The sequence below is a fragment of the Durio zibethinus genome, chromosome 24, assembly GCF_047325235.1.
Source record: "Durio zibethinus cultivar Kanyao isolate XHJ-2024 chromosome 24, ASM4732523v1, whole genome shotgun sequence".
NCBI lineage: Eukaryota > Viridiplantae > Streptophyta > Magnoliopsida > Malvales > Malvaceae > Durio > Durio zibethinus.
In genome coordinates this window covers 19,077,684-19,130,531 of record NC_143185.1, presented here as the reverse complement: position 1 = coordinate 19,130,531, position 52,848 = coordinate 19,077,684, and the positions used below count along the sequence as shown (strand labels likewise).

At 32.3% G+C, this 52,848-nt stretch overlaps 2 protein-coding genes and 5 pseudogenes across 18 annotated transcripts; 3 read left to right on the top strand and 4 right to left on the bottom strand.

Annotated features, from left to right (window-relative positions):
* Positions 1–5,983: 5,983 nt before the first annotated feature.
* LOC111317080 (putative receptor-like protein kinase At5g24010 pseudogene) lies at positions 5,984–9,609 on the bottom strand (annotated as a pseudogene). 3 transcript variants are annotated; one of them, XR_016333136.1, is made up of 2 exons: positions 6,724–9,609; positions 5,984–6,395 (listed from the first exon to the last, which is right to left on the bottom strand). The product of XR_016333136.1 is annotated as a putative receptor-like protein kinase At5g24010 pseudogene, transcript variant X1 (transcript). The 3 variants fall into 3 exon arrangements; XR_016333138.1 differs by having other exon boundaries at positions 6,048–6,459; positions 6,724–9,378; XR_016333137.1 differs by having other exon boundaries at positions 6,341–6,476; positions 6,724–9,378.
* A 222-nt stretch (positions 9,610–9,831) lies between these two features.
* On the bottom strand, positions 9,832–13,626 carry LOC111317078 (putative receptor-like protein kinase At2g23200 pseudogene; annotated as a pseudogene). Of its 5 annotated transcripts, XR_016333134.1 has the most exons (4): positions 12,829–12,959; positions 12,684–12,734; positions 10,535–12,493; positions 10,049–10,255 (listed from the first exon to the last, which is right to left on the bottom strand). The product of XR_016333134.1 is annotated as a putative receptor-like protein kinase At2g23200 pseudogene, transcript variant X4 (transcript). The 5 variants fall into 5 exon arrangements; XR_016333133.1 differs by having other exon boundaries at positions 12,684–13,177; XR_016333135.1 differs by lacking the exons at positions 12,684–12,734; positions 12,829–12,959 and adding an exon at positions 12,771–12,792.
* Positions 13,627–16,383: 2,757 nt separating this feature from the next.
* Positions 16,384–17,830, top strand: LOC149512015 (uncharacterized; annotated as a pseudogene). Its single transcript, XR_016333409.1, has 4 exons — positions 16,384–17,049; positions 17,156–17,254; positions 17,381–17,541; positions 17,645–17,830. The product of XR_016333409.1 is annotated as an uncharacterized LOC149512015 (transcript).
* A 1,086-nt stretch (positions 17,831–18,916) lies between these two features.
* Positions 18,917–20,424, bottom strand: LOC111316444 (cytochrome P450 81Q32 pseudogene; annotated as a pseudogene). Its single transcript, XR_016333124.1, has 3 exons — positions 19,978–20,424; positions 19,776–19,892; positions 18,917–19,639 (listed from the first exon to the last, which is right to left on the bottom strand). The product of XR_016333124.1 is annotated as a cytochrome P450 81Q32 pseudogene (transcript).
* A 1,786-nt stretch (positions 20,425–22,210) lies between these two features.
* Positions 22,211–24,042, bottom strand: LOC111316443 (cytochrome P450 81Q32-like; annotated as a pseudogene).
* Positions 24,043–25,683: 1,641 nt separating this feature from the next.
* On the top strand, positions 25,684–35,083 carry LOC111317076 (WD40 repeat-containing protein HOS15-like). 7 transcript variants are annotated; one of them, XR_016333045.1, is made up of 15 exons: positions 25,763–25,958; positions 27,002–27,147; positions 27,243–27,684; positions 27,874–27,980; positions 28,101–28,147; positions 30,512–30,662; positions 31,576–31,639; positions 31,981–32,139; positions 32,229–32,350; positions 33,186–33,260; positions 33,531–33,584; positions 33,683–33,756; positions 33,844–33,945; positions 34,381–34,455; positions 34,595–34,649. XR_016333045.1 is itself a non-coding variant. In XM_022919407.2 (14 exons), exons 1-14 carry the CDS (start codon positions 25,898–25,900, stop codon positions 34,812–34,814), a joined length of 1,797 nt encoding a protein of 598 aa, XP_022775142.2. In that variant the 5' UTR covers positions 25,684–25,897; the 3' UTR covers positions 34,815–35,083. The 7 variants fall into 7 exon arrangements, 4 of the variants coding, with proteins under 4 accessions (XP_022775142.2, XP_022775143.2, XP_089609468.1 ...); XM_022919407.2 differs by lacking the exon at positions 33,844–33,945 and having other exon boundaries at positions 25,684–25,958; positions 34,595–35,083; XR_016333046.1 differs by lacking the exon at positions 33,844–33,945 and having other exon boundaries at positions 25,715–25,958; positions 27,877–27,980; positions 33,659–33,756; positions 34,595–35,083.
* A 2,644-nt stretch (positions 35,084–37,727) lies between these two features.
* LOC111317077 (zinc finger protein 7-like) lies at positions 37,728–38,612 on the top strand. The gene has a single exon (XM_089753343.1). The coding sequence runs from the start codon at positions 37,884–37,886 to the stop codon at positions 38,466–38,468; it is 585 nt and encodes a 194-aa protein (XP_089609469.1). The 5' UTR covers positions 37,728–37,883; the 3' UTR covers positions 38,469–38,612.
* The last annotated feature ends 14,236 nt before the right edge of the window (positions 38,613–52,848 follow it).

Below are 52,848 nucleotides of genomic sequence, written 5' to 3'. Positions count from 1 at the left end.
TGTTCTAGTATGTGATAATTATAAAAGCTTAAATAATTAATTATGATCACTTGTATATAGGTTTTATACATTTTACAAGGTTAGAATGGTTTATCGGTTGTGTCGACCTTTGACATGATAAACCTTGGATAGGGAATTTTTAGGGTTTTAATAATGTTTTGCTAAGCTCCAACTCTTCACTTCTAATGAACAATATTTACCTATCGAGAGTCGTCAATAAAAGAATAGTAAAGAGAAAAACCTAGTATCTTCAAGAATTGGTATTGCTTTCACTTTTAATTATGTTTGTCCAAACAAGTATGTAATATGATTAAATTTATTATTCTAATATTTACGTATGTTTCTTGAACTTTAAAATTATGCGTACATGTGGTATCAAAGCCTTCTTATGTGAAGTATTTTTCTTCATCCCAAGTCTTCTAATTCTCCTAAATTATTACATAACTAGTGCATTCTTATCTATAGTTGCTAATTACCAATATGACTAGACTTAGGATCCAAATTTATGATTTTAAATTATAATTTTGCATCAAATAAATTTTTTTGACAAAATTTTGTGATTATCACAATCCAACTATCTAATCTTATTTTTCTAAAATTGATTTGAGGCTTTTATTTTTCTCTGTGAGAGGATTAAAACTATGTATTGAACGTTTATTAATTCATCTTATAGAGAAAGAAATAGGGGTTTTAAACATTTGGGTTCAAGATTTGAACAAATTCAAAATTTAATTAAAACCTTGATATTTTATGTGTTTTAATCAAAATTGGTTATTGAATATTGTTACCCATATGTTTTAAACTTGAAACATGTGTTTTAGTTACATGTAATTTAGGTTTTAATTGATCAATTGAGAAGAAACTATAAATGGGTTATGTGTGTGTTTCTATCCTAAAATTTTGGCTTAAAATGATATTGATTTATGTTGTTTTGATGCAATTTGAAGCATGAATTTTTTAGATATATGTGTTAATTAAATTTTAGAGCATTTAATTGTATTAAAATTCAAGGAAAGCATGAAAAACCTTAGAAAGAAAATTAAGTAACAAAAATAGGTCAAGAATAGCTATGAACATGAAATTTTGTTCTCAAATTCATTGTGATTTACGTTTTTTTTTATGCATATTGTGTCATAGGTTTTGTAAATCAATATATTAATTGTATGTTTAAGGTTTAATTGTAAAAGAAATCATCAAAATTGGTTTAAATTTTGAAATAAACCTAAATCAGGTCAAATTTGACCAATCAAGTTGGTTCAACTCAGCTAGAGCTGGGAGATGAATAGTGCTAATCATGACAATGCTAATTCGATGAATAATACTAGTTAGTGAATAGTATCAGAATAAAAAAATCGACATGTTTGGACTTATTTCGTGTCCATTTTCAACACCGCTTATTCTGTTAGTTTCAAAATTTAATGCCACATTTATTTATTATTTTTATGAAAGTTTTAAAAGATAAAATATTTATTATATAATATTTATGCATGATTAAATTATTATTATATTTTATACATATGAATTCTATTATTTTATAATAAAATATTTTGGTACGCTTGAAGTCTATTGAAGGTACGTACTCTCCCTATATAAAATTAAATTTTAAATACACTTAACTTGAAGTTATGTACGTAATTGAATAAATTAAGTAAAATTTATTTTACTAAATTTTGGATTTTTGTTTGAATGCAACGTTGATTCTTAAGACAAATTGGATTTAAACTCCATAAGATTTTGGAGCTGCTATTATTTTATTGTTTTTTTTCCATAATTAGATAATACTAAATAATATTTATTTAAAATAATTGGAGTTTAAAATTGTTTCTTTGATTTTTTTTCTTGATTTATGAAATCTTTATTTTTGGTTCATGATACATAAGAATTAAGTATCGAATGAAAATATTCAATTATTTATAAAATCCATGACACTTGGTTTGAATGTAACAAATTACTTTTTGATCTAATGAGACATATCTAGTTTAATTGTGTACTCTTAGCCTAAATGTAAATATATGTGTTAAGTAAATTTTAGAGCATTTAATTGCATTAAAACTCAAGGAAAATATGAAAAATCTAAAAAAAAATCAAGTAATAAAAATGGGTCAAGAATGGCTATAAACAAGAAAATTTTGTTCTTAAATTCATGGTGATTTATGTGTTTTTTATGCATATTGTGGCATAGGTTTTGTAAATCCATATGTTAATTATATGTTTAAAGGTTTAATTACAAAAAGAAAAAAAATTGGTTTAAAAATTTAAATAAACCTAAACCGGGTCAAATTTGATCTAGTCAAGTAGGGTCAACTTGGTTGAAACTAGGAGATTAACAGTGATGAGTCATAACAATGCTGACTCGGTAAATAGTACTGAGTCAATATATAATGCCAGAATAAAAAAATTGACTCGTTTGAACTCATTTTGCATCTGTTTTTAATGTTGTTTGTTCTTTTAATTTCAAAATTTTATGCTGTATATATTTATTATTTTTATAAAATTTTAAATGGCATAAAATATTTATTATACAATATATAGCATGATTAAATAATTATTATTTTTGTGCACATGAATTCTGTTATTTTATTTTATAATATAATATTTTGGCATGCTTGGAGTTTATTGAAGGTATGTATTCTCCCTGTATGATATTTAAATTTTATGTACTCTCAACTTGAAGTTATGTGCATAATTGAATAAATTAATTAAATTTTATTTTACTAATTTTTGGACTTTTGTTTGAATGTAACATGGATTGTTAAAACAATTTGGATTTAAACTTCACTAGGTTTTGGTACCATTAATATTTTATTGGTATTTTTTCATAATTATATAATATTAAATAATATTTATTTGAAATAAGTTGAGTTTAAAATTGTTGCCTTGATTTATTTTTTAATGTATCATTGTTGATTTATAAAATTTTTATTTTTGGTACATGATGCAAAAAGAATTAAGTATTGAATGAAAATATTAAATCATCCATAAAATTCAAGACACTTGGTTTGAATGCAATAAATTACTTTTTGATTCAGTGAGACACATTTGGTTTAAGTATATCTTAAGAAAAGATCATACCTATAATGATCCATCGAGATACATATTAATTATTATATTTATGTATGATTAAATAATTATGCACATGAATTTTGTTATTTTATTTTATAATAAAATATTTTGGCATATTTGAAGTTTATTGAAGGTACTAATCTCCATATATGATATTTAAATTTTGCGTACTCTTAACCTAAAGTTACGTGCATAATTGAATAAATTAAGTAAATTTTATTTTACTAATTTTTGGACTTTTGTTTGAATGCAACATGGATTAGTAAGGCAATTTGAATTTAAACTTCATGAGGTTTTGGCTTCACTATTATTTTATTGGTATTTTTTTATAATTAGATAATATTAAATAATATTTATTTGAAATAAGTGGAGTATAAAATTGTTGTCCTAATTTATTTTTTCCTTGGTCTATATTGACATAATGTATTATTGTTGATTTGTGAAATCTTTATTTTTGGTACATGATACAAAAAGAATTAAGTATTGAATGAAAATATTAAATTATCCATAAAATTCAAAGCACATGGTTTGAATGTAATAAATTACTTTTTGATCTAGTGAGATACATCTGATTTAAGTATCTTACAAGAAAATATCATACGTATAATGATCCATCAAGATATGTATTAATTATTAGTGTTTTACGCAAAAAAATCAATTTTTAATGATCTAAGGAGATACATTATGATTAAGTATCGTGTAAGAAATGATTAAAATGTATGTACTTAGTTAAGTATGTAAAACTATAGTAATGAACAATTTAAGTTTCTCGATGTGAAAATATACAATTAATTAACGTGAGTGTTTGGTTGTCAAAATAACTTATTTATTAAAACTTATAAGATTTTCTTATGTGCAAGAATAAAAGTATTTTCAAATTATCTTATATAATCACTTTCCCAAAATAGGTTATTGTATTTAGTAATTTTGAATGGCTATGAAATATCATAATTGAAGGTATATCGATCTAAAATACCTATCTGTCTAAAAGAGATATGATTTTTGAAAATTAAAATATTTTTATATTCGCTTTATATGAAAAATACCTAATAATATATCATATTCTCTACCTAAAGAAAAATTTATGATAATACACTTAAAATTTTCAGTTTAATTATAAATAACATATCGTTGACTAATATTACTTGTACGGATTGTTCCTCGCGACAAAAGTGCACCCTAACAAAGTGATTAAAACTCTTACATTAGAACTCCAAGTTATATTGAAAAATTCAATTACCTACTATAGACTTCGTGGCAATATTCTGATGCTCCACCTAGTTGGTATTTAGGTGTATCAGTGAAAAATTAACTGTTCTTAGCAGCTTTTGGATTAAAAAAGAATCTATCATCTGGTCCCCAGTTCCTCCATGTATCATTTTCTGGTGTGAGGGTAAACCCTCCAGCATTAAACCTGTAGAGGGCAAACCATCGAAATTATTTTTACTTCCTGCTGGGGTACCTGAACAAGCACAGCTGGGATGAAACTTTCAGGGGCAAAAAGACTTATTTACAAAAGCTAGATGTGATCCTTCAGTCGATTCTAAATCTTCCCACGTAGATTGTGACCAAAAATTCCTTGATGACAGGTAAACTACTATTATTCTTGACATTAAATTTTGATAATTGCCAAAATTGATTATAGCATTGGCTAGATTTAAATCAGATGAAGAAACAAAGAAATAGCAACGTGCAAAGTAGGTGCCATTAAAGAATTTTTAATAGTGGAGTAACATTTTATTTTCTTTTTCTTCATTGACTCGTGTCCGTCTCCATGTGATGCAGAGCTCATTAAAAAATTTACGAGTTTTTCTTTTTCCCTTTGCTTTTTGGTGTGGAAACTGGAAAGTATTGCAATTTCCGTGTTACAGATTAAAAAAAGATTTGAGAGCCTGTAGATGAATTATTGGGGGTCTATAAAGTAAGATAGTCTTTTTCTGGGTCACTTTAATAAAGAAGCAACATATAAACCCAATCCCTCCGTCCCTCATGTGGAAAAGAACCAACGTGATTTCGTTCATGGACAATCGGATCCTTCCCAGCAATTCACTCGCTGTTGATGGTGAGAAAAAGATATGCTTTTTTGAAAAGAGTTGATTGGAGAAGAAGTCAAGCAATGAAATTAATAACTTCAAATGAAAATCATGACACAACTTTAGAAAGGAATGAGATAATTTAATTTCAATAATTTCTTGGAAGTTATGTCCAATTTTTGTAGAGAGTTTATCAGTAACTAGCAAAATTGGTTTTTTAAATATAATTTAGAGCGTTTACAATTGATGATATTAAAAGAAAAAAAGGAAGGAAAATTCATCTGCAAATGACATTTTCTTTATGTGGAAAGGTTCAATAGGTTTGATCATTTAGTGTAGGGATTAGAAATGATTCATTGGTTTATGACCAAGCTGTCTCATATTGGCCCAAAGCTGTCTCATATCATGAAAACCAGCAATAACAAACTGTGCCCATGATTATCTAAAATCAGTGGTGAAGAGAAATAAAATTCATCTGCAAGTCCTATGGCAGCTCAAGTGCTTAACCCTTCCACTAATCAGAAGCCAAGATTCTATAATTCAGTTAACAATTAATTAACTGTGTGCAATATCAAGTCAACTTGATGTTAGTGAAAAAATAAAAATCATTTTATTCAAGAAATCACATTCGAATTTTGGAAAGCCAGTTTCGTATAATCTGTGTCACAGATATGTTAGTTGGACATGGCTTGAAGGTGATCTTTAACTGCCAGCATATAGTTTCTGGCATGTTAAATCTCATTAATATTTCTGAATTTGACATGTTACAGACTTACAGTTATATGATGATTGATTTTGAAGATCTCGTGAATTTGTCAAATTTTTTGGGAGAGAACTTAGGATGCAAAAGTCATGATATTCTGCAAGTTCCTCTGAGTGATTGGAAGTAAACAAGAATTATTAGTGATTCATTGCTCAAATCATGTGCCTTCAGCTATTTAGCAACTCTGGGACTCTGTAATTACTGAGGTCGTAGTTTACCATTGGCTAGAGGGTCTTCTAAAACTCATGCATGGAGCAACAAGTTAGAAGACTAATTATTCTAACTGGAAAAAAACATAAATAGATATACATTTACTTCAGAATATCTTGGATTATTATTTTACAAGCACTTCAGACATAATCCACCACACCACCCATCATTTAGCAGAAGTTGAACCCGGGGCTGTAATTTGTTTTGAGTCAGCCCTCGATTCAGTTTTATTGATTTGCTGGAGTTCATATAACATCCTGATGTCTTGGCCCGTCAGGTTGATAGCAGATATTAAATGTTGACATGATATGAGTGATCTTCCTTCCCTGGTAAAGCCCTTGTATTAGTTAGCCATACTATTACAGCAAAGTTGACAGAAATGAAATCTTCCTGCCAAAGAACAGATCCTAGTAACAAAAGAATAGAAATAACAACATTTATTCTTCAACAAATTTGATAAATCTGACCTGCTTAAGTTTACCAATTTTTAAGAACATTAATCCACAGCTGATTAATACACTTCTCTTCACAATTAAGGGTATTGAGGGAAGGGGGAAGAAATTTAAGTTTCTCCATTTTTCACCCGTTGCTAATAAAAACAATAAATCATTAACAGATATCAGAAACTGCTGAAATTATGATCATATTTGGTACCTTGAATTAATGGAGATTATCTAGGGCCAGCAAACTTCAACTGGGAGAATATTTCACTAGCAGATGTATCTGAACCATTGTTGCCTACTATGGACTGTTCATTTTCTTCAACTGGAAAGCTACTGGTTGGTAAATGGAGAAGCACGGGCAGCCCAAACTGCAATGAAATATTTGTGGTGCTTTCACCGGCGTCTTCTCTGTTTATTCCAGTATGTAGGCTCAATGCATATTCTAAGTCCCATAGCACATTATGCATCGTTGGCCTATTACTACCCTTTGCCTCCAAACACTTCCCAACTATTTCACCAAATTTTCTAAACGAATTAGGGTTTATTTTATCCACTAGGGAAGGATCAATAATTTTTTCAAGCTGCCCTTTCTTTAGCCAAAACAAACCCCAATCTGCTAGGTTCACCTCCTCCTTCTGAGGTGAGTTGATAACAGCAGGTCTAGCACAGAGAACTTCTAAAAGTACCACTCCAAAAGAGTACACATCAGATTTTTCTGTCAACTCTACAGACATAAAATATTCTGGATCCAAATAACCAACACTACCTTTTACAATTGTATTATCCAGGGTTAGATCAGAATGACTTGATTTTGAAATACCGAAATCAGATACTTTAGCTGTGTAATTTTCATCTAGCAAGATGTTGGTTGACTTAACATCACGGTGAATAATTTTCACAGCTGAACCTGTGTGCAGGTGATGGAGGGCTGTTGCTGAGCCAATGCAGATCTCAAGTCTTTTCTCCCATGACAATCCATTTGGTTTAGAACAGCCATTTGTGTCATATAGATTATCTCTAAGATTTCCCTTTTCCATGAATTCATAAACCAATATCATTTCAGACCTTTCATCACAGTATCCGATCAAGGAAACAAGGTTACGATGGCGAGTTCGGGAAAGTACCATTATCTCTGTCTGGAATTCCGCAAGACCCTGCTTGTATCCTGGTTCCCTTCGTTTAACAGCGACTTTCTTACCATGAAGAGTTCCAACATATACTTTCCCAAATCCACCCTCACCAATGAAAAGTTTTGAGTCAAAATCTTGTGTTGCTTGCAGTATTTCAGCAAAGGGTATCCTTAATTCAAGGTCCAAACCAAGACCAACAGTTCTAGCAGTTGACATGTCATTTTCACTCCATCCAGGAAAAGCCAAAGAAGATGGCAAACGTGGAATTTCAACCGCATCTTCTTTCTTGCGAACTAGACGAATCATCACGACCGCCATTATAATGAATGCAAAAGCCAGACCAAGTGAACCGGCAATAATGAACAAAATTTTCTTCTTGGGCTCGGGTCGCAGTGGCACAAAAGACGAATATGAATTTTCCATTAGCTGCATAATCTCAAGGCCATTCAAAAAGGCAATTTGATATCTTTCATCTTTAGGAGGGGCAACACTAATGTCAATATTTCCAGATTTACCGGAATCAACAACAAAATCAGCATAAAATGGAGCTGACAGCTGATTAATTGTCTCGTATGGACTGATCAACTGACAAAAATTTCCATTGATACAGAAATTGAGCCCAGGATAATTAAGTGAGGGGGTAATAAAATCACAGAAATGCGCCCGAACAAAGTGCTTAGAATGCTCATCGACTTTAAAACGCCAAGTAATATTCGAAAACTTCTTGCTGCTATTAGTTGAATTCAATTCTTTGGCAGTCCCATAGACAGACTCTGGGGCAATATACTTAGTTGAACCATTAGCTCCACGTTGTACAAATTTTAATTCATCATAGGTGGTTTGTCTGTTTTCAGTAAATACTGGGAAGAGCAAAAATTGGTCATCTGATATCCAAAACCTCATAAGTGTATCCGTCTCTTCCGTGATGTTGGGACCTCCAACATTGATTCTATAAGCTTTTTGCAAAACATTGGAAAGTAAACCACTATAATTGCCTTTAATCCCAGACAAATTTATGTGTGTGGCGTAATCAGGGACGAAGCCATTAGGGGCAAGAAAGACTTCAATGGCATTTACAAAAGCCAAACATGATATTTGAGAAGGTATGAAGTAGAGCAAGAATTTACCAGCTCCAATTGTAAGCAAGAATTCCTTAACCACTGTTGATTCATTGCTATTTTTCATGGTAAAATTCGACAATAGTAAAAGCAATGGAGCTGAGGCATTAAGTTGGGCTGAGACATTAAACACAGCATCCGCTAAGCTGACAGAAGATGAGAAAGCAAAGAAATGAAGACGTACCACGTACGTGCCATTTTGCCTCATTTCAAGCTTATAAGGGGAAGGGCGTCTGAATATTCTTGCTGTTTGATATAGCACTGGTGTATCACCTGAAGGTTTAGGGTCTTGGACAGGTTTGCTTCCTTTTCCATAGAAGGGATCTCCTGTGAAGCTCCTGATTCCAAAGGTGACACTAGACTTTGATCCACAGTTAATGAAGTGCTCATCAGGAAGAGTGTAAGTATCATCAACAGCTTCAGCTGGTGGGAGAAGAAAGAGTGAACAGAAAAGGAGTAGCAGGAGAAGTAAGAGCAGAACCGTGAAAGAGTGGAGCATTTCCGCAGAAACTGCCAGTTGTTGGTACTTCTACAGTGAGGGGAAGTATTAGATAATCCTGGTTAAGTGAATTAAAGTTAGTGATAAACACGCATTGCCACGGCAAAGAAATAATAGAGCTTTTTCTCATCTTTAAAAAAAAGACTTGTGGTTGACTTGAATTGCCTTTTGTTAGACACGTAAAATTATATAAATACCCTGAAAAAGCTTAGAACCAAGGATAAGAATAAGTTAGGCCCCAACCCTTTCATTTCTTAACTTTATTCCCAGGTGAAATAGACCCCATAAATAGACAATTGACCGCAGATACTTTAGTTGTTTGGAAATAAGGGATTTGCAAAAGCCAGTTTCTTAGAAGTTGCTTGCTTTTACAGTTGAAAGCACCATGTTGCTTCCTCTTTTCTTAAGAATCAATTCCTCTTTTCTTAAGAATCAATCGGTCATTGGCAAACTTTGTCTACATAATTTTTCTACAGTAGAATCAATTTGACGTTTGTAGTCTCCAAATTTAAGTGCGTTTGGGCTTTGCCAACAAAATCGTGCTTTTAGAGAAACACTATCGGGCTTGCATGCTGCAATTCCAAAGCCCATGGTGTTGTTCTCTTTGTCTCACGAAAATAAGTATGCAAACGCTTGTCTTTCATGGACCATGGTATTGACACTAACATTGATCATTCCTCTGCATTTCCTCCCTGGATTCTAAAATCTGTGTACGGGAAATTATTAGGGAATTAAAAGGTGAATGACAGCTATATGAATTTATGTACCAAACATTTTAATCTGCCATGGTTCATTGGAAGTTGTCTATGTTACAAAATACATGCCTAAATTACAAATTTTGTCCATTGAAGGAAATCAGATTGGTACAACAAATAAAGTTTAAAAAAAAAAAAAAAGAGAAAAAAAAAGATAGCTTCCTGCAGTTCTATTCCATGGTTAATGCCACTGGGATACTCCAGAACTCAGACCACATAAAGTGACTTGTTTCATGTATGGCTGCATTAATATAGATGTGTGATAAGCAGAAGAAAACATTTCAACCATCTTTGTGTAGGTGAATGAAGTTTTAATTCAAAGAATCTTTATTGATAATTCAAAACAAATTTTCTTGAGATTCAAAAAAAATAAAAGCTTTCATTTTTTTGTCCTGAGTTTATTCGAAACCACTTGAATTATAAAGGGGTCAGAGTTACTTAGTTTTCACAGTTTTTTAGACAACAAAAGTGCATTCAACACCAATATAGTGATGGAGTAGTAAGTAAAAAGACAGATTACCAGCCAGTTGAGACTATCTGCCATCATCAATCCTCAGCTGGGAGAAAACGCCACTAGCTGTTGTGTCAGAACCATCAGCTTTTTCCATAGGCGCATCATCTTTCTCAATTGGTAAGTTATTCGAAGGCAAACGCTGAAAAGGTCGTGATGAAAAGTTCAGAGAAGCATCTATGGCACTGTCCTCGTAAGGCTCTCTGCGGACTGCAGTTTGCTGTAGCTGCAATGTGTATTCCAAGTCCCAGCAGATATCAAGCATTGTAGGCCTGTTGGCTCCAGTTGGTTTCAGACATTTCTCAACTATTTCACTGAATTTTCTCAATGAATTAGGATTAATCTGGTCAGCCACTGAAGGATCAATAATCTTTTCAAGTTCCCCTTTCCTTAACCAAAACAGCCCCCACTCAGCTAAATTTTTCTCCTCCTGCCTGTGTGAGTAGATGATAGCCGGCCTAGCACAAAGCACTTCAAGGAGTACCACACCAAAAGAATAAACATCAGATTTTTCTGTTAACTGAAGGCATCTAAGATACTCGGGATCAAGATAACCGAAGCTCCCTTTTATGTCTGTGCTGAACTCATCTGGATCAAGATCACCTGATTTGGAAAGGCCAAAATCCGCCACTTTTGCCACATATTCTTCATCAAGCAAGATGTTTGTGGACTTAACATCACGGTGAATGATTCCTCCATCTGAACCGGTGTGGAGGTAATGAAGACCCTTTGCAGCACCAATACAAATCTCAAGTCTTTGCTTCCAAGTCAATAAAGATAATGGAGATGATCTCTCCGGATCCCCATGCAAGCTGTAAAGATGATCTCTGAGAGTCCCCTTCTCCATGAACTCATAAACCAGTATCATTTCAGACCCTTCATCACAATAGCCAATTAGGGAAACAAGATGGCGATGACGAATCTTGGATAGAACCATGACCTCGGTTTGGAATTCTGGAAAGCCCTGGCCATGTTTTGACTCGCTTCGTTTGACTGCCACTTTGAGACCATTTCGTAGAGTTCCCTTATACACTTTACCAAAGCCTCCTTCCCCAATCAACAACTTAGCCTCGAAGTTATTGGTTGCCTCTATTATTTCAGCAAAAGGCATCTTTAATTTAAGGTTTGGAACAGGAGGGGGATTGATAGATTTTCTGCTTAGTCCAATATAAGGGCTTGCTCCTCCAAAAGGAAGGGTACCATATGAAGCCCAGGGTTCAAAAGGATCTGTTTTTCTGCGTTTCTTAAACCACAAGAATACCACTATCAAACTACAGATGACAAGAAACCCAATGACTGAACCAATTATGATAAACAGTAGAGGCTTCCTTTTTGGCTCACTTATCCCTAGTTCCAAGCCTGGTTCTGTGATGAACTCCATGATCTCGACTCCATTCAGGTAAGCAAATTTAGAGATGGATCCATCCCAAGGGACAACACTAATACTAATAAAGTCAGAACCACCCGAGTCAACCACAAAATCATAGTAGAATGGAACTGCTGTGTTAACGGTATACTCGTAAGGATTGATATTTTGACTGAACTTACCGTATATAAAGAGACTGAAATTGACTACGTTCGGTGAGTCACTAATAATATCACAGAAATGGACCCGAACAAGGTGCTGCGCATTCTTACTGACATTGAAATGCCAAGTAATGTTCGTAGAATTTGATGCCTGTCCATTATTTAGAGTTACTTTTTTGCAAGTCCTATAGACACGATCTGGGACAAAGTTTTGAGAGGCTGCACTAAAGTTTTCATTATCTATACTGTCATCATAGTTTAGCCTACCATTCTGCAGATAGCTACAGTTTTCTGCCAAATTTCCAATTACCATATAGTCATCATCAGCTACCCATTCCGGTGCCACTGCTGTTGCGTCAGTAAAGGATTGACCCCCAACAATAACTCTCTGAACTGTTCTAAGTACCTGAGAGGGCAAACCTTGGTAAGGACCCATACTTCCTGCCGAAGTCACATGAGTTCGGTTATCATTAAGATTTGGAACAAGAAAAACTTCAATAGCGTTCACAAAAGCAAAAGATGTTTGATTTGCAGGGATGAAGTGAATTCTAAAGCTGGATGAATTGATAGGCACCAAGAAATCCTTAATCACAGGGAAAGAACTACTATTTCTGAGACTGAGATTGGATACCAGAGACTTATATGAAGCTGAAACATTGAATAAAGCATCCGCTAGATTACCCTGGTCCGACATGAAAGGAAAAAAATGAAGGCGTACCACATATAGACCATTGTTAGTGATATCGAAATCATACGAAAATGGGCTTGTAGAAAACCTTGCTGTTTGGTAGAGAGATGCGCCTGCTGACTGGCTGTCTGTGACAGGTTTGCTATTTCCAACAGAGAAGGAGTTGGGATTCTTGTCACCAACAAACGTCCTGCTGCGTACTGTCACAGGAGAATCTGACCCGCAGTTGATGAAGTATTTATCTGGAAAAATATAAGGTGCTGAGAGAATTGGAACAGTATAGAACTGGAGAAGAAACAAAGGCAAGAGTAAGTTAAAGCAGAGAAGCTTTTCCATTGAAACTGGCTCAAACTGTCTTCCTCTTTCTCTTATCCCTCTTTTTCCCTTGTATCTGAGCCCCAAGGACCAGTTTTAATGAATTCTGCTTTGGTTGACCTGATCTTTAAGTCGTTCGGATGCATTCTGCTTAAAAGAAAAATAATTCAGCTCCTCTGATGTTGCCAAGCAGAATAGTTTCCAAAGGAAATATCTATTTGTTCACATGTCATTTCTGATCACCGCATTTACTCCTATTTGCTTTCCCCTTTGTCCAAGAACCAACATGTCTGACTTTTCTTGCTCCAACAACAATTAGAGGTTGATAGATGAATTTCTTTATTAATGACGCGGTAGATTGTTTTCCGGTCTCTTTTAACTAATGATTTTTTTCTATTTTCTTTGTGTGTCTTCATCCGTAGTACTCCAAAATCGGCATTCGAAGATTAGTAGCATCCAGCTTAAGTCCAAGCAGGGTAACCCAAAATATGGGCTGACCGAGAGGTCCCAAAAAGCTGCAGCCCCCAACTTATAACCCTTCCAGGAAGTGGAAACTAGGTTGAAACCCATTGGAAATGAAATCTGTGTCTCATGAATTAAATTATTTACCATTTCTTTCATCTTTTCTTGTTTACGTGAATATAATCTAAGTTAAATATTTTGGTTGAGGAAGGGAGATAGGTAAAAGGATAAAAGATGAGTTGGACTGTTTTTGGATTCTATTCACAAACAGCACCAGATGGTTGGCTTTTCTCTGTGGTTCTTTTTCTTTGATTGATTCTGTTTGGCTTTACATTTGATCAAATAGGGATGGATATAAGATAGTAATTTTCTTGTCTATTCTGTACTCGAGTCTTTTTATAAATTTTATGGTTGGTAGAACAGTGAAATAGTAAGATATGAATGGGTTTGGTGGGAAGTTTTACATCGTGAAAATGACTTCCATATTAATAAATCTAAGCATTCTGCATTATTCTTCTATATTAAGCTGTTGCAATGATAGATTAAACTGAATGCCGGGGAAGATAAAATCATCGATAGAAATTGAAATATAATTTGGCAAAAAATTTTTTGGTAGATAAAAGTTTAGGGGTAAAGAAAGTTACGTTTATCTAATCTTCAATGTTAAAACAAACCGTCACTTATAAGAGAAATTTATAAAATTTTTGAGATTTTTCAAATTTACAAATTATCTATCAACAGAAGATCATAGAATTCGAATTTGAATATTTTGCATCAAGAACCTAAATTTTAGTTATTTGTACCAACCTCCATCAGCTAATTTGGCCAAATTTATGATAGAGTTCATGATTTTGCTTGAAACCCTTTTAGCATTCTAAGAAGCTAATTTTTCAAAATTATTGAAAATAGTTATTCAAATTTCATAAAAAGATTTATTTAAGATTGATTAAATATTATTTGATGGATAAAAAGATTTGTAAAAAAAAATTTTAAGAGAAAAGATATTTTTAATATGTAAGTTTGACTTACAAAAGAAAAATTCTAAAAAGAAAGAGATGAGAGTTTATAAATAGGTGAAATTTTAATAGGACTAGATATGAGAAAAGAAGATATAAGAGAGTTGTAAGGTTTTATGGAATAGACACCCTATAGAAGAGTTGAGAATATCCACATAGATATGATGCATGTGAGTGAATTAGAGGAGATTGAGAGGGTCCACGTAAGTATAGTGCATTGGTGTACAATGGTTTGTATTTATTTGGATTGAGAATACTCCATAAAATTAGAGGAGATTAAGAGGGTCTTACGAATATTGATTGTTGAGTAAGGTTGATATGATTTATATGTTTGTAATTATGTACAACTAATGGATCTTATTTCTCATTCGTAGACTATAAGTTAATTGGATCGACTCAAGTTAAATTGTTATCTCTTGTGTGATTTTTTAATTATTTGATTTCGCTTCCGTTGGTGTGATTAGATAAAGGCTATTTGAACTAATAAGTAATATCAGAGTTGTAGTGATCTCCAGCAATTGATATCAGAATATGATTTGAGCTTTGAAAAAAGATAAATTTAAAAGAGCTCGATTTAAATGAGGAGTTCGAGTTCATGCTTTGATTGATAGGTTTGTGTAAACCTTGAAGACACATAAAAAAATATGACAATGAGACTTCTATTACAGATAGAGCTAAGCATATCTAAAATGAAGATAGATGATTTAATAAAATTTGAGTTAATGTGAAGATTATTGAGAATAGTAATTCAAATCCCATAAGAGATTTATTTGAGATTGATTAGTTATTGTCTAATGAACAAGAAGACTTACAGAATAAGAATTCTAAGAAAAAAGATATTTTTATATACAAGTTTAATTTGTAGAAAAAGATTTCTAAGAGAAAAAAGATTCTTAATAGGTAAGTTTATATACATAAATAGGTGAAGTTTCTATCGGATTAGGTATGGGAAAAAAATATAAGAAAGTTGTAAGATTTTATAGGATAGATATCTTATATGACTACAAGAGATTAACATATTTATGGGTGTGTATATTTGAGTGCACTAAAAAAGAATGAAGATCCACATAGTTATTATGCATGTGAGTGGACTAGAGGAAATTGATAGAGTCCACATAAGTATGACGCATGGGTGCACAAAGGTATATGTTTATTTGAGTTGAAAATATTCTATAAGATTAGAAGAGATTAAGAAGATCTTATGAGTATTGATTGTTGAGTGAGGTTGATATAATTTGTATGTTTGTAATTCTCTACAACTAATAAAATTTGTTTCTCATTCGTAGATGTAAGTCGATTAGATAAAATCATGTTAAATTATTGTCTCTTATGTGATTATTTGATTATTTGATTATTTGATTTCGTTTTTGCTAATGTGATTGGATATGAGCTATTTGACTCAACAAGTAATATCAAAGTTATGATGATCTCGAACAAAAACTTTTACTGAGAAAAAGGTAATATGCAAGAGTGTTCTCTCTGTTTCACAACAAATATTCTTCAGCTGCAATAGCATGACTTATTGGACATCAATTTGTATGAACCGGCTTCAAATCACTTCTTTGGTGGAATGGCTAAATCCCACAAGTCCAATACCTGGCATGTGGACACAATTTTGATGGAATTTACTAAAGCCAAACATCATTTTGGTGAAGTTCAGCAGATGATTGATTTTCTAGGGCTAAGAGTAAGCAAGAATTCTTTAAATCACTGGCATTTTGCTACTGTTATTTCATGGTAATCTTCAAATTATTGAAGGAAAAAGGATGATACAACAAATAAGCTAGCTAAAAGAGGAAAAATATGACATCACAGCTAGTTAGATTGTGATGAATTATATCAAATAATTTAAATGTTAGATACTTCTCTTCCAGTCTTTGACTTATGGTACTCCCTTTCGATCCCATGCTCAATTGATCAACGGCAGAAGTAGAGTATTTGGGTGATTGGGGTCCAAGGCTCCAAGCAGACAATCTGAGCCAGCATCTGAGGTAGCCCAGAACAGCTCAAGCATCCCACGTTATCATTTTTGAACCCGTGAAAATTGGGATTTGATAGATGCTCAAACCGAAAGATTTACGGCTGAAAAATAAGCGGTATCTTATGGCCCATAGTTTCGATGTTAATCTTTATTATATAATACATATACAATAGGCTGCCGACCCACTCCACCACCAAGAGTTGGCATTCTCCGTCTCTTCTCCATATATAAAACGAGGATACCATCAATGGCAACTAGAAAGAAACAAAATACAAGGCTAAAAATCAAGGCCAAGATGGTGGGTCAATGGATGGTGACTAAGCCAAGCCGGAGTGATGAAGTTTTGGAGGCAGATCAACAGCAACAAATCGCCAATCAGGTCAGAGCTCAGTTCGATTCCTTGGCCCCAAAACGACCCACCAAGCCCAACAGGAGTGAACCTGATAGTGATTTAGCAGCAAACACCCTCTCTCCAGCTGTAGACAAAAACATACCCGAGCTTATCATGTTACGATCACTTCAATCTCAATCTCAAGCATGCATTTTTTAGCGTGGTCCTATCATCTTTGTCTTTCAAGCTCTAGACTCTTTACCCTTATTTTTTTGGGTCCCTTTTTCAGTTCTGTAATTTGCTTTCGTAGGTGAAGATTTCGGTGGGAGGAAATACTGTGGTGCAAGATGAATTTGTGGAGACACAATAGTACAGGGAGCTGGATTCTATTGACAAAGAGCATCACACGGTTCTTATTCTTGACCTATTATTTTCTGACAGTAGTGTTGTTTTGTCTGAACTGTGAATTATCTTGTGCTTTAGTTTTTATTGAATTTGCATTGGTGTTTTATTTTGTTTTGTTTATTGATGACAGACAGGAAGTGGGTTTATAAGAGTGGTAAGAGAAGGAGGTGAAGGAATGAATGTCATATTCAGATGGAAAATGGACAGGGTGCTGGAAATGTAATCAAGGGGCTAACTTTCAAAAGCAACCCAGCAACAAATGACTGGATTCCTAAAGCTGATGAAGATCAGGTGTTCATGTAGGCTTTTTTTGTCAATGAGAAGAATGAAAAGGGTCATCAGAATTTGTATTGTTCTGTTCAATGATCTCAAGCCAGTTTTCTTGTGTGATTAGGTCTTTGTTTCTTCCAAGCCCAATCGGAGTGAGGGTTGTTAGATCTACACAGATGTACCAACTTTGCTTAAATTAACATTGTTGTAGTCCTGGAACAGAGAAATTGGATAAGGATAGTTTGGCGGAGTGGTTAAAACATCGATGTAAAATAAATAATTAAATTAAAGTACTTATTCATATTCTGCATTGTTCTTTGCCCTCCAGTTGTTGCAAAGATAAGCTAGTTTATTAATTGAATAATAGGAAGGTAAAATCATCAACATTTAATGGCATTGAAATGCTTATACCTGGGCCAACTAATTAATCAATCCCCTGCAATTGTATTTGAAGCCTGCTTTCTGAAAATCTTTTCAGGACTGTGCGCTTTCTCTCATATGGGCTCTCATTAGAATTTTTGGAAATGGAAATGGACTTGATTCCCACCCAAATTATTCTTGTCTTTAGCCACAATATCGTGATTTATCAGAAACCAGTTTGGCAGTTTGTATGTATCAACCTCAAGCACATCTTTGGTGGAATAAAGGCCTAAGTGGGTGAAAGGAATCAGGAATAACTCTAAACTTGAATGAAAAACCAGAACTATAAGTGAGAAATCCACAAAATTTTTTTACAAAGCCCGAATCTATTGATATATTTTTGCTGTCTTCCGGACATGGACCGAAGAATTCTCTTTTTAAAGTTTCCATTCTTGTAATATTTGCATGTGCTACCACGCGATGCATGAAGGGTGGTCCAGAAAGGTGTAATATTGAAACTCCCCAATGAAACAGAGCAGCCTATGAACCAAATTTCTTTTCTCCAATGGTTAAATTTATTTGATCAGCAGCAAGAATTTTAGGAAACTTGTTTATTTTGAGTTTTAAGCTGAAATGCTGAACAAGATGATTATAAGCTTTTTATTTACCAATTGAAGTGCAGGTTCTTATTGTTGTAACAGTGAACTTGTTATGGGAATGGCCAATCACATTTCTATGTTCTGCTCTCATCAAAAGTGAAATGATTTTTTTTTTTTAAGAAGAAAGAGAGAAGAAGGAGGTGTTAAACGGTCAGGGCATGTCGATAACGCTTAAACCCTGGTTTAATCAATTGCCGAAAGGGCTCTAGCAGTCCTGCAATAGCTACCATCTGAGTAAACAACAAAAATATAATACAAAACTGATAAAAATAAAACACGTGAAACTAAATATAGTTTAAAATATTAACAAAATTAATATAGGTTTGATAAAATCTATATATATATATATATATTTCATGTTTGATGTATTCATGTGATACGAGAACTTTTATATTTAATAAATGTTGAATGTGAAACTGATATGACACCTATACAACAATTGCTAGATTTACGAAAAAAGGAACACTGGTGTTAGCAATACGTTTATAGCACAGCTTGAATGAGAACATTATCCATCATTGAACGAGCTTTGCATAAGGCTTCCAGTGGCTCACTCTGAGGCATGGCTAAACCACCTGTTCCTTTAACCATGTTAATAGGCTCCTCATTGGTTCTCTCCCAATCGAAACATTGAATCAATGACCCCAAAGTCAAGCCAATGAAGCGGTTGGCCAAGCCCATGCAGAGCATGCCATCCTCCCCAAGCCAAATGGCAAAAGCTTAGAGGCATTGACCTCGGCAGTATCAAATCTTTCAGGATTGAAACATGTTGGATCATCCCATGATTTGTTGTCCCTAGCCCATGCATTGACCAGCAAAATAGTTTTAGGAGGTATACGGTATCCTCCTACTGTACAATAACCAGAGGACATATGAGGAGTTATGACCGGGGTTGCCGGTTATAATCGGAGGGTCTCGGCAATAGTATTTTCCAGGTACTGTAGTTTGGGAAGATCAGTCTCATCTAATAATTGTCTAGAGCCAAGAAAAGCATCTAACTCGGCTCCAACCTTCTTCAAAACATCAGGATGATTAAGCAAATTAGACATTGCCCATTCCATTGTTATTGCAGATGTATGACTTCCTGCTGTTACTATACTCTGCATATAAGAGTTGAATCATAGTAAAAATCTTAGTTTAAAACAGCAATCTAGGATAATTCATGTGAAAAACAGAAAAAAGTACATGCATATAAGTAAATACCAAGATCAAATGCATTGAAAAATGAAAACTAACCAATGCAAGGCCTTTAATAGTTTCATCCGTATAGCATTCGGGCTGTGATTCTTGCAAGGAAAGCAAATGGTCGATCATAGAGTTTCCACTTTCTGAATCTCTCCTGCTCCTTCTATGCTAGTCAAGCAAACCTTGAAAGAACATATCTAACTTTTGACCAAGCTTCTTGACCTTCTTTACATAACCCTGCCTATCAAAATACTTGAAAAATAGGCAAAAATTCCCCTGCATACGACACACCTGCATAAGAGAAAACTTCTTCTATAAGTTCCCCAAATTGCTTCGCTTGTTCGGTACCAGCCACTTCTTCACCGTAATATCCTTTCCCTGAAATCATCCTCGTGATATTAAATGTCAGCCCTGAAAACAATGGTCTTAAATCTATTTTGCTGAACTCATATCCTGAAATATGATATAACTTGCGTAGTAGAATTTTGATTTCATCTTTCCGAATTCCTGTTGACATGTTTAATTGATTAGATGATAGCACCTCAAGCGTGAATATGCGGCGAAGTTTGCGCCAGTGGTCGCCATAGGATGATGTAGCAAGGGTGGTACAATTGTAGGCCATGCACTTGTTTATGGTGAGGGAGATGATACGACAAGCGTAAGTTGTGAACCAAACCTGAGACAGAAGACAGGGCCGCATTTTTTGTTGGGCTTAGTTTCGTCCGGCCTAAAACTAAAGCTCATTAACCAAAATTTTTTTTAATATTTTATGTTTGATTATAGAGTTTTAAATTTTTATATGATTGAAAAAGAAATAAAAGACTGTGATGATAAAATAAAATAAAAAGAATTTTGTATAGTTTCGATCATCGAAATCAATTCATTATTCGATTGAATTAAAATTTTATCAATATATTTATGACTCATTATTTTTTAATCTAAATGATCGAGATCAAATTTTAAGTTTTTTATTTATAGATTTTGTAAGTATTTATTAATCTTTAAATTTATTGAGATTTTTTTAATTTTTTCTTGTAATATTATTTTGGTTAATTATTTAATTTTGAGATATTATAGTTGTACACTTTTAATTCTAATTAAAAAAATTTTTGTATTCTTATTATTTTGATAATAAAAATTATTTGTTATTATCTGTAGTTTTTACTTCTCATTTTAAAAAAAATTTTCACATAAATTACTTGTGTTATTGTATTTGTGATTTAATGATTTATTTGTTAATTTTATTTGTTTGATTTTTACTAAATTCACACAAAAAAAATAATTTAATTTTATCATTGCGTGACTTTGAATACTGTTTGAAATTATTTTATCCCATTATTTTTGTGTGAGAGATTGTGGAGTGTTCGTATGCAGAGATTGAGATGACCCAGAAATGTAAGAGCAAACGGGCTTGGTGGGAGGTTCTTGGAGTTGGTCCCTAACAAAAGCTTGAAAACCAATACGAGGAAGAGAACGAACAAAGATGAATATAGCAGCATGATTTCTTCCATGTTTGGAGATTTTCTTCTCCGTTCAGTTCTGATTGTCCTATGAGATTTACCAATCGTCCAGGAACAAGAAGTTGACCCTAGGATCAAATATTAAACCGGTACAAGTCCCTGTCTCGAAACAATCCAACAATGGATGTAGGGTCCACGTTGACGTAAGGGCTTTGATCCACAAAATGCTGACCGATAAATCCAACCACCCTATAAATAAATTTCGAGCGATTAATATTTAAAATTGGAACAGTAAGGAATCATTCTGATTACTTTTTGTAAACAATAGAAACAAATAATTTAGAATCAGCTTAAATAGTAATGATATTTTTTGGGTGGTTGTATTTCTTGCAGCTTGAAATATGACAATATAGCCATTTGAGTTTTTCTGATGTGAATGTAAGTCATCACGTTTAAATCATGCATTTAAGGTGTAAATGAATAAAATTTTCGATAAATCGTGCGTGAAACTTGTTTTAGGATTTCAGGAAACTTGTTTATTTTGAGTTTTAAGCTGAAGTGCTGCACAATTTTATTAGTAGCCTTTTAATTACTAATCGAAGCTCATGTTCTTATTGTTGTAATAGTGAACTTGTTATGGGAATAACCCACCACATTTCTATGTTCTACTTTCATCAAAAGTGAAATGATTTTTTTTTTTTCTTTCAAGAAGAAAGAAAAGGAGGTGCTAAACGGTCAGGGCATGAGGATTGGGGATTAAACCCTCGTTTAATCAATTGCCAAAAGGGCCGTAGTAGTCATGCAATAGCTACAATCTGAGTTACAACAAAAATATTGCATACAAACGATAAAAAAGCATGAAATCAATTGTAGTTTAAAGTTTTAACAAAAATTATATATGGATTTGATAAAAATAAAAAATTATTTTGTGTTTTATGTATTTATATGAATTGTGACTTGATAATTTTTGTATTTTATAAATGTTAGATATGAAATTGATAAAACAAGTGTACAAAATTGCTAGATTTATGAAAAAAGGAACACTGGTATTAGCAGTCAGTTTAGAGCACAGCTTGAATGAGTACATTATCCATCACTGAACGAACTTTGCATAAGGCTTCCAGTGGCTCATTCTGAGGCATGGCTAAGCCACCTGTTCCTTCAACCATGTTGATAGGCTTCTCATTGATTCTCTCCCACTCGAAACATTGAATCAACGACCCCAAAGTCAAGCCAATGATGCGGTTGGCCAAGCCCATCCCAGGGAATGCCCTCCTTCCCAAACCAAATGGCAAAAGCTTATAGGCATTGACCTCGGCGGTATCAAATCTTTCAGGATTGAAACATGTTGGATCATCCCATAATTTATTGTCCCTATGAATAGCCCATGCATTGACCAGCAAAATAGTTTTAGGTGGTATACTGTATCCTCCTACTGTACAACAATCAGAGGACATATGAGGAGTTATGACGGGGGTTGCCGGGTATAATCGGAGGGTCTCGACAATAGTATTTTGCTGGTACTGGAGTTTGGGAAGATCAGTCTCATCTAATAATTGTTTAGAGCCAAGAAAAGCATCTAACTCAGCTCTAACCTTCTTCAAAACCTCAGGATGATTAAGCAAATTAGGCATTGCCCATTCCATTGTTACTGCCGATGTATGACTTACTGCTGCTACCACACTCTACATATAAGAGTTGAATCATAGTAAAAACTTAGTTTAAAACAGCAGTCTATGATAATTCATTAGAAAAACTAAAAATGCCTGCATTTAAGTAAATACCAAGATCAAATGCATTGAAAAATGAAAACTAACCAATGCAAGGCCTTTGATAGTTTCATCTGTATAGCATTCGGGCTGTGATTCTTGCAAGGAAAGCAAATGGTCGATCATAGTGTTTCCACATTCTGAATCTCTCCTGTTCCTTCTATGCTAATCAATCAAACCTTGAAAGAACAGATCTAACTTCTGACCAAACTTCATGACCTTCTTTACATATCCTTGCCTATCAAAATACTTGAAAAGAGGCAGAAAGTCCCCTGCATATGACACCTGCATAAGAAAAAACTTCTTCTATAAGTTCCCCAAATTGGCTTGTTCGGTTCCAGCCGCTTCTTCACCACAATGTCGTTTCCCTGTAATCATCCTCATTGTGACATTAAATGTCAGCTCTGTAAACATTGGTCTTAAATCTATTTTGCTGAACTCATATCCTGACATATGATATAACTTGCGTAGTAGAATTTTGATTTCATCTTTTCGAATGCCTGTTGACATGTTTAATCGATCAGATGATAGCACCTCAAGCTTGATTATGCGACAAAGGTTGCGCCAGTGATCGCCATAGGATGATGTAGCAAGGGTGGTACAATTGTAGCCCGTGTACTTGTTTATGGTAAAGCGAGGGCGGTTTGCAAAAATTATATCATTTTTGGAAAAGCCTTCCTCGACAGCCGAGGGAGATGATACGACAAGCATAAGTTGTGAACCAAACCTGAGACAGAAGACAGGGCCGTATTTTTGTGAGAGATTGTGGAGTGTTCGATGGAGGGGCTTCTTTAGGAGATGGAGATGCCCCAGAAATGGAATCGCAAACAGGCTTGGTGGAAGGTTCTTGGAGTTGGTCCCTAACAAAAGCTTGAAAACCAATACGAGGAAGGGAATGAACAAAGATGAATATAGCAGCATGACTGCTTCCATGTTTGAAGACTTTCTTCTCTGTTGAGTTCTGGTTGTTCTCTTGAGTTTGCCAATCTTCAGGAACAGGAAGTTGACCAGAGGATCAAATATTAAACTGTACAAGTCCCTGTCTCGTAACAATCCAACAATGGATGCATGGTCCACGTTGACGGAAGGGGCTAAAGGCTATGATCCACGAAATGCTGATCCATGAATCCAACTACCCCATAAATAAATTTCGAGCGATTAACATTTAAAATTGGATATGGAAGGTTAAGGAATCATTCTTATTTCTTTTTGTAAATAATTGAAACAAATAATTTAGTATCAGCTTTACTGGTAATGGTATATTTTGAGGTGGTTGTATTTCTTGCAGCTTGAAATATGATAATATTTCTGGTATGAATTCAAACCACTTATTTAGGGTGTAATCGATTGATAAATCATTGTGAACATATTCATTTTTTGTTCATTTATATTTATTTATTAAGTTTTACAAATAATTTTAAATAATATTTTTATATTCATTTATTAAATAAATCATACACAAATAAATATTTATTTGATTTATTTATGTTCGCAAATAAATTCATTTAAAGTTTGTATATTATTTTTATAATAATAATAATAAATTTTTATTTTTATTTTTATTTTTATTTTATTTTAAAATTCATTTATATTCATTTAAATTTATTTGTTTTAAGGTGTATTTATTTAAATTTATTTGATTATATTTTATTTATTATTTATGAATATATTCATTTTATATATGTTTATAAATATGTTTATTTAACGTTCACAAACGAAATTATTTATCTTAATCAAATTGAATACAAACTAAACATAAATATATTATCATTTAAATGAATTGAACTGAAACAGACAAAACTCCTAATTATATTTTTATTTTTGTATTGCTCTATTTCATCTTCAAGTATTTTATTTAAAATTTAACACCCATAAATTTTCATCAACCATACGAGAAAAAAATTGAAACAATTAGGAACAAAAGTCAGATATTTCCCAATTAGTGCAGAGGGAGGGTATCATTCCTATCTTATATTTTCTTAATAAAGATTAGAAATCTCAAAACTTCAAATTTTATGTTTTTAATATTTCTTTTATTTATGAAGATGATATACAATAAAAGAAAGATGTTGTTTTCCCATCTAGTTCATGAATTCAAAAATCATGGATAAAATAAGATAATAATTATCTTTTATCATATTTTGATTTATATCTAAAAAAAAATAGGATTGTAATAATAATTAATTATAATCTTGGTATAAAATAATTCAATCTTCTTAAAGTAAAAATAATTATTTTTAATTTATAAAATTAAACTTATAGACCCTATTTTGCCTTTAAAAATTATATTAATAATTTAAATTATATAAATTTTTTAAAAAATAATTTTAACCAATAAATAAAATTATCTTATCATAATTTTTACATACAACAAACAAATAATATAATAATATTATTTAATTTAATTTTATTCATAATATAATATAATATAATTTTATTATAATTTTTTACACCAAACACATTTTATGTATTATCTTAAAAAGTATTTCTTACTTGAATTTGTCTTTTGCCTTTGGGTTAGATTAGTTAATTGATAATTAATATACCTCATCTTTGAGCTTTTCCTCTGTTTTTAATTTCTAACAGTTATGAACTAGCCCAAATTTATTAACTGACTCCTTAAACTGAACCGATCTCTTTAGGCCTAAACAGTTACGCATGACCATCCAGATCCAGTTGCGGGATTATTGCGCAATTACTTAAAAAAAAAAAAAAAACTTTTAATAAAGCAAAATAAATAAAAATTCTAAAAAAAGAAGATGAAAAAGATAGAAAATAGTGATCATCTGCTTCTCTACCTCTTTTCTTGAAGGTCCAAAGCCTCTCGCCTTCTGCAAAACAAAAGGCTTCTCAGTCTCTCCTTCACTCTCTGGCTTTGCGGTTGCTTACCTAATGATAGTCTGAGCTTCTATCACAGCCGTTGGATTAAGCGACTTTCGTAACTATGACCTCTATCACCTCCGTTGAATTGAATTACCTCGTCTTTCGTTACCTTCAAGAGTCAGGTCAGTTCAAAATTTTCTTTAATTTTTATCTCTCATTACTGCGATCTCTATTTTGAAACTTTTTTTCTTTGTTTTTGCTTCGTTTTAATTCTACATCCGGTGGAATTCCTTTTGTGTCGCTGTATTTGCAATTAGTAACTTGAAATTTATTCTGTTATTTTATTGTTCGTTTAATATAAAAGAAAAGAAAGGAGAAAAAAATTAATTGGAGCATGTGAACTGTAAATTTTGAGATTAATTTCTGGCATTATAATGTGCTCTAGATCGTGGAAATGGATGCCTGATATTGACTATTATTCCGGTTAGGGTTTGTAATCTCATAGATTTTACCAGCGTGATGCAATGCCGCAGGCTAGGGCACGAGATATTTTTAGATGAGAATCCCTATGTGAACCATCGTTTTCTGAAATATTAGTTATTTTATTTGAATATCATTGCACTGTTTGAGACAGGCATCCCAAGGTTATCGTTTTTCATAGTCAATAGTATTGACTTGAAAATTTACAGTTACTACTCAGATTTTGTTTATTAACAATTTATTTGGTAGGATTAGAGGAAAGAAGATAATCGTGTTGAAGGAAAATAGTTCTTCCTTTAATCCCTTTGGTAGGAGGAAAATAGGAGAGAAGAAAAATGGATGGGTTTGTGCTTTCTGCTCCTTCCAAATCCAATCATCCTAAAAGTGGGAGAAAAAAAACTCATTTAACTTGAATTATTTGTTTACAAGTTTTTCCTAACCTATTTCATTCCCTCTATTATCCATCCTTCATACCAAAAACAAGAAGGAAAACCAACGTTCCTTACTCTCCTCTTTCTCTTCCTTCCATTTTCCATCCTTCCTACCAAACGTAGTCTAAATGAACTAAGAAACATTTTTAGGTTATTTAAGTTTCTGCTTTTTGTTTATACAGTGGTGCTTATATAGAAAAAAAAAAAGGTGGAGGATTCATTGGCTCTACATTATAGTTTTTCAATCTTCAACTGAATGGTTCTTGTAAATAATGTCCAATGGATCTTATCTTCTGCTGATCAAATGCCTGCAGGTTTTATGCATTCAGCATTTACTTTAGGATATGAGGCAGGCATTAATAAGTGTACCATTGATGGGAATTTGATTCCTCCTGGGGCTCTTATTACATTTGTTCAAAAAGGACTTCAGTACTTGGAGATGGAAGCCAACTTGAGTAATGTTAGCATGCTTATTGTTATTAATCTTTTGGGGGGTTGTGGGAGCATGGTGATACCTAAGAGTATATTTTCATCATGGTTTGTTTGAGTTTGCAGAATGATGTAGAAATGGATGAAGATTTCTCATTCTTGCAACCTTTGGATATAATAACGAAGGATGTAAATCAATTGCGGCAAATGATAAAAGAGAAAAGGAAGAATATCCAAAAGGATAGAGACAAAGATAAAGGTAAAGATAAAGATAAAGATAAAGATAAAGATAAAGATAAAGATAAAGATGTAGATGAAGATGAAGATGAAGATAAAGATAAAGATAAAGAGGCTGACCAGGAGCATGAAGGAGAGCATGGACGAGTAAGAGAGAAAGAAAGACACGAAAGGGAGAAGGAAAGGGAGAAGGAACGTGAAAAGGAAACGGAGAAGGCTGAAATCAATAAGGAACGAGAAAAGCAACCAGAGGAACTTGCTGATAGAGATATGGTTGTGGATCAAGAAGACAAGGATGCTGTCAAGCGTGAAGAAAATGGAATTTCTGTAGGTTAGTTAATTCCTTTGCTATATTTCTTCCCGGTTTGATATCAGTTTCTTTGTATTAGCCTTGACATTTTCATTGATTGAATATTTGACAACTCACATGAAATTTGCCTTCATATAAAATTGCCAAATAGCTCTCTTAACCAGTGTTTCTGGTCGTTCATTTTCGTTTATATTGCATTGTTCAATTTAGTAGGTCCAGAACCTATGGATATTGCTACTACATCGACCCTAGCAACTCAGGAGGCTTGTGAAATTCCTAATTCTGATGTTACAGTTTTGGAAGGGCACACTTCTGAGGTTTGAGCCTTTTTAAAATCTTCTTATACTCCTAGATGGGCTAAGACATGCATTCTTTATTCTTTACTCTCTCTCTCTCTCTCTCTCTCTCTCTCTCTCTCTGAGCATTTATTTTTGCAGGTTTGTGCATGTGCATGGAGTCCAACTGGTTCACTTCTTGCATCAGGGTCTGTATTTTCTGTGATGAAATATTTCTTATTGTAGACACCCATCTTTGTCTAGGTCAATTGATGTTTATTATTATTATTTTTTTCTTTCCTTTTTTTTCTTAATTTGTGTTGAAACAAGGAAATCAAATCTGCATAATCAAAGGGATTTCAATTCAGAATCAAATCAGGCAGACTTGCAGAACCTAGGCCTAAATCACGTTGGACAGAATCTTAGGATTCAAACCTGAATTGGTTCTGCTCAACTCTTAAAATTAGTACTAAAGCAGGCTATAAATTGAATAGAGGATCAAAAAGAAAGGTAGAGTTTTTCTTTGGGGAGACCTCTCTAGATTTGAAGTTTCTGGATTTAAAGTTTCTGGCGATTGAGAGTGGTTTGAATTTCTTGGTTTTAGGTTTGAAGTTTTGGGATTGAGAGTTTGAAGTTCTGGGTTTAGGTTTGAATTTCTGAGTTTAGGTTTGAATTTCTGGGTTTGGAGTTGAATTTCTGAAAAAAAATCTGGGAAATCTGGAAAAAAATTGGGTTTTTATTTGAATGTTTGAATTTTCAAGTTGAACTTTTTGGTGAGTTTTGAATTTTTGGCCAGATTTTGGCCACACTTTCTAGAAATCAGTAGGTTGCTCAGTTTTCGACGACTAAGTCTAGGTTATTTTTAGAGAGAAGCCAGAGCAAAATCAGGTGGAGAGAGAAAGGGGTAGGGCGGTGTGAGGAAAAACCAAGTTTTTGTCTTTTTATGGTGCCCCAATATGGTGTCATTTGTCCAGCCTAGGATCTGCGTGAACCCGTTTAGGATTCGCACACCACCTGAAGCAACCCGACCCAATCATAAATTTTCTTTTTTTTATTTTATTTTTTGCAATTTTCATTTTTAAGCTTTTTTCTTATTTTATTTTTATTTTATTTATCATTATTATCTTACTAATTTTAAATTGAGTAATTTATTATTCTTTAAATACTTTTGTAAAATTCTTTTTTATTATTTTATTTATGAAAAACAACCTAAAAAAAAGAAAAATATTTTTTCAAATAAATTCATGAATCTTACCAAACTGTTGGAGATTTCTGTATGCATTTAAATTTTTATGAATTCTACCAAACTATTGGAGAATTTCATAAATCAGGTAATCAATAAAATATTTTGCATTCTTATCCTACCAAACTATTAGAGGATTGTATCTTAAACTAAATCTTATCAAACTATTAGAAGATTTAATGAGTTTTCTCAAAAATAAAATCTTATAAATATTTTACAATAAAATCTCACTAAACTATTGGGAGATCTGCATCCAATTAAATCTTATCAAATTATTGGAGGATTTTACTATTTTTTTTAATAAAAATGTATTAATAAACCCGACGATGGAGCTTATTTAGATTGGGATATTAGTCTCCATGAATATTCCTGAGGTGAGTAAATTATCTTAAATTGTTAGCAAACTATTGAAGCCAATTTAGGATTAGTTTCCAATAATTAAACAATTTGGTAAAATTATAAGAATATTTTAAGGCTTGGATAATTTGAAATCAAACTGATACCATCCATTGGATAGGCGCTGTGAGTGTGCTATAACTTTCTTCATACGTAGCCGCACTCCTGAATCTGAAATCTGATTTTGTAGACTAAAATCTACTATTTAAAGATATCTGTCAATCTTGGGATTCCTGTTTAAATATGATAGATTCAATCAGGTGACCAATCACACTTAAACAAAAAAAATATTGGTGGCGACTCTTTTAATCCACGTTTAGTGGTAAATCCACAGATCTATACGTTATGACATTTATGTTGATGATTTGGTCTTTTAGATGTGTACTTTTTTCCACATTCTTTATACATTTCCAGTGTGTCTTAGTTTTATGCTCAATTTTATAAGTTCTAATCATTTGAATGATAAAAATTAAGCCTTGCTGGTAGTAAAACCATTTTGAACAGTCCTGCCCATTGGGTAAGTGGTCTGTGAACAAAAGTGCAATTTGTTCACTCTTCAGTTGTGTGACCATATGATCTGTGGTCACGTATATTGGTTTTTATACTGTTGTAGGACTGGAGAGTTGAAGTTCTCCTTATCTAGCACAGATGTTTATTTACACTGTCGTTGACATTAATTGAGATCTTTCAAAAAAATTACTGAGATCTTGTTGCTCTATGCTAAAAGTTCTGTTATATATGACTCGGTTCCTCTTGTTGTTTTCTGTTGATTTTCATGTCATCTAAGTATTCTATTGATACGTTTGTAGCTTTGTGTTTTAATCTTTTGTTGGATGTCATGATAGTGGAGTGTCACTAATCAGTTTATGCACTCACAAAGTTTCTCCGATTCATTAGATCACTTGCACTTAACTCTCATTGCCTCAATTTCTAGGTCTGGAGATTCAACAGCTCGTATTTGGACAATAGCTAATGGGCTTTGCAAATCTGGTGCACAAAACAGTCCATTAAATGTTCTAGTGCTGAAGCATGTAAAAGGAAGAACCAATGAGAAGAGCAAAGATGTGACAACACTCGATTGGAATGTGAGTTCTGTTACTGTTGTGGGCTTAAGTTGCCTACAAACTTTTGTTTCCTTTTAGTACAGATCACCTACTGAGTCCAACACTTCTTTTTTTCTCATTCCCTTAATTTGATGTAATGCTTTGCAATTGTATATAACATTCTTTGTTATACTGCTATAACTATGCAGGAAAACTAGTCACCTTGACTGTAATAAAAAGAAAATGACCAGCGATATCACATAGAAGACGCAAAAAAGAATAAGCTGTAGGCACATTTTTTATGGTGCACTTCTTGCTTTAGGTTTCCAAAAATACCTAGCTGCGGGAATTAGGTTGAAGTGGGAGTAATCTTCTTCGGTTAAACTTGACCAGATCTATTTTTCTCGAGATCATATGATGAACCTGATTAGTTCAGCCATTGTGATTGTATAAGAAAATTAGCTCTTGGAGCAATGGATTTGAGGTGGCAGTCATTTTTTGCACATTCAGGTGCTGATGGAGCAAAGGTGGTGGTGATATCATCCTTAGATGGTTTAGTTTGTTCAAGCAGATGGGACGTTGACCCATATAATTGTACCATTGTGTTGTCTAATGGATGTTTGGTTCATAAAGACTGCAATTTAATGCTAATGCTTTTGCTCTGCAATGGCTTTCTGTTTTTGTAAAAAGCCATCGTTGTTGTCTAAATTTGTAGGTTTAGTTATTCTTGTGCATTAATTGAACTTAATCGGAAATGCTATGAATGGAACTTTAGCTGCTTGTTTATTTGGTTGTCATTCTTACATTGCTGTCTAAATTGTCTTTTTAATTGTTCTTGTGTAATAAGTGAACTTAATTGGAAATGAGATAAATGGTACTTTAGCTGCTTGCCTCTTTGGTTGTCATTCTTTTTGATATGGAAAAAATATCATTCTTTTTGCTGACATTTATTCAGGGTGAGGGGACATTGCTTGCAACAGGTTCATATGATGGCCAAGCGAGAATTTGGACTACAAATGGTAAGTCATTGTGAGTTTTTTTTTATGCCATTCTATATCCTGCAATTAAAGGCCACAAAATCTATTTTTTGAAAGCAGCCTTTGAGTTGGTGTTCATACCAACTCAATTTTCCCATGTGTTTCTCTTCTTGGTGTTCATAAGGTTTTCTTTTATTAAATTATTTTCTGGTTACCCAATCAAAATAAGAGGTTTGTTTATGTTTTTAATTGAATTTGTTACTCTTTTAGCTTTTAGAATTACATTGTTATATGCTTTTGACTGATTGTGAGAATTTTACACCTCTCTCTCTCTCTCTCACACACACACACACACACACACACACAATTATTTCTTGGTTTAGGTGAACTAAGGACTACCTTGAGTAAGCACAAAGGACCTATATTTTCTCTGAAGTGGAACAAGAAGGGTGATTATCTTCTTACGGGAAGCTGTGATAAAACGGCAATTGTGTGGGATGTCAAGGCTGAGGAATGGAAACAGCAGTTTGATTTTCACACAGGTGGGCCATTGGACTAAACTTTAAGATTTGGCTTTTAGTTACATAACCAATATTCATTTATCCAGAGTTTCATCATTTTTACCTTTTAGGTCCAACCCTTGATGTTGATTGGTGCAACAATGTTTCATTTGCAACAAGCTCCACAGACCATATGATATATGTTTGCAAGATTGGAGAAATCCACCCTATTAAAACCTTTGCGGGGCATAAGGTTTGTTTCTGGTCTCTGTGGTCCTACAATCTCATAATTTTCTTAGGTGATTCTTTTAGTTTTATTCAAAAGGGTGGACTAACTGTTAGAACTAAATAAGATTCAAACTGACCAGGAAAGCCAAACCCTGGTCCGTCTCTTTTATGCTTCATATGATAACTAATCTTGATGCATCTCATGGTCGTCTGCTGTATGAAATGCATGTCTACAACTGCCTGTAATGTCTCCCTCAAAATCATCTCTCTTCCCCTACCCTTTCTTTTTTCTTTGGTTTCTATTTTAAACTTTGTTGCCTGCATTTGATAACAGAAAAGACTTGATAACAGTTAGGTCTGAGATCAAGGTCTTGTATGCTTGAACTATTATACTCTTCAATGCATCTCATAATTGTTGGTTATATGAAATGTATGTTTATAGTTATACACCTCGGTAGTTTCCCCCTTAAATTCATTTCTCTGTACCTCGCCTCTTACTTCTTTTTCTTTGTCTTCCTTTCTGTTTTATAAATTTTGTTTTCTGAATCTGGTTTCTGGTAAAGTGCTAGGATTTAAAGCTTTTATTCAAGCTTTTCCTGTAAAGAAAACTGTTTCAAGAATAAAAAAGAATTTTCATTTCCATATTCCTTTCTCTTTTTTTTTTTTTTTCCTGAGAATCAATTTAGTAGGAAAATTTTACAACAATGAAACAAAGCCTTATGGCTTCTGTAACTTGCCAGCCATGGGCTTTAATTAGCAACTGAAAACCATGTTTTGATTTGGCTTTTGATAAGTGAAACTTTTGAATTGAAATGTGTCTCTGCTCTTCTAGTCACATATTTGAACTTTGTACATTTCAGGGTGAAGTGAATTGTGTCAAATGGGATCCGACTGGTTTATTATTGGCCTCTTGTTCTGATGATATTACTGCAAAGGTTTTATACACTATCTTTTTATCATTACTTAACAGACATTCTTCATTGCATTAAATATACATTTTTGTTTGATTGCATTTTGTCTTTTTTTTTTCTTTCTTAAAAATTTTAATTTTGAAACGATATGCCAGCTTTCTGGAATATTGTATCTTTGTTTCTGTTGTTTTTTAGTCCCCCCCCCCCCTTTTTTTTCTGTTGCTGCGGCTTTATGTGTTAAGTGTTTATTCTTTTCCTCTTTTATGTTTCAATTAAGAGAAAGTCTTGGTGCAGATATGGTGTCTGAAGCAGGATAAGTATGTTCATGATCTGAGGGAGCATTCTAAGGTACTTTTGAGCTTTCAATTTTTCAATATAATCCATTTGTTCACATTTCTGGGTGCATTCATTTGTATTTTTAGGAAAAATATTGAACTGTTCTGCAGGAGATATATGCCATCAGATGGAGTCCTACTGGGCCTGGGACAAACAATCCTAACCAGCCATTAATTCTTGCAAGGTAAAAATGAGGTGTAATAGAAATTGTTTTAATTTATGTTTGTTGGATCACTATTTGTGTACACGTCATTCATATGTTTATTATTAGGTCTAACATTTGAAGCCAGTTGATGGATCAACTTGACTCAGTATTCTCAAATAGCCACATACTATCCTTGCATATAATCTTTTCAAACTTGATTTGATTGAGGTAATGGATAAAGATGTAATTATCCATTTGTCTCTTTCTCTATTGTTTTGTCTCCATTATACTTCTTCTGTAGTCCCTCTCTCTCTCTCTCTCTCTCTCTCTCTCTCTCTCTCTCTCTACATATCTGTGGATAATAATTTTTTAAAATTTTAATTGATATCTCGAACAGTTTGTGTGTGCCACAAAGGCTTTGTTTCTACAAACTAACTTAACCTGAAGGGAAGAAGGGAGAAATAAAAGAGAAGGATAACGTGCATCTAATACATTCTATGTTCACTCCCTTCTTTTTTTGGTGTGAACGTGAATCCCTTTTTAGTTCCAAGGAACTCCTTTAATTCAATGGAATTCATTTACAGTGTAAACTGCCATACAAGAGCTGCTTTAAATCTCCATTTAAGTTTCGCTTAGCATTCTGTTTATCTCTTTTCTATGTAGTGCATCATTTGACTCCACGGTGAAGCTGTGGGATGTGGAACTAGGGAAACTTCTCTATAGCTTGAATGGACACGGGTACCATCCCTCGAATCCATTCTTCTCTATTACTTTTTTAATCATATATTATAAGATCACTAAAAACCTTGTTGATGGTGAAATGAGCCATCGCATTGCCCTTTTGTTTTTTACAAGTTTCTTTTGATTAAACCGCCAGGGACCCTGTATACTCTGTTGCATTTAGCCCAAATGGAGAATATCTTGCCAGTGGGTCTCTCGATAAATCCATGCATATCTGGTCCTTGAAGGAAGGGAAAATTGTAAAGACATATACCGGCAAAGGGGGTATATTTGAAGTCTGTTGGAACAAGGAAGGTGACAAGATTGCTGCTTGTTTTGCAAACAATACGCTATGCGTCCTAGACTTCAGAATGTAACAACCTGGAAAAGTCTCTCTATTTCATGAATTGAAGCTACTTTTGAATGAAGAAGGGAAAACTGTAACTAGGGTAGATTTTACATTTTCTTGGATTAGGCCATTAGTAACGAAATTTTGTATTTATTGGTAGTTGTAATTGTGAACTAGGAGCCTGCTTCCGGACGTAACCAATGATGTACAGAATTGTTTTCCGCTGAAATCATTGATCTGTAATAGAAAAGAATCCTCAATCTGCAACTTCGTCAAGCGAATTAGTTCTTTGGTTAATTGGTGGTGTTGTGTGATAAGAGAGACTTTATTTACTTCAATAAGGTGCGGCATTGATCTGAAGTAATTCCTTTACACTTTGAAAGGTCGGTACCCAAAACTTTTTCATTAGTCAAAAATGAAAACAAAACCTCGAGCAAAAATGTCATTATTTATTAAAACAATTACATATGATTAACAGATGACTGGGAATTTGATATGTTAAAACCAAATAAGACTTAAAGAAATATAAAATCTAGGCAAGTCATTCTCAAATACAAGTGTTTTCTTCAATTTTTCAAGCCCAAAATGCAATCACTTTCATTATTGATTTGATATCTCAACATCACCATTATGTCATTTTAAATGCCAATTTGAGAGGCACCCACTCTGGTGCTATATTCAATGTGCCTGGTTGGGAGGCATTTAGCTCCTGTTTTCTCTTGACCTTTCTGCTTTATTTATTTCTTTGATGTGTGGAAGCATCTCTCTTCTACATCCCGTTCGGATCAGCACTTCCATGGCATCCTTAATAATTGCTTTGCTTCTATCCTTGTCATCAAATGCTTTAAAACTTGATACCAAGATAAGACAGAGATATACATTCATCAGCAAATCCTGCTTCATCACCATATCCTTCCTTTGGTCCATACTTAGAGAACTACTTCTACTTACTTATATATCAGTCTCAGTAAATTTCAACCTTCTTCAGTTACCACTCCAGCAGAATCTCCACCTCTCTAATTCCATTCCCTCCAAAAAATGCCCTTCACAAGATGATAAAGTGAACCATTTTCCCCTTTTCTTTATGAAATATATAAAAATTTAGAGACTCGTGAATAGGTTCTTGAAAGTAATATACGATGACTACAATATTCCTTGGTTTTCATTTTTGGTACACAATGAAAGTGTTATGCGGATATGAACAAACTTGTAGTTTTCCAATCAGTAGGAACACTTGAAAGAAAAGTTTACTTTTTAGAGTTGGTCTGGTATGAGATATGACTTTTGAAACTGGGGCATCCGTGATTTAATATCTCTATTTGAAAAATGGCTGATCTGTTCAACATATCTGAAGTAGAGAGAATTGCTTCTATTCTATAGAATTATTTGTTGTTTATTTCAACTAATTTGAACTGTATATATGAAACTAATTGATAAGACAAGTCTAATGCTCAAAATTCTGAGTCAGCATTCCAACACCACAATTATTTTATCTCATAGAAGCTTCAGCATCAAAGCTGCTTTCAATTACACCCCAATGTGGGGAAGCTGAGCTTTTTTAATCTGATGTTTCTTTGGAACAGAAAGATTCTGAGAATAAGCACAAGTGGTTCCCAATGCACTTATCCTACTGTACATACACACTGCCCACTACATCAAGACACCCACATTGATCCTCTTGCTTACAGAAATAAACCAATTTAAAATCAGACACCCCCAACTCCACTGTCCTGCTTTTTTATCACCATTATTGTCAGTTCCCTTGGGCAGTTGGGCCCTCCAAACCCCCTTAATAATTCTCTACGTTATCATAACTAAAGGATTGCCTAATGGCTTCTCTGCTTCCATAGTTTTAGCAAACTTAACATCACTAACCTGATTTAGCATCAGACCATTTATTTTTACAGATGACATTTGACTGTCAACTTTGTATCCACATATCTTAATCTAGTTATTTTTAAATTCAAGTTTCTTTCAGAAATTTGCGATTTGGTTTCTATTTGCCGGTCGCCATTTCGACCCTTGGCTATTTAGAACCAACAAAATATAGTGAGTTCAGAGTCATGATGCGGATAGCAATCATTGAATGCCATGCCCACCTCTTTTTACTGCCAAAATGTTAAGTTTTCTGAATCAATAAATACCCAAAAAACACGTGTTGTTTTTGAACCTTGATGTAAAATAGGATCCTTCGCCTAATGTTTTCAACCATCTTAACAAAATTTCTACCAGACGTAACTAAGCAGACCTAACCTTCGCCAAAACCAATAAAAAATTGCATCTGCGTTGTACATGCATGAGGTGATCCATAATTTGCCATGTTCTGCAAAAGAGATTGAAAATTATGGCATGGAGTAAACAGGATATAGAGCATGTGATGCTTGGGACCATGTTAGTCAGATGAAAGTCGGTTACTTGGATACAATTTGGACTTTGAATTGAAGTTGGACAAGCTACTTTTTACCAATTGATATTAAGTAGAATTAAGTTTAATACATATTTAGAAACATGGTAAAGGAGCCATAACCCTTTACCCTAATTTTCTGTCTTAAATGGAAGTGTTTTCTTTTAATTATCACTTTCTAAAAGTATTTTCAAGGAGTCGACTTATTCAAACGGCTTAATTGTGGGTTAAACTAGTGCTGTCTTTATGTTACACAATCCGACTACATACAAATGCAAACATTTTCAGTCATTCAGAGTACTTCATACAATACATACAAAGGTTGAGTTCCTGTTATTGATTCATCCAACAAGGAGAATCATGTAATTGATGCAATAGGTGTTAAAAAAGGTGATAAAGATTAGCATGGAATCCTAAGCTTGATATGGCCAACACTAATAGTTGATGTATGCATTGCCCACATGAAATGTTGAAAGGTCATCAGATTGGAAACCCCCAGATAAAAGGGATCTAAATTTAATAATATCTACTGCCACTTCCCTCCCCACCTGAGACCTCTCTAAATTTCCATTAAATTCCTCCTTTATCTATTCCTCCTATTTAACCACACAGCTCTACAATATCTTGAAGCCCCACTATATCAAAAACTTACTATATTCAAACCTATCTGAGTTGTGAATATATCTTTGTGTTATGACTTTCCGGACGGATGAAGAAATAAATGAGACATCACTCAACAACCAAGATGCTGAATTGAAAACCGGAGGTGACAACAACGAAACAGGAGCTGGAGATGGTAACTTGGGGGATTTGTTGAGTTTAGGGCTCAACAGAAATGAGCCTGCAACAGCTGGAGAATGTGATTCTCAATCAAAGCCTGCCAGCAACAAGGTTTTCTCATGCAACTTTTGCATGAGAAAGTTTTATAGTTCTCAGGCCTTGGGTGGTCACCAGAATGCACACAAGAGGGAAAGAGGAGCTGCTAAAAAGTTCCAGTCTCACAAAATGATGATCAGAACAATGGGGTTTCCCTTCAATTCTATTGCGGTTCGATCACTAGGGGTCCAGCCTCATTCTCTTGTTCACAAGCCTGTCAGAGAAGGGTCTGCAATGGTAGCAACATTTGGAAGTGGTTCCAGTCCAGGGTTTGGGATGGCTTGGACACCCTTTATGCTTGAAGAATCAACGGATTTGATCTGGCCAGGAAGCTTCCGCCTTGATAAATTGCCACAGCAAGAACCTGATCTGCAAAAGCTTGACTTAAATCTTCGATTGTAGAAGTGCCATCTAACTGTTCTATCTCACTTTGTGAATTTTGCTTTTTTTTTTTTTTGTTCTTTTCCTTAAAATCTAAAGGCTTTGTTATTTTTGTGTAATATGTCTCGTATGCCCTTCTTTTGTCTAATAATCACTATACTAATTTTGTTCAAAATGGACTGCCTGCTTCTACTTATATCTGCCAAACTTGATTTTCATTTTGAGATAATCTTTCTCAATCATGAAAAAAACAAATTCATCATTTTATTTATGATTAACGACAATTTTCATTTTCAATTTCACAAGTTCAACCATATCTAAAAATGCTAAGTTGATGTGATAAATTAAAGCCTTTTATTTTTTTTACACGAGATGTGAAGAATAAGAGAAATAATTGTAAGAGTTTAAATTTAAATTTTTTTTTTCATAAAAAGACAAAATCCTTACAAGGAGAGAGGATAGGAAATTAAAATTTACACTTACATGCCTTCCTCAAAGTCTCTTAACTATTAAGTGAAGAGGTGAAAGACAATTTAAATTTAAATTTCAAATTTATTAAATATTTTATTACAAAAAAAAAATTTACATAAATTTATTTTATTTTTTTATTTTTGATTTTTTCAAGTTTTAAGCATCACGAAGTGAAACTTGCCAGCACTGCATCAGAACCAGTTTTGTTTTTGGGTCTGGGCTAAGACCAACTCAAGCAGTTCAAGTACCAATTCCAGCAATGTACTTTGAGCATGCTTTTGGGTTTTGCTCCAAATCCAAAGTACATTATCATTGAGTGTTAGGCTCAATGATAGAGTGGACTCCTAGCTTGGCCACTTCCAAGTGGTTAAATCAATCCGTACAAACCGGGCAGAATTTCACTAAGATACTCAAACTTGGAGAAGTGGAATTCCATTGTACAAATAGATATATATGTAAATTTATATACCAATTAATATATATATATGTGAAAATAAATTGCAGATTGGCCTTATAAAATCAATTAGTCATCAGCCTAGAGGCATCTTCCATGACAGGCATGTGATGCTAATTAGAGATTAATTGTTAATAGTCCTCGATCCAAAAAAAAAAAAAAAAAGAGATGGCTTAAAAATAAAAAGAATAACAAGCCTAGGATGATTTCCACAACAGCCATGTGAATTTTGCAGCATGCGTACATAGATCCTTGACCACAGCTAACCTGGTTTCAGGTTTTATTAGCCTATGAACCTAAACCGACCACGTTCTTTCATAGATGGTATGACTTCAAATTTGTCTCAATATTTATTACGTGATGAATTTTTGGTGATTTAACTCAATGAGGGGTTATAAGAGCAACGATCAGCAGGGGTTTTCTCTTGGTCAAAAGTAGGGATAATTATAGTTTGTGGGATCACATTGACCAATAAAAAAGCTTACATTCGATAAGGCTGAAGTCTTGAAAATTAATCAGTAACTAGTAATTATTGAAAATAAATTTGGGTTTAATCCAAATAGTTTATAGCCTTTGATCCCTAGTAAGATGTGAGTTCCATCTTTTGTTCTTATAAATTTTTCTTCTCAGTGTTTCTTAAGCCTTGTTCTCCTATGTAAAAAAAAAAAAAAAAAAACAAATTATGAGTTTAACGTAGTTATTTTATATAATTATTTTTAAAGTTATATCTTCTTTTATATATATAAAATAAATATTTTGATTTATAGCTTCATAAAAAAAATACTTACCCATAAAGAAATCAGCTATATATATATATATATATATATATATATATATGTGCTACCATAAGTGATTGTGAAATCAAATTATTATTCATACATTACAAGGGTTTTGATTTTTAGCGACGTTTTTTTTATTGTTTAACGGCATTTATTAACGTCACTATAAAGCTGCAGCGTTTTGTGAAAAAATGTCACGTAAAGTGTCGCCTATACACGCGTCACAATAAATAGCGACGTTTTCAAAAAAATACCTCAATATTAGAAGCGTTTATATCATAAGTACCATAATTTTAGCGACATTTATATCTTTGAGACGCTGCTATTTTAGAGACGTTTAAATTTGAAAACGGCTCAATATTAACGACGTTTGTATCTTTTAGTCGCCGCTATTTTAGTTGTGTTTTTACAAAAAAAAAAACGTCGTTGCATTGACGGTGTTTGTAACAGAAAACGTCGTTACTTTAGAGGCGTTTGAATTTGAAAATGCCTCAATATTTACGACACTTGTATCTTTTAGATGCCATTAATTTAGTTGCTTTGTTATGAGAAAAACGTTATTGCTTTAGTGACGTTTCTATAAAAAACATCACATAACTAGCGGTGTTTGTTAAAAATAGCACAACTACTTATAGTGATGTTTTATGCTACAAACGTCACTAAATTATTCATTTAGCGACATTGCCCAACGCAAACGCCGTCATTATGTAAAAATATATATATTTTAATTTCTTATAATAAATTTTATTTTCAGTAAAGAGTTAAAATTCAGAAACTGAAATTAATATTAACTTCATTCATGTTTAAATATACATCTAATTAATATAAAATTTAATAATTAGTATAATAACATTCAAATATGATAAATACATTAACCAAATAAAAAATTAAAATGTATGAAATAAATGACTATATACATTTTGCTGGCTGCCAATTGATGAAGAAAATTTTTTACCTTGGTCACTAGCGTATTCAACAACCTACTGAATAATACCATATAATTTTTAACACTTCATAGTATGCTTTTTTTTATTTAAAAATTTTAATATTTACTAAATATAATACATGAGTTGATAAAACACCAAGATCATTTTCTAAAAATTATTGTTGCTCAAAATTCATAAGATGATCGAATCGATCATGCAATTGCTGAAATTTTGCACGCTCTACCTCTATTCTAACACGTTCTTCTTCAATTTTGGCATGCTCATCTTTTCTTTTTTCTTCCATTTGCTTAAAACATTGTTGCATAGTTTGTAACTCCCCTCTCAATATTAAAATATCTCGCGAAGACTGACTTGTTAAGAATGTAAATTATGAAAAGTTATGTCTATAGTAGGCAGATGGTGTTGGACCCAATCCAAGGCTTCGGACCCATCCATGTCTTTCTTTTCTAGCAACTTCTATGAATATCAGATTTTTCATTTCTTATATGTTGAGAGAACCTTCATATGCTATTTCAATCTCAGTAACTATTTTTTCTTTCGTTTTCTCCTGTGAATTTGTCATATACAACTATCAAGTTTAATAATTAATTTATTATATGTTAAAAAGAGTTAATTTTTACTTTATATTAAAATAGATGATACAAATTATCACAATTTCTTGTGTTTCGACATTAATGTAAAACAACCTTCAAGAATCGAGTCCATATTTTTGCTATCAATTATTAAGGGCATCTCTCCACGAAAAAAGTCATCAATATTCTATGGAAAATTTTTTAAACCAATTGATGAAAACGTTTTTGTCAAGAAAACGCCTAGAATAATCAATAACAAATAATCTATGCCTAAACCCAAAAAAAGACTAAAGGACAGATCGAACCAACAATCTTATGGTAAACATCTATACGATCCAAACAATTTGATAACCTTAATATTGAAATAATTTTTACAAAAAATAAAAAAAAATTAATAAGGCCGGGGAAATTTTTAGTCTAAATATCAAAGGCATTTCTTGTAGACAACATATTCATTAATCTAATACAAATTTTTATGACGTGATTATTGAAGGTGTTGTTTGCCAAAAATACGCCTTAATTATTCATCGAAACTTTTAATAAAAAATATTCAAGGCGTTTTAGTTAAGAAACACCTCTAATATCAAGTCTTGGGTGACGTTTATAAGTAATAACACCACTATTTGAATATTTAGTGACATTTGTATAATAAATGCCTAAAGTTTTATAAAAACACGAAAGCTAGTAACGTTTGTAAATAAAAGGCTGCTACAAAACTGCTGCTAATACGCCATTTTGCTGTAGTGATATATTGTTGAAAAAAATAACACCCACATGCAGCAATCATACACAAAATAGTAAGCTCAAATCAAGAATAAGAACACACAAATATATTTAGTTCGACCCAACTCAAAATGACCTACTCCAAACCTAATCTACTATCAAATAAATCTTTAAAATTTAAGATTTTTAGAATGAAAAAAGTCTCATAAAACTTCTTACTCAAAACTTAACCCAAAACTCAATTACACCCTTTTAATAGCCTACTCATTTAGCTATTCTCTTGGTGTCTAACTTTCAAGGATTATCAAACTAAAATCAAAACAACTTATTTATAAGGGTGAAATCCCTTTATACTTTTACTAAACTTTCGATGTGGGATACTGAACAAATTCAAAACTCATTAACTTTTGATGAGGGATTATGAGATTCAAGGTAAATCTCAATAAATCTTCCATTGACTTGAATCTTCAAACACTTCAACAGTATCTGCAAAGCTAACACGGTTACCTTTTTTTTTTTTTCTTTCATCATAAGGATCCCAGCAATTGAGTCTTCATCAAGCATGTACAAGTGATTTTTGACCATATTCTCTTGTAGAATCACATTACTATTCTTGTACACTTTCAACCAATCATTACTACAATAATATGTGTATTTTCGAGAAGCTAACTCACTCAAAGCAATCAAATTGTAGTGACAACTTGATACATACCTTACATGACGAAGCATCCTAACAACATCATTGTGAGATCTAAGGTGAACACTACTAATACTTTGAATCTATACCTTTTCTTTGTTAGCAACCACAATATCTCCATACTTCTCATTTTCATCTAACTTCTCATTTTCATCTAAATTCACAAACCAACTCCTATCATTACAAACATGAACTGTAGCAGCTGAATCTAAAACCCAACCTTTATCACCTTTCAAAGTCTGAGTCTCATCCACACAAGTTGTCAAAACAACATCATCATCATCAAACACGACAGCAGCAGTATCACTATTTTTTTCATCTGATTTTTTCTCATCATTCGCCCTTTTGAAAACAACTATATCCCTTCTCAACTTCTTGCAGCGCACTTGAATATGTCTTTTTTCATCATAATAATAATATTCTATATCACTGTAATCTCTATCTCTTGACTTAGATCTCCCTCTTGATCCATCAATCCTCTTTTGAGTCCTTCTTCGATCAAAATCTTTTACAGCTAGTGTACTCCCCCTAGGTGATAAGTTCTGAGCTCCCATAAACCTTTCATTCTCACGCAACAAGGTAGTCACATCATCCAACTTCAAAGTAGACCTGCCTACCAACACAGTCTGAACTAAAAGCCTATAAGACTTGAGAAAGATGATAGCAAAATTAAAGCCTTCTCTTCATCTTTTAACTCATCAACAAAAATCGCTAGTAATTGAGAAACTAATCTATTAAACTCATTCTGGTGATTATGAAGACTCATACCTTCTTTCATTTTCAGAGAATACAGATCCATCTTCAAACATAATCTATTAGTCAACAACTTCGAAGCATAAATACCTTCAAGCTTATCCCACAAACTCTTCGGAATACTGTTAGTCAACACACTGTATTTCACCTCTGGAGCTAGCATCAATCTAATAGTACTAACAGTTTTCTTTTGAATCTTATTTCAATTAGCATCAAACATTCCCTCAGGCTTACTATTCTCTAATGCCTGATCCAATCCTTGTTATACTAACAGATCTTGAACCATACTTTGTCATAACATAAAATTACTCTTTTCATCAAATAACGGAATCTCAAACTTAGGCATAGGCATACCAGACATACATTCTTCAAACATCTTGAAACAATGCTTCACGATCTCTTGGGTCTACGATCCTTAAACCTCGAACCTCGCTCTGATACCACTTGTTGGGAAAAACAACACCCACACGTAGCAATCATTCACAAAATAGTAAGCTTAAATAAAAAATAAGAACACACAAATATATTTGGTTCGGCCCAACTCAAAATTACCTACTCCAAACCTAATCCACTATCAAATAAATCTTTACAATTGTGAAATTTTTAGAATGAGAAAAGTCTCTTAAAACTCCTTACTCAAAACTTAATCCAAAACTCAATTACACCATTTTAATAGCATACTCACTTAGTTATTCTCTTGGTATCTAACTCTCTGGGATTACCAAACTAAAATAAAAATATCTTATTTATAAGAGTGAAACTCCTTATACTTTTACTAAACTCTCGATGTAAAATACTAGACAAATTCAAAACTCCCTAACTTTCAATGTGAGATTATGAGATTCAAGACAAATCCCAACATATATAACCATCTAATCATTTAGGAGGAAATTTTACCAGTAGACCATAGTTTTTCGTGGCATAAACTAAGACAATTAATTAAGCTAAAAGAATGGGAAGAAAGAATACTATCAGTAGCTGTTATGTATGTGAGGCTGAAGATCAAGACAACCTTTTTCTTACTACTGACTATACGGGACAGAAAAAACCTCAGTCCTTAGGTTAAAATTAACAGCTTTTTTGTTAAATTGATTTTGTGTGGAATTATTGTGCCATGGTTCTGGTTCCACGTTTGCTCGCTTCAGGACATATATACTCTAGCATATATTAACCCTATGGGCCGAAAATGATTTATTAAGCTAGATACATTACTCCTATTCATTATATATATAAACACTATCTAGCTATGAACAGATTTAAATATTTAATTAGTTCAATAAAATCAACCCAAGATCTTGCTTACCATTTGGCTCCACTCTCCAACAAAACCTGAAAAATGTTTGACAAACCTGCTTGAATGCCCCCATGCATAGCATGATTGAATCGATGTGCTAGCCTCTTTTGTTTTTTTTTTTTTCCACAATTTAATTGATCATTAGAAAAATTATTACATTGAGATATTCTTATAAAAAAATCATATATATATGATTTCACTTTATCAATAATTCTTATATAGGAGATTCATATATGCTCACTTGATAGTTTAAAAGAAGTAACATTAATTAATTCATTTGTATTTTTCTTTTAAAAAAAAAAAAAGACATGATGTTTCACAAGCCTAGCTCCATGGTTGTTTTTTTGAAGAACAATGTTGTCTCACTACTGTCTCTTTCTTTCTTTCTTTCTTTTTTGCACAGTCCTGGCAAGTCATGATCATTCAGAGGTACTGGACCACATTGAAGAGAGAAAGAATGAAAAAGCATACACGCATGCATGATAATAATCACAATATGCATTCAAAGATAAGTAGGTAACATTTTTCTTTTGTTTTTTTTTTTATAATAATAGCATAACCATTTTGACAAGTAATTAATAGAAAAATAGTACTGCCAAAATGCCAATTCATGTATGAAAACGCCCTGACATTACTACTGTCTTCAAAGATTAGAAGGAAATAAAAGGGAGAAGAAAAATTTTCATTTGCCAATTGCATAATATGACGTCAAAGATCACACATAATCAATTCAAGTAATTAGTGGATGACAAAAGTTTTCAACTTCAAATTTAGTTTCTCTCTCTTTTGGATTCAAAGGAAACCATTTAATCTCTTTTCTTGTTTTTTTTTTCTCTGTACAATGTATTTGCTTTGACATTTCTTACTCTTATTGACATGATAGAGAATGATTTTGTTTTGTATTTGCCAAATATGAGTAGACATATAGATTTGACTCTGAATTGTCTCTCTCAATAGGAAACAGATGATTAATGCATTCATCCTTCTCAAACATGAATGTCATTATCCTTCAACCAATTATTTCAAAATTAAAAAGCATTAATAGGGGTACTACTGTTGCGAAATACAGTGAATCTCCTGCATATTTTGCTTCTCCAAACACTAAACTCGTTTTAATTTCAATGCTTTCTAGAACTTCATAACTATTTTCTTCTACCTTTTGTCATGTAGTCTTGTACGTATATTATTAATAACAGGTCTTTTATTCTGAGAAAATTTCCAGAATATATTCGTATAACTGATGAAATATTGCATAACCAACACAAAGCAAATGGTAATACTCTCTCTCTCTCTCTCTCTCTCTATATATATATATATATGTATATATATCTGTATGAATGTATGTATAACAACTTGCTTTGGTTCCTTTATTTATTGACTTAAATTTAAGTTTCCTAGGGAAACTGGCTAGTGGCTACCTGATGATTAACCTTTTCCATGCTACTTACTGAAAAAATCAACGGAGTTCATGGATTCTCCAACTATTTAATTTTGTTCTGAACCAAGAAATATATAGATACAAATACCTGACATAAGCTTTAATCTGTTTTAGGGAAACATTGAAATTGTTATTGAATATTGATGTTGCTTCATTTCCCAGTATTTTCCATTATACAAACAGCATGCTGTACGCCTGTACATATATCAGACAGGAATTTATGGCATTTGTTTTTACCTTTGGCCACTTCATCAGTAGTTCCTTTATTTGGCTGAAACTCTTGTTGATCTTGTAAAAATAATAATAGAAACGATAAGGGTAAACAATGTACATACGGAGAATGTGAGTCATAAAAATATCAATCTTAGACATATTTACAGATAGTAATCAATTATCAGACATCAATAAAGAAGACAAGGACTGTTTGTCTGAAAACTTTTTTTTTCGGCAATGGACTCAGTGCATCAAATGAAATAGATGGATATCCCAAGACAAGTGCCAAAGTTGATGTCGAGAGAAATAGAAAAAAGATGAGAAGGAAAGGTTTCTGCTTTCAAAAGATTGTAAAAACTTATATGTTAATGGGGACAATCAAACAGCTCAATGTTGGAAGCCAATGTGCATGATTGGAAATTTTTAGCCAATGTGCATGATTAGAAAGAAGGGAATCGCTCCCAGTCCCAAAGAGCAGAAAATGAACGAAAGACCGGAGGTTACAGTGTTTCAAACTATGAAGCAAAAAAAGATGAAAAGCAAGGTGATGGAAATGTTCCTGCGTATGCTTTTTGGCTATTTGACACCTTATACTTTCAAAGGCCGGGGGGCCACAAAAGCTAGCTGTATCCCTTCCATGTTTGTATTTGATAAGCCTATCACTTTGAGTCGTCATTTTCACGTTCCTTCTTTTTTAGAAGCTGTTTCTTTATGCCTTATAATTCCCTTTAATTTTAACCATGTTTAATTCTATCTCAACATAACAATTTTAATCTTTCTGTTATTTTTTTTAGCTCTCATCTCCTTTAATCATGTCTGGCCATATCACTTATTGTTCTATATATAGTTCCATCCAACCGATAATCTAATACACAACAAAAATTTTATGTTACGTTATTAATAGTTGTGTTACAAAAAATATTTGCAATAATTTTTATGCACATTTTGTTGCTAAAAAATTGTTTTTTTTTTTTTGCCCACGTTACTAAAAAATAGTTTACAACACTTATTTTTATGGTTTTTATATATGTCACCAAAAAAAAAAGTGTTGTGCAAATTGTTGTAAGGTGTTGCCAAAAATACTAGTAATAATTTTGTATATATTTTTATTGCAAAATGTAACTTGTACTAATCTTTTGCAACATAATACTATTTATGTTGCAAAAAATATATATTTTATAACATCCATATAAATTAGCTTAAAAAATTTTGTCGCTTAAAGTGAAATTTCCCATAACATATTATATATATATATAGCAGATATTTCAGAGTAATTGCAAATAATTGTTAACCACAATATGTAATTAACATTAAATTTAAATCAAATCAAAGTCATTAATTAATGCATGATACATATCATTTAATTACTTAAGACTATACAAATATAAACTCAAAGAATATATTATTTACATTAAATTTTTTTTCACTAAATTTTTTTATTTCTATATATTCATGTAAGATAAGATTTGCTTAAAATTTTGCAAGACATTTCAATCATTTCTAAAAGACTGAAATTTGGGTGAACGATCCACCCATGCGTGCATAATTAATTGAATGACATGGTTGCGAAGAAGATCATCCTCAACTTTGCAACATCATCGCAATCGAAACATGCACAATGGTAATAGCTACAGAACAAAACTTAAAAGTGAGACTTTGGGAAGAGGCAAAGAAGAAACATGGAGGGACCAAAGGAGTTGTGTTTTCAACTCTATTTGCCAAGTTTGGGTCTACAAATTGATTTTGGATGTTACAACAATATTGATCTTCAACAGTTTCTTTTTTTACATTTAAATTTTAATTTCTTTTTTTTTTATGATAAGGGTACTTATACCAACAATCTCACGATTTGATAGAATATTGAATTTTTAATTTCAGTGATTATGATTAAGATCATGATTATCTCAAATACAATAGAAAAAATACTTATGATTGCATTGATCATTTGGTAAGTGGACATTTTATGGTCATTTGGTAATGACTTCTTGTTTTATTATCCTTTGATTCACTAGTGGTTAAACTCAAAATTCTAGTACTTTTTTCAGGGTTTGAACTACTAATTAAAGATTTTCCGTTCATTTGCTTCAAAGATATTAGCTTTTGACATGATAATTAACATCCCCATATGTTTAATTAGCATTTATTTTCTTAAATTTCTTCTATAATGCTGTCTGGTTTTATGAAGAATTTTTATTTTTTGCTTCGTTAAAGATATAATATATAATTGAATCGAATCGAATTTTACTTAAACTACTTAACCATGTTCCCTCGACAGCAATGAAAGAAAGTAAAAGTCAATTGCGTGAAAAATCAAAGTTGTGGGGGTAAGTTAGTTTTATGTAGTAAGACTCGGAAACAGGAGTTTGGCCAAAGTGGGTATTATGATGGAAAAATTCATACAATTCTTGTAAACCCAAAACTTTGATTTCCCCTCAAAGTTTAGACTAAGATAAAGAAAGGGTCACAATCATATAATATAAATTACATTAAAAGATTATACATTTTAAGTGTCGTCGATCTTTACTTTGGGTAAGTAGTATTTGGGAAGTCAATGTCCATAAAATATGTTCCTTTGTATATGATAAAATAAATCCCATGATGGAGTTATACATCAAGAAGATAGTTTGCTTACGAAAAATTACAAGTTATAATTATTATTATTAATTTAAATAATCTTTGTAAGACTTTTAGGGCTTACTTCTCGAATAAGCTTAATACGTTTTCATGATGAATAATTAAAATTTAATTTAAAATTTTAATACGTTATATGATGAAAAAAATATTTTCATAGTTAAAATTTTCTCCTAATACTTTTCTACTTAAATTATATATTGCATTTTGGGGGGCATATTGTCATTACTCAATTTTATAATTTTATAAAATTGATGAAATTAATCACTGTCCATATTATTCTAAATTGGATATAAAATATTCTTTATTTTTCATAGCACGTGAAGTAACAGTTTCTTCTTTATTGTCAATTGTAGGGTAGGGTTTGCCGCTGCTCTACACAAGGGCTGCTGCATAGCAAAGGACAATAGGATCTATTAGAAATTAGTGTTTTTTTTTTTTTTGGTCCAGTGATTGTATAGCTATAGGGCTACTATATCTCCATCTAATATTCACAAATTTGCCATGAAAAATAAAAATTAAAAAACATATGTATTAAATTTTGTGAATGTCATGGCTGACGCCTTATCCTTTGCTCCCTACTGATAAGGAATCTTGGAAACTGGAATGTCAAGTCTGGCAAACTCATCAACTTAGCTTTCAACAAGCTTTAATCTCACCAAATCCAAAACTATTTCAACAGTCACCTTTAGAAAAATCTCAAAAAACTATTCTTTTCCGTTGTAAAGTTGAAAGGACATTGATCTTTATGGTATTCAATAATTGCTTGATCATTTCACAATCTGTAACACTTGTTACAATTAATTGATCAGTTAATTATAATATTACAGTCTTTTTACATTATAACTTTAGATTTATGAAGAAAAAATTTAAGAAATAAAATAATTTGTTAGGTCTTGATTTTTGCTGAGGCCATAATTGGCCTCCAATCCATATATAATTGAACATTATATCTAAACAAAAAGGGTCGATCTCTAATTCGAGATATGACAGATCGATTTGAATATTGGATGGAAAAAAAAAAAGAAGTTTATTAATATTTGTATTGAAAACTGTCAAAAAGAAAATAGGAAATTTGTAAAGAATTAAGAATGTCATTCTTCTAATACGGTTTAATTCATTTAAGAACGAATTTTGAAACATAAAAGCATACATCATATGAGAATATATTAATATATTGGTTAAGGATCTAGTAAGAACAAATTTAGGGTTTTGTTCCCAAATGATGTATTAGGTTAAGGCCTGGCAATTGTCATGCAAAATAAAGTAACTTACTTATACCTCCTTATAATCAAATAAATTAAAAAAAAATTATTTCATTGATGAAAATTTTAAATTATTTCATTTACTATAAAATGATACATATCCCTTATGGTGTATTTAAAAATAAAAAATTTAATAAAAAATAAATATGTATAAATATTTTAATTTCATTTGTAATGTAAATATTTAATTTTATCCGAATACACTTCAATCAGAATCATCAATTAGGCAATAGTATCAATTTGAAATTTAACTTTATCCCGAGATTTATTGCTAAATTCATTTTGGACAATTGAGCTTAAGAATGGTTAATTGTGTTTGGGTTTTGAGCCCAAATTCATGATTGGACTTTACGTGTGAAAAATACTAACCCAAATTTTAATAGATTTCCTTTTTATTTAGTTTGTTTTAGATCTGAAAAAAAAAATCTAAAACAGGAAAAGAAAAAAGAAAAAATTGAAAATGAAAAAATCAGAAAAAAAATAATAAAGGTCGAAAATTTTGGAAGCGGTGAGTTTGGAAATCGGGTTAATATTTTTGCAAATTTTGGAATGCTGAATAAAAAATCTTGAAGAAATAAGGAAACCAAAGAAGATGCAAATCGAAAAAAGGGAAAGTTTGAAGGAAATCAAAATCAATCACAATTTGCAAAAAATCAGAAAGAAATCACAATCACAAAAGACAATCAAACAAAGGAAGTGATTAAACGAGAATCTAATCTGCCAAGCAGATCCAATATCGCTATTCAATGAAAACCTAAAATTTCTGCACCTAAAATCCATATATAAACAGCCTAAAGAACACAGAGAGAGGACACAAAGAATTTCCACAATAAATCCGATAGCAAAACAGACAGGAAAAAGGGTTTTGAGGGTTTCGGTTCTTTGTAGTTTAGGGAATTCTTTTGGTGTTCAGGGTTGGGTAGAGTGAGAGGAAGCTTTGTGGTGGCTTCTCGGTTGTTGAAACGACAGCGGAGGGGCACTTTTTTATGGTGGCAGAAGTGATTTTGGGGTTTAGATTTATTCAGCCGTTTGAAATAAAGAAGTAAAGAAGATTGACTCCAGTGTTAATCTATAAGCCAATAATGGCTAACTTTGGTGGTAAGTTCTTTTTTATTTTTAAATGTATTTTGTAAAAAATTTAGATAAAAATTTTAATAATAATAATAATTTCTATTTTTTTTAATTAAAAAATTTATGAGAAAATATTTTTAAATATTTTTAAAATGGTAAAATTTTAAATAAATTTTCAATATAAATATAAAAATAGATGAAACAATAAAAAAAATTAAAAAAAGAAAATAACCTTTTTCATAAAAATTTTAACCAAACCAACAATGAAATCTCTTTAAAAAAAAAAAAACAGAATTCTTGAATTTTTTTTAAGTAAGAATAAATTTTTAAAAATTCTATCAAAATAACTACAAAAATCTAAATTTTTTTCCAACACTTTAAATAATAAAATTAAAAATAAATAAAAAGACCATCTTAACCAAAACTATTTAGTATAATATAAAATTAATTGATATCAACTCATCTAAACATTGTAAGATACTAATACTTTTCTTACATATAATCATATTCATAAATCTAATTATGTTAAATAGATCAGCACTTGTTATTTTAAAAAGTTTTATTTGAATTTAGAATAAATTCATTTAGATATTCAATCGCACATAATAAAAATGATTAATGATAATTTTATTATTTTATATTTGATAATTGAATTCTTAAATTTACATATTATAATTTGTAAAATTAAAAAAATTATATTTATTATATATAAAATATTAACCCATATGACCATTACCATCTTTATCAAAAGATGGTGGAGAAAACAATCCATTTGTAATTCATCGGCCATGCATGGTTTAAAATCAAATGCGAAAAATCCCTCAGCTACCCTCATCATGTAAAAGTGTTATTTGTGAACTTCATGACATCGAGAGCAAGTGCAAAACACAAATTATAACCAAATCTTTCTTTAAAAGAAAAAGTTTAAAACAAAAAGGAAATAAAAGAAATCCTTTCAGTCAATTCCACGTGATTGCTTGCTGCATCGACGTTCTTAATATTAATTTTTTTTCTTCTGTTGACAATTTTTAAATTTAAATAATTCCAATTTGATTTGTTCATTCTTTTACATTTTAATATATGGTAATTAAGT

Coding starts and splice junctions, on each gene's coding strand:
- LOC111317076 (XM_022919407.2), top strand. CDS start 25,898: ATGACCTCTATCACCTCCGTTGAATTGAATTACCTCGTCTTTCGTTAC. Junction 27,981..28,100: donor TGGAAGGGCACACTTCTGAG/GTTTGAGCCTTT, acceptor TTATTTTTGCAG/GTTTGTGCATGTGCATGGAG. Junction 28,148..30,511: donor GGTTCACTTCTTGCATCAGG/GTCTGTATTTTC, acceptor CTCAATTTCTAG/GTCTGGAGATTCAACAGCTC.
- LOC111317077 (XM_089753343.1), top strand. CDS start 37,884: ATGACTTTCCGGACGGATGAAGAAATAAATGAGACATCACTCAACAAC.